The 72,089-nt window shown below is 42.9% G+C and overlaps 2 protein-coding genes across 2 annotated transcripts; both read right to left on the bottom strand.

Moving 5' to 3' along the window:
* Nucleotides 1-29,120: 29,120 nt before the first annotated feature.
* Nucleotides 29,121-29,666, bottom strand: LOC147433284 (uncharacterized). The gene is made up of 2 exons (XM_086492888.1): nucleotides 29,480-29,666; nucleotides 29,121-29,390 (listed from the first exon to the last, which is right to left on the bottom strand). The coding sequence occupies exons 1-2, from the start codon at nucleotides 29,577-29,579 to the stop codon at nucleotides 29,236-29,238; spliced, it is 255 nt and encodes an 84-aa protein (XP_086349014.1). The 5' UTR covers nucleotides 29,580-29,666; the 3' UTR covers nucleotides 29,121-29,235.
* A 366-nt stretch (nucleotides 29,667-30,032) lies between these two features.
* LOC147433283 (zinc finger CCCH domain-containing protein 35-like) lies at nucleotides 30,033-32,259 on the bottom strand. Its single transcript, XM_086492887.1, has one exon. It carries the CDS (start codon nucleotides 31,973-31,975, stop codon nucleotides 30,224-30,226), a length of 1,752 nt encoding a protein of 583 aa, XP_086349013.1. The 5' UTR covers nucleotides 31,976-32,259; the 3' UTR covers nucleotides 30,033-30,223.
* Between the last annotated feature and the right edge of the window lie 39,830 nt (nucleotides 32,260-72,089).

Raw genomic sequence — 72,089 nt, 5'->3', positions numbered from 1 at the left:
TCTATAGTGCTTCTGAAGAAGAACGCTTACAGCATCTAAGGCAGGTGTTCGAATTGTTACGAACAAATAAATTATATGCCAAAGAATCTAAGTGTGATTTTATGAAAGAGGAAATTCACTATCTAGGGCATGTTATTTCAGCTAATGGGCTATATATGGATCAATCCAAAGTGGATACAATCCGGCAATGGCCTTATCCTAAAAATCTGGAAGAGTTACAATTTTTTTTAGGATTTGCAGGTTTTTACCGTAGGTTCGTTAAAAACTATGCTAATATTGTTGTTCCCATGACGGGTCAACTAAAAGGAAAAGGCAAAGCCTTTTAGTGGGGACCCGCTCAACAGCACAATTCCGATACGCTCAAGGATGCATTAGCTACAGCTCCTATACTAGCTATTGTAGATCCTTTGAAACCATTCGTTTTGGAAACGGATGCCAGTGACCGTGCTATTAGAGCAGTCATGTTACAAGACGAAAGGCCAATTGCATTTGAAAGCAAGAAGCTTGATGCAGCTCAGCAGAACTACTCTGCTTATGAGCGCAAACTCTATGCAATAGTGTCTGCCTTAAAAACTGGCGGCATTATTTGTATGGTGCTCAGTTTGAGATTGTGTTTGACCATGAAAGCATCAAATGGTTTACACAACAAACAGATTTGAAGGGTCGGAAAGCCAGGTGGACCGAGATTCTTCAGGAATATGACGCCAAGCTCCGGTATCGTAAGGGTCGATACAATGCGGTGGCTGATGCTCTAAGTCGTATGCCGGAGATCAATTCTCTCTTGTTCACGGAACTTCGTAGTGAATTTTTGGATTCTCTCAAAGGCAAATATGAGCACAATGAAGCATATTCCAAAGTGTGGAGCCATGTATAATGAGGAATCCTCTCACTCCAGTGATGGTAGTGTAACGTTAACCTCCACACCTAGTTCTCCTCTATTGAGTGATGAACTACAACGATGGAAACATTTCACCATCAACAATGGGTACCTACTCCATAAGGGGAGAGTTTGTGTACCGACGGACACAGACATTCGGCAGCAAATTCTTTATGAATGTCACGATAGTCCAAGTGCAGGGCACCCGGGTATTAGAAAGACTTATGCTCTTGGACGGCGATAGTTTTACTGGGCCAAGTATACATGGCTTTGTCCAAGCTTATGTCTTGGATTGACAAAAATGTCAAGTTAACAAAGCAGAGCGCTTGAAAGTAGGAGGACTCTTACATCCTTTGGAGATTCCCAATGGAAAATGGGAAAGTATCTCTATGGACTTTATTGTGGGTTTACCAACCACTGTACGAGGTCATGACTCGGTACGGGTGGTCGTAAACCGGTTGACTAAACTATGTAAGTTTATTCCAACCAAATCAACGGTTAAGACACCAAAACTAACCAAGTTATTCGTGGACAATCTATACAAGTTGTATGGTTTGCCAAGTAACATTGTCAGTGACCGTGATCCCAAGTTTAACAGTCATTTTTGGAGGGATGTGTTCAAATGATTGGGTACACAACTACACCTCAGAACAGCCGATCATCCAGAAACAGATGGTCAGACTGAACGAGTTAACCAAGTGCTAGAGGATATGCTAAGAGCATACGTCAGCAAAAAACAGCCAGACTGGGAATAATACTTACCTATTCTCGAGTTTGCCTACGATAGTGCTAAGCATGTCACAACTGGATTTAGTCCTTTCATGCTCATTTATGGGTTTCAACCTAGGTCACCTATTACGGTGGGGTTGGCAACCAAAAATCTCCAACAGGTTAAGGATTTTCTCCAAGACCACATGGATATGTTGAAACTCGCTCGTCAAAATGTCCGACAAGTGCAGGATCGGTATAAGAAGTATGATGAGAAACGTCGGCAAGTTACCTTCGAGGAAGGGGAGGAAGTATTTTTACGTGTGCCAGAACATTCAGAAAGTCTTAAAACTGGGCCAACACCTAAATTATCTCCTCGATATTGTGGTTCTTTCAAAATACTCAAGCGAGTAGGTGATCGTGCCTACAAATTATTGCTACCTACACATTCTCGTATTCATCAGGTATTTCATGTCAGCCATTTATGTAAGCGGTTACATGGGGACGACAATGTCATTGACCAACATATTTTGGTTGATTTCGTTGAACCTCCTACCTTATCGCATGAACCTGAACATGTTCTCGACTATCATGAGTTATGTACGCATCATCATGTATGTCAACAAGCCTTAATTAAGTGGAAAGATCGACCTAAGGAAGGTGCCACTTGGGAAAACATTAGTGTTCTTAAGAAGAAGTTCCCCACTTTTGTTTTCGAGGACGAAAACTCTTCTTTAAGGGGGGAGTAATGTCAGACAATGGCAAGGCCGGGCTAGGCAATGTGGAAAGGGAGTCCAACTAGGGCAAAGGGCTAGGAGCCATGCTATATAGTGGGTGGTTGGGAGGTGGACTCCTAGGTTCTAGTTCCCCTTGTCTAACACCCTTGGTTTGCGATTTATAAAACTGCCACCTCTTGGGCCATTCCCAAGCTTTCCACTCTAAAGTAGACTCGTAGATCCGGTTTTAGACCTTATGTTAAATGCAAATGCTATTTGAGCAATAGTGATTACAAATCTAGCATTATGTGGTTGAATCATCCCATCTGGTTTATGCTTAATCATCTTAAATGTTTCAACTCTGTCTAGAACCACAACTTTCAATTAATTTGCAATCAAGATTCTCCTCGAATCTTGTAAATTCAAAAGGAAAAGGCTTGTAGCCCTAGTTCACGCACATGAATGCCTCGGTGCCTGTGCAATGTCTTGCATCAAGCTCGTTCAAACATGCCCTTCTGCCACACGACAACTTTCTTTCTCTCTGCCTTCGTGCTCATGACATCTCTTTCTCTCTCCTCTCCCCTCCACGGTGTCATCCGGCCCTGCTGGCCTCATTCCTTGCCATTTGCCCATTTTTATCATATGCTCTACACCGGTCCCCCCACCACGGCTCCATTTGAATGGTCTTCGCCTGTTGAGCAACACGTAACATAAGCCCCCCCCCACACACACACACACACTCACACTCACCATCTGCAGGTCCACGCTCAAAAGTAGAAAGACAAAGGCGCACATGCAACCCCCCTTACACCCCTTGCCATCTCGTTGGCTTGTGCGTCGTGTTGCACATGGTAATCGTTCGTCAACAACCTCTTTCTCTTGACAGCGATGAAGGCCCTGCTACACTTTCAGTTGGAAAATTACACGGTGTTAAAATTCTCTTCTTCTTCTTCTCTCTCTATCATTTTTTGCTCAACATTGTTGCCCACCCTGCATCTCTCTCTCTCTCTCTCTCTCTCTCTCTCTCTCTCTCTCTCTCTCTCTCTCTCTCTCTCTCTCTCTCTCTCCCCCTTCCTCCTCTGACACACATATGCTCTCCCTCTCTTGATTTCCTTCAAGTCCACATGCCATCCTCTCTGTCCTCCACAATAGGTGATGGATGCTGCAATCCTGACACGGGTCGCCAATAGAAAAAAAAACTATCTATATTTCTCTCTCTTTCTTCCTCTCTCTCTATCTCTCTCCTCCACGTGGCTCCCGCACCCTCCCCTTCTCCCTAAAACCAAAGCACAATCTCCTAAGATTCTTGTTAATTTGAAAATTGGGCATGCCTACTAGCTTCTTGCCAGTGTAGCTTGACTTACTTCTCTCCCCCATGAAATGGAAAAGGGCCTTTTGATTCACTTTTACTTCACTCCTTTCTTATTGATTTTGCAATAGCCTATTCTCTCTCTCATTTTAGCTCTTCCTCCTTGGTCCCTCATTCAAAAAACTCTTCTCTTATCTCTAAAATACTTCCCCTAATTCTTCTCTTTAGGATCCTTCTGGGCACTCCAAGTTTGATTGGTTCTTCATCTTCTTCAGCTAGGAAAATGCATGGTTCCAATGTCAAAAAATCAAAAACTACAGATGTTCAACACCTTTTTTTTTTTAAAACTCACAATTGTAAGTAGATTATATTAATAGCAAACAAATTACAAGTTCCTATCATGCCTGTGTCGAGCCATGACAATTTCCCAGGGCCATGATCACAGGGCCATGATCACATCCAGTGTAGGGGGAGCCACCCCGTGGTAAGAGATGAGCTCACAAGATTACCCAAGAGAGTCAGTCATAACGGCATCCAAGGCCTTGTTCCACTAATCTGAGTTTGATTGTCTTTTGATGGCCATGAACGCCTCTCTGCTTTCCTGTATTATCTTTGTGAACTTAGATGTTTCCAATGTGCTCTCAAAAATCCGACCTTTCCTTGCCTTCCAGACTTCACGGAAATAGCAATATGTCACAATTTGCATGATGATGGGAAGTTCTTGATTCTTAAACACCTTCCCTCCCAAAAGAAAGTCATTCTTTAAGAAACCTATTTTCCAGGTTGGTTGGACCCATTTGTAGATTTTCATAGCTATACCACAAATCTCCACACACTCCTTGAATAGGTGAGTGAGGTCTTCACTAGACGATTTTCATTGTGGACATCTATCTGGTCCAGTTTCCCTAGTGCACACCTTCACCCCAGTCAGGATGACTACCCACAGAAGATTCCACACAAACACCTTCATCTTATGTGGCCAAGGTGGGTGCCATAGATTCCTCACAACTATTTCCCACCTTGAGTCAGGCCAGTGCTTGCCCCACTGCATATTAAGCGGAGAGAACCAATCCTTCAAATACATTAGAGTGAAATACACTTCCTTGGTTTGAGGTTTAAGAAAGTGTTTCTCTTAGGCCATTGCCAAGCTTTTCGCTCAAATTTGGATTCACAGATTGAAAGACACACCTTAATAACCGGTTATAGGGCTCTGCTGATCAATAGTCTTTCTATCCCATTCAGGTGATATTGAAGAGCTAGTTGGTCCGTCTCTTTCCAATTACAACTACTATAATTGTACGCTTTTTCATACGTGTCGAAGCTGGGAACTTGCATGTGCACTGTGTGTGAGCCTCAAAAGGCTACAAACACACAACTAGAAGATCCAAGCAAGCTCAAAGGGACATGGGTGTGTCACTCACCACTCAATGCTTCCATCGTGAAGGATCTTGTGCTGCGAAGAAGAAGGATCCATCGTCGATGCCGCGTTGAACCACCTCGTCACCACAACTCTCTCTCTCTCTCTCTCTCTCTCTCTCTCTCTCTCTCTCTCTCTCTCGCACAAACACACACACACACACACACACACACCTGTGAGTACATAAAGGAGAAGAAGGAGATAGAGATGGAACAAGAGAACTTCTTAGCTTACATCTCAGAGAATGAGGATTTTTAGGTCAAATGGACCTTTTATAAGAGTTTGGTCCATTCACACATGGATGCCCACAGCGGTCGATCGTTGCAAAACTACTGTCAAAATAAGATAAGTGGTGCGCCTCTCATTGGCGATCACCTACACACCTATTGGACTGACAAGCCCAGTCCATGACTCAATCAAATAAATAATATGCGTCTGTTGAAGGTGATAGGGTGTCCGTGAGGGTTAACCCCCCTTCCTCATGTAGATTCCGTCCTCGGAAGCTATTGAGATGAAGTCCGTTCGTCGAGGTGAAAGAGCATCTGAGATTGAATGTCCTTGCCTTCTTCATTCACTACAAAATCAACCAAAATTAACACAGTAACTGCATTCTCATATACAATTAAATAACATATGCAATTGTAGGTAGACAAATTGATTGGTAACAGAATATTAAACAATTTGTCAGCAATAAACATTAAATTGTAATATAATCAACTGCATAAACACTTGTAAAGTCAAAAGCTAAACAAGTTTGGGGTCGCTAATTTAAGGATCAAAAGGCACTAGAGGTCAACTATTAGTACCATGGGCAAGCTTCTCAAGTTTCTCTGGTTAATTAAGCTGTTTAATCGCGAGAGCCAAGTATTTCATGTCCGAGAGCTGACTAGAGGCTATACCTAGAAGACCTTGTAGTTAAGCTACAATAAAAGGAATTGCTTATGAAATCATCACCTGTCTTTTCTTTGATCCCCCAAAGTCTTTTCACATTGATTCAATTTTAATGTGTGTGCTTATTTTGTATGCCTTGGGTTTTTTGCTTTTCAAGGAAAAGCGCCCACACTGGGAACCTCTAGGGCTCTAGTACCATAGGCAATACATGTGAGTGAAGTACCAAGTCAAGCTGGGATTTCTCTTTCAGTTTAAGATTTTACATTGTGGCACTTTTGATTTTTTTGTTTGTTTGTTTTTAACATTTTAATTTTGTAACTTTGGGGGGTCATACAACATTGTTACCCTCCTAGGCTCATCACACTAGTAAACTCTCTTTATAATACTTAAGCTAAAGGTCAATAGGGACTAAGCCCACTAGAAAGCCCTAGTACATTGCATTCAATGCTGCCTAAATCGGATTAAGAACTTAAAATAACTATTGATTATTAGGAACACATTCCCCATGGTATTAAGAGAAGATCTCTAACTCCTAACTTGGTCAAACTAGCTTAGTCATACTGCTTGATTCTGAAACCTAGACAAGGTATTATGATAAAAAAATTATATAGAATCTAATGTTTAATCTAAGCAAATGTGCGGAATATTGTGCTACCAATCATATTTACAGCAGAAAAACATGGATGCAAAAATGAAGACAAGGGGCAATGCTAATGGTCAAGAAACACCTGTTTGTGTTGATGATCGCGCTTGATTTGAAGAGTGAATGAGAGAAAGATTCCATGAAGTTCCAAATCTTAACAACAACACATACACACTAGGAAACACAAAGAAAACCTCTAGGAGGCACATCAGTGGAAAGAGGTACCAACTCTTATTGAACACAATTAAACAACATAAGGAACCCTAACCTAATTATTTACACTCTCCGTAGAGAGTCAAGGGAACAGGATATTGTAGAGGTTGGGAGATAACCCTAAGGCTAAACCCCTATCCTCGTCATCTTCAAGAAAAACGAAGTCATCATCCGTGAGACCATATGTGCCATTTAAATCGTCTTCATCATTAGAGGCACAAATGTTCACTAAGAACATCACTAGACATCTATAGTCATCTTGGTCAAGAGGGTAAGTTTGTGCAATTGGGGAGACGTCCTCTACTAAGTATGCATCAATCGTGGTCAAGAGCCGTATCAACCATTCTAACTCCTTGAAATTCATCTCACATGCTAGTATACCTACCAAATCCCATTCACATGCAAGCACTTGTAGGTCTCCAGATTTTTGTTGGGTGGCTCTTGCTCTTTTACTTTTTTCTTTTGGTTTTTGTGAGTATAAAGCTTTATATATACATTCCCTAAGATTGGAGATTTAGAGGTCAAGGAGGAAGGTTAAGAGAGGAGTGAGTGAATGATGAATGTTAGCAAACACTCCCCCCTTCCTTGGGTAGATCATGCCTTTTGGAATGATGTCGTCATCTTTTGAAACCAATTGTTCCAAGTTGTCTTGGGTGAAGACTTTGACTAGTAGTTTCGGCCGCCCTAGGTATTTTATCTAGTTGCAAGGGTGGTAAGGTACTCTCCCATGATTTTATTTACAACATTGTTGTAGGTGGTGAACTTACAACGGGAGGTAAAAACTCTTTTTTGTTTGTATGAATATGTACAATGGTAGGTGGAGGCTATGTCAAAGCTTCTATTTCCATATATGAACTACATGAAGAGCAAGAAGCTTCATTTGATTTTTCTATGGTTGAGCTGAGTGAAACAAGCGTTTCTCGCTTGGGAACCCATACTAGCGCCGGGTCCGGTGTATAGTGTTCTGTAATTTTTCCTTTCCCACGATCTTTCATCGAATTTGCCGTCACAGGATTCGACTCACATGGGTCTGGTGGCAGGTAAGAACACAATTTACGTTTTGGCACCCAGATTTGATCATTTCCTTGATAGTAGCCTTGGGCTTCCAATAGTCGTTCGGAATCCACGCAATGTTTTCTTACATTTCTAGGAGCGAGTGGGTCGTTTAGGAATCCAACGCAATGTTTTCTTAAATTTCCAATGCATCCTTGGAAAAGGTAGGCCACCAATAACCTGATTGCAACACCTTTCTAGTAGTTAGTTTGCCTGAGAAATGTCCTCCAAATATACCCATGTGGGCTTCTTGCAATATGTATAAATACTCATCCTCACGGGCACAACGTCTAAGAATATCGTCCTTCCCTAGCTTGTAGAGAGTTCTTGCAATGAGAGAATAAGGTTCACGTTCTTTAACAGTTTTCGAGCTATATCCTTATGAAGCTCTTTGGGTGGAAAACCATTAACTAGAAAGTTCACAATCTTCTCACTCCATTCAGGCATGGTCTCGATTAGAAATAAGGAAGTATCGGGCAATTCATCATCGACTCCAGTAGGGGCTTCACCATTGGGTATGCAAGACAAATGATCTGCCATGACATGTCTTTTACCACGTCTCACCACAACAATAAAATCAAACTCAAGAATAATTAACAACCATCGTGTAATTCTTTCCGTGGAACAAGGTTTATTTACTGGATACAACAATGCTTGACGATCAACATAGAAAACTAACCTGTTGGCAAGAAGGTAGTAGCAAAATTTCTTCACTGCATAAATCATAGCTAAACCTTCCCTCTCTGTAGTGGTGTATTTTCTCTCAGCATCATTTAATTGGCAACTTGCAAAGCTAATGTGGTAGTCTAGTTTATGTTCTCCTGGTTGAGATAGAACACACCCAATAGCAAAGTTCGATGCATCAATATGCACATGGAAAATTACATTCCAATCGGACACTCATAGAATGGGAGCGCTTGTCAAGGTCTTTTTCACTGACTCATAAGCATGGTCACACTCCCTGGTCCAGTGGAACTCAATAAGAAGCTTGTACAAAGGAAAAGCTATCTCGATAAAGTTTAAAATAAACCGTCGATAATAACCAACAGGGCCCATAAACCTTTGAACTCCTTTATAGTTTGTAGGTGGTGGCAATTCAGCAATGGATTTAATTTTTCCTTCATCTGTGGAAATCCCATTTTTAGACACTATATGCCCTAAAACGACTCCATGTTTAACCCAAAATTGGCATTTGAAAGGGTTTAAGGAGATGCGATACAATCTGCACTTCTCTTTTCGTATACATGATAGATGTTCTTACCAAGAAGAATAAACACAAAGGTCATCTAAGAAAGCTTTGCAAAACTCCCTCAAATATTCTCTAAAAGCGGTGTTTATTAATCTTTGGAAGGTAGCAGGAGCATTGGTTAAGCCACAAGCCATAACACGAAATGTGAACACTCCAAATTCGGTTATAAAAGCCGTTTTAGCTTAGTCCTCTAGTGCATTTGTGATTTGATTGTATCCAGAGTACCCATCTAAAAAGCTATAAGCTTCCTTTCCTCCAACTCTTTCAAGCACATGTTCTAAATATGGCAAGGGGTAATGGTCCGTCCTAGTGGCAGCATTGACCTTCTTGAGATCCACGCATACTATAAGTTTCCCATTCTTTTTCGGCACAATCACTATTAGAGACACTCATTCTGAGTGCTCAATAGGGTATATGAATCCACATTTGACAAGCTTTTCAATCTCTTCTTGAACAATCTTTGCATACTTAGGATTGATTGGGTAGAGTCGTTCCTAGAGTGGTTTTGCCATGCTATTCATGGGAATCGTGTGTTGCACCACAGAAGGTGGAACACCTTTCATATCATGATATGTCCAGGGAAATATATCCTTGAATTCCTTGAGAAGTTCTTTAAGTACATACTCCTCAGTCTCTGTCAAATCTTCGGCAATGAAAACAGGTTTGGACTCTTCTCCTGGGTCTACTAACTCTATCTCCTTAACTATTGTTGGACCGTCATAGACTCCATTGCTTCCATTGATAGGTTTTCTTTGAGCCTTTGTATACACAACCTTATGCTCATCTGTGGTGTAGGATTTGAAAAGATCACGTGCAGGGTGTAAGCATGTGGGGCCTTGTTGTTCTATGGATTGTGATTTCACTTCCGCTTCCTTTTGTTGTTGAGCTAACTCTCGATTTCAAGTCGTCTCCTTACGGTACGGCTCAACTTTGGCTTCTCTGTAGCCTCTAGATGTGCGATGTCAATGGGTTGTGGACTATGTTAGGAATTGGATCATGCTAGCTAGGGTGGATGAAAGGGAAACATAGTGCAAGCGTGTGTGTAAGCAAGATTATCACTCAAGTGAATTAGGTTCCAAGATAGAATTGGCTTGGACTCATAAACACAATCTTGAGTATTGACTTAGCTTAGCACATGCTCACCATACACAAGCACGTAGTGAAAAATAGAGTTGTATTTTTATCATTCATGAAATGAGCTTTGAGTAGCTCTACAGCCTTGCTCCACAGCATGTGGGATAATTCCACTCTTCTCTCCTTGACTCACACTCTAGGACAAAGCTCACACTTTACAATCCTACCCTTGAGGTTTGGACTATGACAAAATACTAAAGATGCATGATCCACACAGGATGATAAGCTGGTATCCACACAGGATGGTAAAATCCACACAGGCTGACAAAATCCACACAGGATGATAATATCCACATAGGAAAATAAAAGTCCTCCCCTACAAGTAGAGAGGCTGCATCTTCAAAGTACGTCTTCATAATAGACAAGGTTGGTCTCTCCTTTGTCTTCTTCGTCTTCTACCATGTGAGTTGATCCTTTGTTAGGTCTCTCGCCTTCGTTGCTTCTGCTGTTGCTTCTACTATTGCTGCTTTCTCCACTGCTATTGCCTCCATTTGAGTAGCATCGAAAATGTGGCTATCCCTTCTTACCACATTTGTTGCAAGGATTGTCTGTGTAGCAATATTTCTCTACGTGTCCCATTCTTCCACATTCATAACACTTTCTTCGGTTGATGATGTCGATAGCGAATATCTTCTCCTTGAGGATGTTGTGACAAAGGCCCCTCCTAATGGAGTTAATGAACCTCTTTTCTTTCTTTCTTCTGCTTGGACTGAGTTAATGACATCTTGAAAAGGTGGAGCTGGTTATTTTTCTTCAAGAATTGTGACTAAGTGGTCATAAGAAGGTGGAAGTGCACTTAATAGTATGGCCACTTTGTCGTCTTCTGGTACTTCGACCTGGATGTAAGTGAGCTGCGTGACAATGCTCTTAAGACTATTTACTAGGCTAGCAATGTCCTCCCCTTCAATCATGGTGATCTTGTAAAGTTATCTTTTGAGACTAACTTTACGTCTTTTGGCACTGGCTCCAAAATTACTTTCTAAAACATGCCAGGCATCATGTGCATGAGTACATTCGTCTATGAAATGCACATAATTGTCATGCAAGGAGGTGATGATGATTCCTAACGCTTGTTCGTCTTTGGCCAAATTTTGTGCACTTGCTATGAGTGTAGATGCCCTAGTGTGCACTCCATCGGGTTCGGCTTGTTGCTCTAAGGTAGTGCTAATGACAGACCACAAACATTTTTTCATAAGATATCCTTTTTTTTTTCCAGGTGTGAAATCCTTCCACGTTGAATTTTTCTATTCCCTTGTCCCCCATTTGTGCTAATAGAGGGGTCTTAGCTGAGGAGACTCTCCTAGCCAATGTCTACCTCTTTACACGGTGCATAAGAATTTGAAAATTTATTTAAAGTTGTGTTCGGTTGGGTTCATTTCATTGCAAGTTAAGAGAGAGAGGAAGGGAGAGAAATCCCTTTGTGAAGCCCCTCTTCACCCGAGTGAAGCTCCTCTTCACAAGGAGGCAGCGACCTTTGTTTTGATTGGTGGTGTTTTGAAAAATGCCCTCCTCTTGGAGTTCCTGAGAGTTATTCACAATAAATTACCCTTGAAGCCTTCTGCTTGTAGAAATTTTCTTGTGGGAGAGAGCCCTTGGTGAGATCTTTGAAGTTGCAAATCTTGACATGGTTGGAGGCTCGCGGGATTGTGCCCTTGTGGGAATCCTTGGGGCAAAGAAGGGCCAAAAGTAAAGGCACTTCCTTTGGGAGTTTAAGTGCTTTAGGGGTGTGGGAAAGGGTCTTAAATTGTCTCCGGGCAGCTCGGGCAGGGCGGGTAGGTTTCGGGCATGCACGGGCAAAGAGGGCAGGCGGACAGGCGATCAGGCAGGCGGGAATAGGTCGCCGGGCAGGCGGGCAAAAAAAAAGTGTGGCAAGAACAGACCCTTGCGGACCCGGCTTCCAAAGAAAAAACCTATTGCATTCGCTGCTTCACGTCTGCCCGAGTTGCCAAAGCAGAGATACGATTTGACCCCTCAGCCTCGCATTCCGAATATAGCATATCCAACATTAGCTAGCCAACAAGCCCATGAGCTTTGCTTTGTGAAGGGGCTCCTAAAAATAGAGTCTTAAACTCAAGCTAGCAGGCTCCATACACACACACACACACACACACCTAGTAATAGGTAACATTGAGGATATGTTTAATGGAGCTCTCGGGCTCGGATTGCAGATCTTGAAGGCTCTATGGAAAGCTTGAAATGAGCACTTTGGGATGAGTTGAGCAATGCAAAAAGAAAATGAGTTCAATGAATTTAATCGAAGAGGCAAATGATGCAAAAATTGACACAAAAGGGCAATCTAAAATGCAACACAAAAATATGCTAATCCTCTCCCTAATCAAGTCTACCTAGCCATGGAGGGTAGTGGCCTCTTGGGTGTGCCAAGGACATGCCCACACATAGCTAGATTAGTGCTTAATTAGTGAGAGATGCAACTAGTTATGAAGATGTCAATGGAATGTAGCAATAATTATGAAATGCTAATCAATCTAACGGAGATGCTAATAATTAACACACTAATGCATAATGACAAATCTAGCTAGCATAACCTAAAGCTCTGATACCAATTGTTAGGAATTGGATCATGCTAGCTAGGGTGGATGAAAGGGAAACAGTGCGAGTGTGTGTGTGTAAGCAAGATTGTCACTCAAGTGAATTAGGTTCCAAGATAGAATTAACTTGGACTCATAAACACAATCTTGAGTATTGACTTAGCTTAGCACAGGCTCACCATAGACAAGCATGTAGTGCAAAATAGAGTTGTATTTAGTCATTCATGAAATGAGTTTTAAGTAGCTCTACAGCCTTGCTCCACAGCATGTGGGATAATTCCACTCTTCTCTCCTTGACTCAGACTTTAGGACAAAGCTCACACTTTACAGACTACACCACATAACGCTTTGAAGGTATTCACCCCAGTTATCTACGAACGTCCGATGATCATCACATGTCCCTATATAATTAAGCCATTCTACGGTAGAATTCATTTCATTTATTCTAGCACGCACATTTGCTTGATATTTTTGCCTCTTACATCTCTTACTCTTTTTGTCTATTTTTTTATTACGGCCGATCTCTAGTGAAGAGTCACTAGATGAATCGCTACTTGTGTCTTCTGCTATCCTGGATAGATTGTCATTTAGGGTACCATTGGGCCTTGAATGGTTTGTCCCCACATTTGCACTAAGATTTAACTTAGATTCTTCATCCTTAGAATCAATTTCAATTAATGATTCTGACTTTGAATCGTGTGGACTATAGTCTTGTGAGACGCTACCGGTTCCAATGTAAGTCAAACCTTCATCCGGTTGGTCATTAGAAGCTATATGCATTGCTTCTATCATACTTAAGGGTGGTTGCTGCTAGGTGGACCCAATCCACATTTTCAGACTCAGTCATCCCAGGCAGAACATCCATATAAAGAGAATCTTCCCCAACATCAGTGTCCATTTTACATGTGTAACAATAGTGCAATGGGGCTAAGTAAACTGTGGTGTCAGATCTATGATCAATTATAAATTTGGTTCCTAGAGGATGTGCTCGACCAGTTACAAGATCTACTCGAATAACAGAGTCCTGGAACAGCAAGCAGACATGGTTTTTAGACCAGTCATGCACCATTTTTGCTAAGGATGTCCTAAGATCATCTCAGATGCCATAGTTGCTTGGAGAAATCCATAACAATGAAGGTATTTCTTATTTTATGTCCAGAGACCTTAATCTTGAGATTTTCTAGCATCCCGATAGACCCATTGGTCATCTTTACTACTATGGTTGTGGTCCCAAGGTGAGGTCTTCCCATAGTTTCCCAGCAATTTTTAGTCACAATGCTAACCTCAATGCCACAATCAAGGATTCCCTTCACAATTAATCCCTTGGTAGTGATTGGTATAGTCCCATTGGATTCATCACCCTCAAAGTATTATCCCAACTTGTTAACAGGTATTTCTACAGTAGAGTTCTCATCTAGGTTGGGTTGTGGATCTAAGTGTTCCTCCTCTATTGGCATCTCCCTAGCTCCATCCATCTATGCAAATTGTGGTAGCCCGACTTTCAGTTCTCCATTGTAGAAAGCTCAAAGAGCTAAGAATAGCTCGGGGTCTCCATATAGTTTGGACATGATGGTGGTTCTAACTTCTGAAGCCATGAAATCCATCAATTTGGCAATATTTAGCGGCATCTTTTGGGCTTCAGTACCTTGACCCGAGGAAGATGGGATCTCCATTTCTTCGATAGGGTCAGGTAGTCCCTCTGTAAACATTCTCTTCAACAAAAGCAAGTACGCCCACTTTCCCATCACTTCAAGTCACTTTCTTCTTGGATGACACTAGGTATGGCTAGGGGTCTATGGACTTTGTGAGGTTGTTGTTGTGTAGGAAACATTGTGTTTGTAATCTAGATCTGTCTAGGGGCTGGCTCTAGATCCCTTTGGGTCTCTTCTACCAAACTCCTTAATTGCTTGACTCTGTTGATCTCTTTTGTAGGGTTTGGGTAAGTTCCTATCTTCTTTTTGGGTCCTGGCCATTGTGGCTCATGATGATCTTCCTTGTTGGTTTCTTTCCTAGTGGTCGTTTTGGTCTCCACGGTTTCACCTGAATCAGAATCTTCTTCAGCGTCGTTCATATATACGGGGTCGTCACCAGTCCCTATGTTGGTCTTTGAAATGGGGTCTGACTTCACTAATTTTTGCGATCTCTTCCTTCGTGTTTTCTTCTTCTTCAGAGATTGGGCAATTGATGCCATGTGTCTTTCCTCAAGAACATAATTTTGTTTTTGTAGCATTGATCATGTGAGTATATTTACTAGTACCACATGTGTACTTTGTGATGGCTCCTTGACAACCTCAATCGAGTTTAATGGTGTGATCTTTGACGCATTTAGATTATTCAAACATTGGGAAATCAAATGATCTATGCCACATCGATTAGACATGAGTATCGGCATTGTAGACATGCTTGCTTGATTGGTTTACATTAGTGTAGGATTCTTTTGTAGCCTAATAGGACACTCGGCTACACGATGTGGACCCCCACACTCATAGCATTGCAGAGGTGATCTCTTGGTAGTGTAATTGATATTTTGGCCTCTTACAGTAAGAGAAGCTACTTGGTAGACAAGTTTGACTTGTCCCCAATAGTCCGCCATGTAGTATTGTGGACTTTCTTCAAGTGCATCAATCCCATAGGCAATATGTAAGGTCTCTGACCCGACCAAAAAGAGCACCATTGTACCATGGAATGAACATAATGGAAAAAGTTACTATTTTTAGCAATTTTTCAAATTCAGTGAGTGCCCTGATGTTTAGAATGTTATAAAGCTTCAAAATGTGAATTAAAATAATTTTTGTGAAAATTTTCCAAAAATAGTAAGTTTTTGGTCACGCGACCCGTCTAGTTTTGACCATCTCGAAAAACTGCACCCGTACCCCGAATTTGAAAAAATGCATTTTCGAACCCCGGGGGCTGCTAAATATGGCAGGTACTCGGGCAGATACACCTTATTTAGAGCTTAGTATAGCAATTTACAGCATTAAATTCCGACTTGTATAGCCCGTTTTAGCCTAAAACCAATTTTTCCTAAAGTTGTGCAGGGAGGCACCGGGGCTCGAGGCTGTGTGGGAGCAGGTTCCAGGCCACTCTGAGCCAGCTTTAGCAGCTAGGGGGGCGCCCTCTTGTCTTGTGGGAGTTGTGGGAGAGTTTCCAAGCTTGAGAGTGAGTGTGAGAGCTAGTTAGACTAGCTAACTGGACACTTGGTATGCAGGAAACTAAACTTGCCATGCATGATGTGAGAGCTCACTCAGATGCTTATAGCAGCTAGGTTCGATTTTCAGCTTGGAGGAGCCTACTTAAAGGTGTACTCACACACACACACACACACACACACACACACACACACACACACACACACACATGCTCACACACACACCCAGTACATACACACACACACCTACACACACCTTGGGGAGGTGCTGCCGACACACACAGTTTTTGAAGGAGAAGCAAGGAGGGAAGTGCTGCCGAATTCTCGTCTTGAGAACTCATTTGGATCAGAAAATTGAGAGGATTTCAGCCCCTAATCACGATAATCATGATTTAATTTATGCTCTTCTGTAATTCTCTTCATCATTCTCTTAATTCCTCATCTGCTATGCTTAATCCTAGCTATAATTTCCAATAGCTGCTCTCTAAATCTCCATAGCTATACTCCATTACATAATCATCATCCAATAGCTAATTATGCAGCCATTCATCACTCTTAATCAATTATTTATACATGATTAGAAGAGATTTCTCTCTCTAGGCAGCATAGTAATTAATTGTCAAGCCGGTAATGATGTAGATTTGATGAAATTCTTTCTTTTACCACTCAATATTGTTATAATTAAGTTAGATTGAATTTTCTCACACATTAAGATGTGATTAAGGTAAAATTAATCCATCATTAAGCCACTAAGAAGAGAATTTTCTCTCACCTATGCATGCGGTAATTTTGCATCTTTCTAATTGCACTAGGAAAGTGAGCTTGCTTAATTCATCTCTCTTGTAATTTAATTAGTAAAATTCTGAAATTCATAATCATCTAAGCCAATTGATTAACTTTAGAGCCGGTTTACATAGGACAAGTAAAGTATTATCCATAAAATTACTATGTCTTGAAGGAAGAATCTAACCCTCTCGTATAAGGGGGATTGTTCAATGATTCTAATCTATCATTTGGATTTTGATGATGCTCTCGGACTTTAGCTCTTTTCTTCAAGTTTATCATTTAAAGTAGTGAGTATAAAATGGCCCCGGTTAAGAGAACTCACTTCGGTGGTGCCCACGACTACGAGGTGGGAAAGAGCAATGTGAATAGAAAAGGAAAATCTCCCATGGACGAACAAGTACCGGTCATCTCACGGGCCATTGATGAAGAAATGGAAGAGGTAGATCACAATTTATTCAAGTTGTTTAATTTAACATTGCACACGTTTAGCTAGGAAAGAACATATTCCCAAACATGTTGGAGAAATCCGACGGAAACCTCGGCATTTGAATTCATTTGTACATTAGAGTCTAAAGTAGGAAAGAAATGATTGGATATACTGTTTGCAATAGGAAAGAATGTCTGCTAGGGAAAATTTAGCTCTACATATTCATTCTATTTCCAATGTTGAATTAGTCCTGATCCCCCTCCTGATCACAGGGGGCAGAGTTCCTGGTTAAGGGCTCTTGAATCCACGTCTGCTGGTTAAGCGGTGGATACCCACGCAGTGGGGACCCACGTCTGCTAGTTAAGCGGTGGGAATGTCCATGTCGTGCTTTCTATGCGGTGGACATACCTAGTTGTATGGGTAGCTAGGCGACAACGGGAGGAGTAAACTCTCGCTGGAAGGGGGATGTTGTACCTCCAGAACATTGGAATTTTAATGAATAAGTTTGAGTAGAATTTTTACTAGAACTCTGTCTTGGTGCCACTTTGCAATACTGATTGAAGGGCTGTCTTAACGAACATTGTGATTCGGATCTAATCAAGGAATATTTATGTTGAACAATCATTGTGGTAGTAATTAGGACACACAAGGAAGTGTGAGTGTGGGGGTGGAAAGTGGGGGCTTGGCTCAAGTTGCCAATGACTATGAGAAGGGTGGTCCTGATTAGTCGGGAACTCTCTGTCCCCATAGTGTTTAAATCGATACTAGTAATACTCATTGCCCCTAGAGCGGCGAAGTCTCAAGTGTACATGCCTCTGAAACATGGGGAAAAAGGCACTCGGGATTTCTCTCCTCTTGGAAGGTGGGTCTTAGGATCGCTAGATAGTTAAAGTACGCTTCCCCTGCGAGGTGGAGCTAGATCTCATTGTTAGTAGGCTCGAACTCGACTCACTTTGTGATGAGAGATCGTCCGCTAGTTGAACCCTGAACCACTTTGTTTGCTACCGTTATAGATCTAGTGGCCACCAGGTTCACCATCAGATCCGCCGTTTGATACGGCGGGGTGGGGACCTCACACAATATTAGAGTCTATATCTTTCTCACAGCCCTCTAAACAAGCAATAGATGACTCACAACCCACTTGATTCACAGAAGTGATTCTCGGATGTGGTGGTTGAGATTCTAGCACTGGAGGTGGTAAGGGTGTTGTTTGAACAACATTTTGGGCCCTAGGGACCATGTGTTGTGACGTTTGTTCAAGAGGTGGGGCCGGCATCAATGCAGGCACTTGAGGTGTGCCCGTCCATGCTAAGGTTGGTCTATTAGCCATTCCGCGCTTAAATACTATGCAATCCTTGGCTTGATGACCATACCTGCCACAGGCATTGCAATTTCCATTGAAGTTTACTATTAAAGTAGGGCATTCACTGGTACTATGTGGACCATAGCATAATGAGTACCGTGTTGTTCCCTTCTTGGATACATATGATTGTTTTGTGGAGCACAATTGTCTCTAAGAATATCTTGAATGGCCTTGGTGAGATCTGCTAAAGTCATCTCAAATATCTTTGGCTCCTTAGCAATAGGCTTTAGGGTCAGTGGCTGATGCCCCAATGCTTGCGAGCTAGTAGATTTAGGCTCAATAGACATTCTTTCTCCTTGAATCATTAGATTATTCTCCAATTGGATCACATTGGTTGTGAGTGCTTCCCAAGTGGTGATACCTCTAATGACTAGTCCGTTGTAGATATCCTCATGTTGTAATCCCCTAATGAATCTATCGAGAAATTGGTTATTATTGAAGAGCTTATTTGGATTACAACAAGAATTTAAATACTTCGAGCGACTAATAAAGGCGACACAGTGCAGTGAAAGGAATAGCAAGAAAAATACCTGATGTACCACAACTGGTAAATATCGATAAATAATCCCGTTGATACCGGTGATTAGCCTAGCTAATTTCGTTCGTGCTCCAATTGTCGCTGAGGATATAATCTTGCTCCGACTTTCAAGGAAACAATGCAATAGTGTAGGTGTGTTTGCCTTGAGCACCCGTACTGCACTTGGTTGGTGTATGTTGGATACCTTGCCAATGACTTGAAGGAAGGTATGAAACAAGAATATGCAGGGTACGCAGCACAAAATAGCAGCTTGCCTTTATTTTTCCCGGCCTTGCCCTTGCTTGGCTCTGGCGGATTTTCCTAGCTTCGCCCGAAGCTTCACAAGAGGGAGGGGGGGGTACCCCACTGTGGGTACCGTCCCTTAGTTGTTGAAAAAAATGGTGGCCACTAACCCAATTGGGTTGGGCGCCCGTCGGGTGTGAAACATAACCTGCTCACCGGCTATGGCAGCCAGCAGACAGCGCGAGGGGGGAGCGTTTGCTCACCCCGCCTCATATGGTGGTCAAGGGCGCGTGCTACAGGCACGGGAGTTGCTCCTCGCACCCGCGTGATGCCGTCAAGCCCGAGAGGGCGCAATTCCGTGCAGGTCGCCTGTCGGCCGCTTCCCCTTGCTAGAGATGTTTCCCACGCCGTCGGCCTTGTCGTCCTCCTCATAGGGGGTGAGTTCCACGCCTCCTTGACCCCACCATGCAAAAAAAACATGCAAGAATTGTGTGGCTCCCCTCCTTCACGGCTGTGCCTTCCCAAAAATAGTAACCTTGCTCTTGATACCAATGTTAGACAAGGGGAACTAGAACCTAGGAGTCCACCTCCCAACCACCCACTATATAGCATGGCTCCTAGCCCTTTACCCTAATTGGACTCCCTTTTCACACTGCCTAGCCCGGCCTTGCCCTTGTCTAGTCTGGCCTTGCCGTTGTCCTGACAAAGGGTATGTACCACACTTTAATGTCCAAACTAATTGGTTCCCCCCCCCCCCCCCCCCCCCCCCCCCCCCCCCCCCCCCAAACAAGCTATGGGGCAAGCAATGGCTAGAATCAAGATGGGTAGCGGTAGCTAATAACATCTAGAATCCATAGTGGCCATTGTTGATAAAGATATTTTTGTGGAAGATGCTATGGGGTGCTTTGCCAACAGGCATCAAGATTATTTCCTTAAACATTGGCTCAGATAGGTGCTTGGGTGTGAAATATCAAGTGAGGACCTCTCTCACCTATTCAAGAGTGCCCAACGATTAGCAGGCAAGATATGCAAATGGGTTCAAAGGACTTGGAAGATAGGGTTTTACAAGAACAATCTGTTCTTAGGAGGGAAGGTGATGAAAATCTAGGCATTGCTCCTTTGTACTCAAATTGTTAGATTTTGCTAAATTTAGCAAGTTTGGAAGGCCAAGAACCGTCAAGTTATTGGAAATGACTTGTCAATAGCTAGCTTCATGGAGATCGTTCAAGAAAGCAAAGAAGAAATTACGACCATTGGAAAAAGAAAGAACTCGGACGTGCGCAATCATGCAATCCTCACCATCATAACTGCTAATAGTGTGTAAGGGAACATGGGTTATGGCCCGCCTCTATCATGTGCTTTGTAACTTCTTGATATATCGATTGATCCTGAAGGTTCGAATCAGAGCTTGAGCATTACAACTTGGATGTCCTCTCCTCGAGGCTATCAAGAACACGGTAGGTGTACTATAATGACAAGCTTTTACTTATCGCATTTTGCCAAAATGGCATGGGTAGCCATAGACCAATTGTCCGAGTCTTGTTTGCTTTCGAGCAGACAGATCATCACTCTGCTTTCTTGGATGATCTATGCGAAGCTCACCACATCAAGGTCTCTTTCAAACACCCAATGGTTCCTCCCTGCCATATATGGAAGAAAAATAAGTATCTAATAGTTTGAGTGCACATAAGAAGAACAAGATTTCTCATCCTTTTGCCTCCAAGGAACAGATCAGTCTTGAAGAACCTGATCTGCCATGTCTTTTGGACCCACTTACAAATCTTCCCTGTCAGGCCCCTAATTGCCTGGCATTCCATGAAAAGGTGGGCCAAGTCCTCTCTACCTATCATGCAACCTGAGAAACAATCGGATCCAATTCCTCTTTCCTGGATCTTTACGCTTGTCGATAGAGCACCCCATAGCACCTTCCACAAGAATACCTTCATATTCTAAGGCCACTTTGGCTTCGAGATGTTGTCCATGACCTCTTTCCACCGTTCTCTAGGCCATTGTCTCTTCTATATTTTGTTGAGGGGGCTAAACCAATTATCCTTGTGCATTAATCCAAAAAAGCCTTTTAAATTAGGTTTCCAAAATAGGTTACTTATGGGCCATCTCTAGGCATTCCACTCAAAACTGGATTCATAGATTGGCATTACAACATTGTCAAGCTCTTTAAGCACTCTATTGGATAGCAAAATCTCATAGCCATTTAGTTGATATTGGGTTGTCAGCACGTCATTGGATTTCCAACTCTTACTGTTACCATCCCAAAAGTGACCAAGCCGTTTTAGACCCTTATTATTCACTTTCTTGGCAATTTTCTTTCCATAAGGGACTTTGAAGTGGCCTTAATTCCTTGGAGAGCTAGGGGGACCAGTGCAAGATGGAGTTCTTGAAGTACTTGGAGAAAGAGAGAGAGAGGAGAGAAGCGACCTCATCACTAAAGCCCACAGGGTCTTTAATAAAGACCCCATCATGGGATTGACGATCGAAAGCAATGCGCTCGAGGAGATTGAATAGCGCCCCAAAAATTGATGTGGCATGTCCCCCCTAGACCAAATGTAGCTAGAAAGAGTTCTTGAAACCAGTACAAAGATTCTTATGGAAAGACAACACCAAAGACTTGATGTTCTGGCAGTGGGCTAGATGGGAGTCCGTTGTGAGACCAATGGAGCAAGGTGGCATTGGGATCCTTAACCCTGCCATTCACGCGAAGGCCCAATGTGCTAAATTTATTGTAGAAATCACAAAGGAAGACCTGCAGCGTGGACATGAGAGCTCATGAGTTGTACACGAGCATCAAGGAAGATGGAATAGCAAAAATCACTACATTGGATGATAACAAGGGACAAGTGTTAATCACAGCAGAGATGATCGTTGAGGCTTTGCATCTCTCAAACGAAGGAGCTCCAATGAAGGTCAAGGAGGACTTGGAAGCCAAAGTATTTTTCAAGAAAGGAGCCTCGGCCACATTCGCCAACATGATATGTCACAAGGTTGAGTTGCCCACATGAATGTTTATGCAATTTGTTTTGCTAGAGGACAAGAGGCTAACAATCTTCGCAATGTCAAACCATACAATGGCTACAACATATACATGGGCTTACCAAGAGACTCAGCCAAGTGATGATTAATGATGCCTAATAAATCTCAAAACTCGTGACAAAAAAGAAGAAGCATGTAACGGTAACATATCTTGGAGCTGAAGAAATAGGCCTACTTACAAGAATTGCATACCAAACTATTGGCGTGGCATAAAGACTGCCAAAAGCCTCTACTCAAAACACTGGATCAATTATCAGGAAGAGGGAAGTGATGAAGAGACCATAAGATCAGTATCTACTCATACTACAACCCAAACAAGGTGAAAAAGAAAATTGCAAGTGTCCAAGTCGACTAATGAAGAGCCTGAACAGAAGAAGAGCAAGAAGCTGATGGCAGCGGCAAAGTTATCTTGAGAAGGAAAAGCTCAAAAGCAAGCGATAGCTGAAAGTCTGGCCAAAGAATTCAAGAAGCAGCAGGTTGATGATGGAGATTTTGTGGAAGAGTGGGTTCCCAAAAAGTTGCAAACAAAGAATCCTATGGATGGCCCCACCAATAACTGTAAAGACTTGAGGAATTATGCGCTCAACTGGAGAAGGAGAAGGAGGAGAATGAAGCTAAAAAGGCAAAAACTGCCAAGCCCACAGAGAAAAGACCTGAAGTGGAGAGAAACTCAATGATTTCTTACTCCAAGGTGAGTGAACATTCTTTTGGCAGGAGAGCAAGTAGCTCAGGAAGCTACATCCCATCCAAAGCTCTCACAAGCACAAATAGACCCTAAAGATTAGAACAAATTCCTTTGCCCCAAGATAATGCAAGAAGAAATCTGAAGGCCTGTAGTGATACCAAGTACGTAATTGGGAAATGGAGTATGACAGACTCATATTATCACGCATTACAAAGGATAGCTACAGTCATGTACAATGTTGCCATGCAAGAGCACACAAAGGATAAGGCTACTATCATAACTCTTCAAAGTGAATTAATGTTGAGTAACACACATTGAGAAATGAGCATGAAGATGCCATGATAGAGGCTCAAATAGCCAGGCAAGAGGTGTGGCCAGATAATCCCTCAACAACATGATTTGACAAAGGCCCAACGCGGTCTAAAAGAAGCACAAATTTCCATCAGCTTACATAAAGATATCAGTGAAGATCTGGAAGCGGTCATAAACGAAATTGGAGAACATTTGGACGCACTGAAAGGCAAACTAGAAATTGTAGAAAAACAATTAGAGAGCTTGGAAGAGGAGTTGGGCAGCTCAAAAGTGCATAGTTCAAAGAATCAAGACCCAACTACAGACTTGCAAGGTTCTCTGATATAGGCACTACGTCCTCAATTGTTGAAGAGTAAATCAGAGCACTGGAAAGAGCACTCAGAATATAAGAGCGCATGAGGCAAGATACCACAACGACAACCATGGCTTGTGCAATAAAGAACTCCAAAAAGAGCATGACACGTTAAAGAAGAAGAATGTGGAGCTACGGGCAGCATTACAGGCAAAGCTTGATTATAAGCGTCCAAAATTCATTTAAATCGACGATCTAAGGGCAACAAGAAAATCAACGAAGGGAAACAACACAATCATCATCAACCACAAAAAATGACCGGAAAGAGCACAAGATGAGGACATGACTTAAGATGAGCAAAGAGAGACTGAGATGACTCAAGATGCACCAGAGTCAAGTGATGCTCCATAGAAAGCAAACAAAGTGGCAAAGGAATCTACAGTGCTTGAAAAGACACTTCTGTCCAAGACACAAAGGTCGACAAAAATCAGGCCATCAATGAGCTGCAGTAAAGAATTACCACGACGGAAGAGATGCATCGCAAAAAGCCATGGAATGGGAGGTAGTAATTCTCCATTTTGTCAATAAGCAAAAATGATAAAGACCTACAAAGACCAATGAAGAATGGTACACAAGAGCCCTCCCATTGCCATTAATTAGATAGAATACCTTCATTGCCACAAATCAGCCATAAAACAAGAGATGGTTGAAGCCCAGCCCAGTAATCGACAACCCAGATGGAGGAAGGTGTGGCTCAATAAGCATATGGAATGGTCAATTCATTAGATTTGAGCATCCTCTTCACTTGAGCAAGATGTCACTTTTTGTCTAGTGCCTAGAGTCAGAACCTGGAGCCAATATGAAATAGTGCAAAGAAGGCACCACGTCCACACGCCAATTGGCAATGAGAGATTAGATGAGAAATGTATGTTATCCACTCTCACTGCGGCCATAAAGCAATATGAAGACTTATCAATCTATCTTGTCAAATGCTACAAAAGATATGCCAAATGTTAGAAGCTTGTATCAATATGTACCATAACTTTCATGTTAGAAATACCCCGTGGATGTATTTTTTGGAGGGGAATAAAGTTGTGGTATATGATCTTAGAAAGCAGCCAAACGAACAAGTTTTGGATGGATTCTTTGCATGCCTAATGTTTACGCCATCCTACTATATGAGTACTTTTGAAGAGGCTTTCTATATAAGCTTTTTTACACTAGATACCACCAAGAATTCAATGAGGGGGCATGTTTTGTCAACTACCATGCCATGGAGCTTCATCATCAAGCCACCTTCAAGCCATACTTCCAAGAATATATACAGGAGAAGGTCTCAGGTGGACTATCCATCGCCATTTGGCTACAACTCTACAATTGCCCCGGCATTTACTCATGTGAAGGACAACATGAAATAGGAGGGGGGGAGTGTTGGAAGATTCCAACAAGAAGATATCCAACTCGCAAGGGAGTATAGGGAAGGTCTCGGGTGGATAGTCCATTGCCATCTGCAATGTCGCCCCGCGACTCTACAACCGCCCCGGTATTGACTCATGTCGAGGACAACATGAAATAGGAGGGGGACAGTTTTGGAAGATTCCAACAAGGAGATGCTTGAGAGGTTTTTCAAGTCCTTGTAACAGAAAGTGATTGTAATTATCCCGCCAGAAAACCATTAGATCTTTGTTCACTTTTTATTTATACAAAATTATGGGCTATGTGTTTCAAGTCACTTATTTTTGAAGCAGTTTCAATCCTTGTACATATGAGACCCTTAGCTAGGGTATAAAAGGCAATTTTTGTAAGGTTTTGAGTAGACTCATAATAAGTAAAAGTAAGCAGATAAGGTTTCTCTATACGTCATATGTTGTCTCTGGCTACTGTGTCTTAATCTCTTTGCACCGCACCGCACAATCATCGTATCGGAATTCACAAAGCACCATCGTGTTAGCCTCAAGAATCTCTACGCGTGGATATCACTATTGCAAGGGAATTGCAAAATCCGAGCATCAAATCCAATGACCTTCCAAGTGATATATCTTTCAATTTGAGTGTCGTTTAGTATATCCGATTGTTGAGTCACGATTGATGCTTACGAGCACCTGTTCAACGCGACAAACTTCAGATTTAGCACCTCATCTTACATTAATGTTGAGCTAAATACGAATAAAAAGGGAATATACATTTTGGCATGCAATTGGAGCAGAATGTTTAGTGGGCTAGTAGCTTTCAATCTCTTGTATGATACTCATGAGTCACTAAGGCGGTATTTCAATCACAATCCCATCATTGATGTTGTTAGGAAACAACATAAAGATCAAAGATCACAAGCCTTAGGTATGGGGAGCTTTGAGGTTGAATGGCACTTGGTAGGATACTCTTAAGAGTCTTGAGTGCATGTTGGGGTGCAACCAAGGTGCTCTCCATTTTCTCCATGCATTTGTTACTATAATAGTAAGGTGTCAAAGAGCACTGACGACGAGGGTAGGAGGGAAAATAAAAGAGGGTGGAAAAGTTAACAGTTGGAAGGCCACTATAGGCAAAAGGCTCCCTCAATGATAAGGCACTAATATAACAATTTTAAGGCAACCTCAATTGCAAAAGATGTTGAAGACCCAATCCATTGCCCAATGACCATGTATGCACCTTGCATGCACATCTCAAGATCCTTAAAAAGCTGATAATGGTGCACATTAACTACGCTTGGAATATAGAGCATGCAAAAATAAGGCAAGAGAACACCTTAGAACTGGGAGACACTCTATCAAGTACTGGTCTCTAGGGCGGTGTAATAGAGCTAACAAAGGATGAGAGGGCATCAAGAAGCACATAGGATAGATCCAACAAAAAATTTATGGGTGGCAATAAAGTGCAACATCTACTTCCAAAACATTCCACCTTCAAAGGCCCCAATGAGCTTCATTCGTGGAAAAATGTATGTAACATAATCACTTGCAGGGGAAAAATGTATGTAACATAATCACTTGCATACTTCCTCAAACACATTTTTCTCATTAGGCATTAAGATTAGTCAAAAACGGTTACTAATATAATATACACGCGTTCATGAGTTTTTGCCCAAAAACAAAAAAGATCAATCGAAAATGGAAACTGAAAGTAGTCTACTTCAAAAACATGTCACAAAGGTTGGGGGAAAAAGAGCAGAGTTTAGCAAGAAGAAGAGAGGAATAAGAAGAAAGAGAAATTTGCTAAAGACAATACCAAAATTGCATTTCCTTTCAATATAATGCCTTTTTTTTTAGAAGAGGGACAGGATGCCTACGCATATAAAACAGCCTCCCAATCAACCAAAATAGATATAGTGGTGTCAGACGAGAGAATCCTCTATAAGAATTGCACCCAATGCTTTGAACTGGATAAGCTCGACATGGCCATCTTTTGAGTCCTTGGCATGGATACCCAAGAGGACAGACGGACCAAGGTGGCTTAGGTAGTGCCAAAAAGAGCTATCCAAGCAAATGGACCCATCGGCCGTTCCAATTTGCCAACATGAAATGTGCTCTACAAGATAGTTTTTGGAGCATGAAGAAGTTGTATTCTCATAGAAAGGGCAAATACAAGGTTAGGTCAAGGCCGAGTTTATCTTGAATGCGTCTTTGGCTTGCGCGTCAGAGTTCAGTTTTGAGGGTCTATGTTGGAACATCAACGAGTCCCTGCATGGTGATAGATTGTTGCTGTCAACAAGCATTTTTTGACATACTATTTTTTTAAATCTCACATGCCTTGATTTCCAAAAGGATGTTAAACCACTATTTCCATTAAGGTTTGCTTTATTCCCTAGGGTCAGTAGGCTAGTCTATGAAAGAGGGTTCAAAATTAGGCTAAAGATGAGACAAACCCATCCTCTCTGAGGACAAGTATCTATGATATGTCTTCAAAAAAATGCAGGCTTGGAACTACTGTTAAGTGCAAGGGTAAAATTATTACAGCTACATCCCACAGAGGACCTGCAACACATAGGGAGAATTGAGGCGCTGCAACATGGTCTCACAACAAACATAGAGGGTTGGGAGTGCATGTTCCTCCTTACCTTGCGCCTCCCGCTGGAGGCGCGGGAGGCGCTATAAGGTCTTTGAAAAATCGAAAGTTCTTATTGGCCCTATACAAGAGCTTCAAGGTACCCATACTGTGTGAAATTCTTCCAAAAACAATGGCAAATTCTGCCACAGATTCATGAGACACAGTTGACTTGACTACTTACATATCAAAAGATAGCTTTAAAACTTCATTAAAAACTCAAAAAAAAAAAAAAAACCAAACTACTGGAAACTTCAAATTTGAAACAAATTGTGCAAATAAAAGGACCAAACAGCATCTTTGTTTATTAGGAATGGCAATCACCTCAATTGGAATCCTTGTGCATTGTGGGGATGCAATGTGTCCTTGCCAAAAGAAAAAAAGGAAACTTTATTTTGACCCTCTAGAACAAACAACAATGTCATTGATGACAAAGAGGTATTGACAATGTCTCTGCATGGGCGCCGCATTGTCTCTCTCTAAACTTCCCTTTAATCTGCGAGGCTGATTTCTCTCTCTCTCTCTCTCTCTCTCTCTCTCTCTCTCTCTCTGAACCTTGCCTTTAGCTTTGAGGTCGATCAAGCCCTTGGGCTTTGTCTATAACTAGTGGCAGAATCAGCTGGAGTAAAGCTTCAATTTATTAACCGAAAGATGGCCAGATACCTGTCCAAGCTCAAATCTACTCAAGAGCAAGGAGACACTGCAACTCAAATACGCTTTTCGTCCGCCCTTCACTTATGCGGATCTGCTCTTGTATGCAGCTATGCAAGGCTTTTGGTGACTATGTAGATTTTGGCAGATAGTCGCATCAATAGATTTCACATCCCTAGGAGTCTGAGAGCTTGCGTTGATCATGGGAGTGGGTGGGATGGAATGGTTTAATGCTACCCCATGGAATCATCACGTTCTACAATTACCACAATCACCCACCCACTGGTCATGCTTGCATTTCCAAGGTCACCATTGCCACATTTACTGCCCCCCCAGATATAATGTTCTTACACTTGACTTCAACAACCACACCCCCCTCCATCGAAGGACTCCCTGGCAAGAAAATAAAAATGCGCACAAACTTCAAAGGGATACACCGTCATTTTCGAAGGCAGCACAAAAAACGTATGCAGGCATACACCGTCATTTTCCAAGGCAACACTCACGTCAATTTCTAATTTAGTTATAAGGCCTTCACATGACCATTCACCACTATTCTCTGCAAAAACCATATGCTCTTTTCTCCACCAAAACCCATGCTCTTTCCTCATGCTTACATGCACAACGCTCACATGATCCTGATCCATAGACAATTCCTGCATTTATCGTAGGCTCGCATCAAAAACACTGTTATTTCATTAAAATGCAAAATATTGATTGTAACGTTACCTACATTTTCAAGATACAAGATTGCAGTATTTATAATTTCCATAAATCCCAGTCAGCACATGGTTCTTACCCACTAGCATATCCTAAGCATACTGTTGAGGATAATACGAGGACACATTACATTTAGAAAAACATATGATTGATTGATTAAATAGAAGAATTTACATTCAATTTAGCAATTGAAGCAAGAAATAACTATCAACAGCATCAGCATCAAAAGGCCCCCATCCATCCGTCTCATTGCACCTTCCAATCTCCTCCTTGCATGTTGGAAGCGCAACCAAAAGGAGCATGGGAACACCACTTGAAGCTCGATAAGAGGCTAAAATTTGGATTTATGTATATGTGTAGAAGAAAAAAGAACCACTGCGTCACCTTCACCTTTGCTGGGACTGTGGAATAATGTAACAAGGGCATAATGTAATGTATGAAAGAGATAAGATGCAGAAAGTCTCAAGTTGCTGCTATATTCCAAGCCTACCAAGATTTGCATGTCGCATTGCGCAAGTCTCAAGTTGCTGCAATATTCCAAGCCTACCAAGATTTGCATGTTGCATTGCGCACACGAACCATGCAGACATCGCTGATTAGTGCTAAGCTTCCATCCTCCATAGCCTATGAGCTCTGTTCAAAGATAAAAGCTTCACCCATATCAACATGGAGGTGCACACTAAAACTCCTGCCTTCCTTCTGATGGAAGGATGTACAAACCATACTCAACTATTGATTCACTTCAGCAGTTGGAACCCATCTCACAGATGCTTCAGATAGTCCCGACAAGCTTGGCTGCAACAGATGCCCCAAAAACTCAACCATTGCAATTAGCAATCGCCCCCACAACAGACCAGATCATTCATGTTAGTGCCTTCGACCACATAATAACCATCTCCAACCAATGCAATTAGAAATCCACAACAGACCAAACCATACTCACGTTAGTGCCTCACTGAAATTACACACATTCTAGCTCAACATGCTCAACTCTGTTAGTATTAGCAAGGAAAAAACCTTCCAACCCACCATCCACTTCGTCAAACAAACAAAAAAAAAAAGTAAACCCTCCCAACCTAACCCAAAGAAAGCAATTATAAAGATGCCAAAAAAATTAAAACAAAATCCCCAAAACAATACCCAATATGTACAATACATATGGACAAACAAGAAGAGCTCGAAGGAAGAAGGAAAATAACAGACGGAACAAAAACCCATCACACAAAGGAAAACCTTACATCACAAGCTCATTCACCCAGCCCAAATCAGGATCCTCACCACATTCTACTCCATTCTCCTTGCCAATTTTACCATAGATTTTAGCACGAAGGTCACGGCCAGATTCCACTCGTAGAGGTGGTTCTAGCTCGACCAGATTATCCAATGACAAATCCCACATGGAATCAGACGGTGTCCCAGGAATGCTGCGGTAAAGACACTGTCGAAGGGGACTCTGCTGCACAAGAGAGTACTTCAAACTTTGAGGACTGGAGGGAGTGCTTGCAGACTTCTGGAGCTCTGCAATGCGAGTGCATAGCTGAAGAGTTTGAAGAGAATGAAGAAGCTCACTAACTCCAGTTCCATGAGGAGACTGCATGTGAGCAGAGGCAGGTAATGAGAATGACATGTCGTCAAATTTAGCAGCATCAACAGCAAAATCTGAAGCATCCGATGGTATTGAAATAGTTGGCATTGTCTGGAGACGGTTCAGATGACGACGGTGCCCTGGGATTGTTGACACATTTGAGAGAGGCGACTGCACATGAGTCTGAGGAGAGGTCAAATTTCGTGGCCAGCAAAGATCAGGAGACATTGGGGGAGAAGATGATGGTGAAAGTGGTGGAGATAGCGGGGGAGGAGAGCCAGAGTGATATGAAGGTACTGTTGATGTTGGAGAAGACACACTATAACCCCCGCCCCCAAACCCCTTGCTTTCCATAGCCTTCTGAAGTATGCGAGGAGCAAACAGCCCTCTATCTTCCTTGGGTGTCATGCTGTCACTGGCATTGTCAATATATAGGGACCCTGCTAAAGCTTGCCTGAAAGAAGAGCTATCGTAAGAGGATGCCGCCTTGCGCGGACTGCCAGCACCAGAGTTTGTAGTAGTAGAGACAGCAGATGAGGCAGACGGTAGAACTCTGAGCTGCTCAACTGTGTGAGCAAAGAAGCAAACTCGGCGGCGGCATGCACGCCCATCTTTACATGGCTGTGTTCTATACCTTGCTGGGTGTAGCCAGCATTCAAACACTCCATGAGCATACTCGCAAGAATCACCCCTCTTGCAGCTGCCCTTGCGAAAATCCGGACATGCAGTCCCTGAATAATGGATGCGACGAGGATCACGCCGTCGAGCCTTCTCTCCAGGATGCGCAAATGGGCATTCTGTCCAGTCATGGCTCCTTCCTCTCATGCAACGCCTCACCTTGAACTCATACATTCTGAAATCGTCACAGGAATAGGCATCCATGGCCGGAAATGCATCTGCCGGCCACGATTCATCGTCATTTGTATTCGATGGAAGAAACTTGTGAAAAGCCGAAAACGCATCTGAAAAAATTGGAGAGCCCACCCCATTGCCGTCTGAAAAGAGAGGAGATCCCACCATACAATCAGCAGAGCCATTGGTGTACAAGCTCTTTCTGGGTGAAGGAATGGGCATGCCTGTGAGCTCGGAGGCGAATTCGGGGGAGGTCTCGCTCATATTACCATTCAAAGCGAGACCGAGGTTGCTCTTGGGAAGGAATCGCTGAGCGAGCTCTCTGGCTCTGTAAGAGGGAGATGGTGGAGAAGACCCCAATGCATCGAGATGCGGGTAATGGGAAACCGAAAGGGGCGAATGGGGGCTAAGGGGAGCGAGATCCGCATGCGGAGAGCTCACATCAAAGCCGCCATTACTGTCGAAGCAACCATTGGAGAAGGTAGACGACTCGAAAGGGAAGAATGGGTGCGCGGAAGAGGCAGACGATTCAACGAGAACACCAGGCATGGCGATGGCGATTAGAAGGGAACAAAGCAGAGCAGCAGGGAAAGAGTGCAGGGGAGCATTGAAGGCGAAGTGGAGTGCGCACAGAGAGGGACTAGACAGTGAGCAGCAGACTGGAGCAGTAAGCTGGGGGAGTGTGCATGCAGGTGTGGAGAGAGAGAGAGAGAGAGAGAGAGAGATTTTGCGTGCTGTCGGACGACAACCGAGCTACAAGACACAGAAGACTGGAAGTGGATATTAAAAGGGGGAGGGAGAGGGGGCGACGGCTTCAAGAAGATCAAGAAGATGCTGGTGTGAAGAAGCCCTTGCGCCGCCCGCAATATGTAAAGGGGGAAGGGGGGGCCCTTAGGGGAAGGGGCGAAGGGTACATTTGCACCAGGGCAGCCTTACGTGGCAACGATCTTGGGGCCGCGTGGTGGCAGGGGCTTGGCTAAAGGGAGAAGCGCCCCATGCTGGCCCCCCGCGTGGCTAGCCCCTTAGTGCGCGCCGGGCCCCGCCACCACTCCCCATCACGTCCTCGGGCCCCCCTCTCTCTTCCTTCGGATCTACGAATTCACCCCTTTCCGGCTTTCCCTGTTTCACCACCTTCTTCTTCCTAGTTCCTCCCACATCATCTACACTTTCTTCCTTTTCATGCAACTTGCAAACTTGCAAGCATGGGCTTTGGCCCATGAGGCCTGTTTCCAGACCTGTCCACACCCTTGGATCCTTAGGCCCAATTCAGATTGCGCGGCAGAAGAAAGGGAGCTTTTCAGCAGCTTCCAGGCGGAACTTGTACATAGCCATGGATTCCACTCTGCAGCCGTTCACACAGAGCGGTGGTAGAGAGAGGGAAAAAATCCTACGTGGAGACTTAAGATTGGTTGCACGCTACCGTGTCAGAGCGAAAGAGAAGTTCGGCGGGGGGGGGGGGGTCGGCACAAAAATTTGGGGGGGTGGAAGAGAAGCACCCCTTTTCTGCCGTGACGTGGAAGAAATTTTTCAGAGTTCCACCGCCCTTTGTGAACAGACGTTGCCAAATGGAAACCTTTGATTGGCCCATGCTCATAGCTTTAGGCTCCTAGCCTCTAGTAATCACTCTAGGCCACTTGTTAGGAGTCTTGTTTTGACATTACTCCCCTTGAGAGAAGGGAAGTAATGTCGTGTGCTAGTCTCCATCCAACCATGCTATCTTACAGCCTCCCCGTAGTATACACGATGTCCGGCCGTGTCGGTGGATTTGCTCGTAGGACCCATGTCCTTACATTATAACCCCCCCCCCTCCCTTGGAGAATCGTTTTCGTCCTCGAAAACAAACGTAGGAAAACGTTTTCTAAGTGCAGATATATTCTCCCATGTAGAACTTTCTTCAGGCCTATCTGGCCATTTTACCATCTTTCGTCTGACATGATGTCTAGTGCGAGGCTCATGATAATCCAAAATCTTTCCGGGTTCATGAGGGATGCTTGGCGGTTCTATAATGTCAACTAACACACCTGTGTCAATGACATTATCGTTCTATCCTAGTTGTTTTCGCAAACGGCTAACATGAAAAACAGGATGAACTCGTGAGTGCTCGAAAAGAGCTAACTTATATGCCACTTGACCTATACGTTTGAGAACGGTAAACCAGCCACAATATCGTGGTGAAAGTTTAGCGACTTTTCATGTCTTCAGACTTTCTGAATGCTCCGGAAGCTTGAGGAAAACCTTGTCTTCTTCTTGGAAAGTAGCAAGATGGCGATGCTCATCTGCGTACTTTTTATATCAATCTTGAGCTTGCTTAACATTCTCTCAAGCAACTCGAAGCATATCAAAATGGTCTTTGAGAAAATCCTTCACTTTCTGTATCTTCTCCGTAGCCAACCCCACTGTAACGGGTGATCTAGGTTGAAAACCATATAAAAGCGTAAATAGACTAAACCATGTAGTCACATGCTTTGAACTATTTTAAGCAAATTCCAATATAGGCAAGTAGTCTTCACAATTGGTTTGCTTCTTGCTAACATACGCTCGTAGCATATCCTCTAGCACTTGATTAACCCTTTTGGTTTGACCATCTATTTGTGGATGATCAGTCGTACTAAGATTAAGTGTAGTTTCTAAATTTTGGACCACAACTCTCCAGAAGTGATTATCAAAATTTCGATATCTATCACTATTGATACTAGCTGGAAGAGCATAGAGTCTATATATATGCTCTATAAATAGTCGTACTGTAGTCTTAGTGGGAATGAATTGACACGTCTTTTTTAGACGGTCCACAATTACCCATATGACATCATGGCCATGATTTGTATTAGGTAGTCCTATTACAAAATCCATAGAGATACTCTCCCCACTTACCTTGTGGAATCTCTAAAGGATGTAAAAGGCCACCTACCTTGAGGCGCTCTGCCTTATTAACTTGGCACTGTTGGCGGTTTAGTATGTACTCTTGAACATCATGATGTAAGCCTGGCCAATAAAATTATCGTCGAACTAAGACATACGTCTTACGAATACCAGGATGATCAACACTTGGACTATCGTGACACTCAAATAATATTTGGCGCCTAGTGTCTGAGTCCTTTAGCACGCATACTTTAACCCTTGTGGAGTAAGTATCCATCGTCAATGGAAAAATTCTTCCATCGCTTAAGATTGTCCTAAGTAGGGGTGGAGCTTTGTGTGTTGGAGTTTTTATCTGCACGTGCAGAAACATGTTGATTTGGCTGTGCAGAGACATGTGAGTGTGAGGGATCCCTTCTTAAAATTGCACTCCACACTTTAGCATATGATGGATCTTGTGCACACTTGCCACGTAATGACTCCAAAAATTCACTCTTTATTTTTGTGAAAGCAAGTGAATGAATCTGAGGCATCCGGATGGCTTAGTGCATCTGCTACTACATTATATCCACCCTTGCGATATCGTAGCTTACAATCATAATTGTGAAGGATCTCCACCCATCTAGCTTTACGACCCTTCAAGTCCATTTGAGTAATAAACATTTTATACTCGAAAACCACTTCAAACTCGATACCATATAAATAGTGTTGCCACTTTCGTAAAGCGTGAATGATGACATACAGCTCCCTCTCATAGTCAGAATAATTATGTTGAGCTCTATCCAACTTTTTTCTTTCAAAGGCTATAGGTCTTTCCTACTGGAGAAGTACCGCACAAATTGCTTTATCACTAGCATCAGTCTCTACCACAAACGGCTTAAGTGGGTCAATGATAGCTAGGATGGGAGCAATGGCTACATCTATCTTGAGTTGTTCAAAACTGCGTTGTTGGGCTTCTTCCCAAGAAAAGGTCTTACCTTTTGCTTTAATTTGATCCATCATAGGAACATCGATTTTGTCATAATCACGGATATATTTTCGATAAAATCCAGCCATGCCTAAGAAGATTTGAAGCTCCTCAACCGTGTTGGGATGTGGCCATCGAAGAATGGAAGCAACCTTGTTGGTGTCTATCTTGATTCCATAATAAGAGATCACATGACAGAGGTAATGTATCTCTCTTTTAAAGAAATCGCACTTGCTTGGCTTAGCATACAGGGTGTGAGTTCATAGTTGTTTGAACACTAATCGTAAGTATTCTATGTGTTCATCTTCAGTCTTACTATAAATGAGAATGTCATCAAGGAAAACCACAATAAATTTTCCAAGGTAGGCACGTAAGACACTATCCATGAGTGTCATAAATGTAGCTGGAGTATTGGTTAAACCAAATGACATAACCAAAAATTCATAATGCCTGAACCAGGTTCTAAAGGCAGTCTTAGAGATATCTTTCAAAGGATACGCACCTGGTGGTATCTTGAACCAAGATCTATCTTTGTATAGTACCTTGCCCCATGGAGTTGATCAAACAACTCATCCACTCAAGGCAGAGGATACTTGTTCTTGATGGTTATGGCGTTTAATCTGCGATAATCTACGCACATGTGCATAGAACCATCTTTCTTTTTTACCAATAGAATTGGTGATGTCCAAGGCGAAGCGCTAGGTCTAATGAAACCACGGCAGAGGTAGTCAGTCAACTGACGCAAGGACTTGGGTAATACCATACCCACTGTACATACGCAAGCTTTCAATAAGTCAATAAAGAGCTCTATTTCCGTGTACATGATTTTTGTTAAAGACTCTCAAATGAATCTAATGCTTTAGCAAAAGAAAATATAAGCAATCACAAGGAATTAGAGTTATCCAATTTTCTCAAGGGATTTCAAGATGTTTTTATTGACGACATCCCTTTTGAACTACCTCCTAAACGAGGCAATGATGACCATGCAATTGAACTTCTTCCAGGAAGTTCACCGTCTAATAAGCCTCCTTATAGAGTTTCCCAAGCTCAACAAGAGGAGATTATGCGGCAAGTGCATGATTTAGTTGAGAAGGGCATGGTTAGGCCTAGCTCATCTCCATTTTGTTCACCCGTGTTATTAGTACAAAAGAAAGACGGCACATATCGTATGTGTGTCAACTATAGAGCACTAAATAGGATCACTATCAAGAATAGGTTTCCCGTTCCACGGGTAGAAGACCTATTTGATAAGCTACAAGGGTCGACCTACTTTAGTAGGATTGACCTAAAAAGTGGCTACCATCAAATAAGAATAGTTGATCAAGACATTGTAAAGACCGCATTTTGCACTACGTTTGGTCTTTACGAATACATTGTCATGCCTTTTGGCTTGACCAATGTACCAGCCACATTTGACCGCTTGATGGAGAAGCTATTCAGGCCTCACCGAATCTTTACTGGAGTGTTCTTCGATGACATCGTCATCTACTCTAATTCATTAGACGAACACAAGCAACACCTCTAGGTAATATTTCAAGTCTTACGAGAGAATAAACTTTATATTAATCGAAAGAAAAGTGATTTTTTCTTACATTATCTCTCAAGATGGCATCCAAATGGATCCATCAAAGCTAGAGGTAATAAAAGGATGGCCTAATCCAAGGAATCTACATTAACTAAGAGCTTTATAGGTATGTGTGCATACTATAGATGCTTCATAGAAAAGTTCTCACAAATTGCGGGATCGTTACATGACCTAACAAAGAAAAACATCAGGTATACATGGTCTGCCAAGGAGAACAATGCTTTCGAAAAGCTTATCTCTCAACCTGTGCTTACACTGCCGGATCTCTCAAAACCATTTGAGGTCCAATGCGATGCTTGTGGTGACTTCCTTGGAGTTGTTTTACTCCAAGAAGAGCATGCCACAACCTAAGAAAGTCAAAGACTCGACCCTGTTGAGCAAGCTCTAGGCATATATGAAAACGAACTCCTCACAATTCTACATGCCTTAGACTCATGGAAGCACTAATTATTGGGGACTCCTTTCGTTCTGCGGACGGATCACCAAAGCCTTAAGTACTTCATGACGCAGACCAAGCTCTCCGACAAACAAATGAGGTGGCAGGCCTTAAATTTGGAGGCCATTTTGGGCGTCATTGGCATTTTGGGCATCAAATGAAGGCTAGAATGGTCCACAAAGGCTTCACCGTGAAACTTTCTTACTAGGGGCAAGGTGTCATTAGACTCCCAAGTATAAGGAGTAGGGTGTCACATATATATATATACATATATATATATATATATATATATATATATATATATATATATATATATATATATATAATCTGTTGTAACTTGTGTATTCTTATTATCTCAAGGTTAGATACTTCAAAATACTATGCAATTTTGAATATGAGCTCTCTCATGTTTCAAATGTTTATTATGAATGCATGCATGTGTAGAGGTGTCACTTGTTCTATTGTAGTGACATAGTATCGTACAATGTTAAGCGTCATTTGAACTGCACAACTCAAAAATCGATTGATGCCCAACTTTTATAGGCTGAGTGTAATTTGAAGCTCGATAAATATAGACTAGGAGTCGTATATATTTAACCAAAATCTAAGGGAGGGAGTCAACTTTAAGGCCTGTGAGGTGGGCAAATTTCCTTTCGCAATATCATTTTCGTATTGCTCGCATTGCTGGCAAGCATAATTAAGTAGCACTCTCGAGACGGCCGAGAGTGAATGCAGTTTCCATAGCAACTCACAATGATCTATCTTCTATGATAGATGAGTACGCTATTGATCCCAATTTTAGAGATGTGATTTCACCCTTTGCACTAGGGAAGAAAGAGGAACCATTTACTTTACAAGATGGTTATCTTCTTTATGGCAATAGACTATGCATTACTAACTCACTACTTGAGAAAGTAATGTATGAATCTCATGCTCCTCCTTATGCGGGGCATAGAGGGATTCAATCTACCTTGAAAGGGATAAAAAGATATTTCTATTGGCCTGCCATGAAAACAACATACAAGAGTATGTTTCTAAATGTGTGGTATGCCAAAAGACGAAGTTTGATAGAGGGAAGCGACCTGGATTGCTTCAACCTTTGCCAATCCCTAATTCACCATGGGAGAGCATATCCATGGATTTTATCTTTGGATTGTCTAAGTCTATCCATGGGAATACGGGAATATGGACGATAGTAGATGGGTTCAGTAAACAAGCTCATTTTATACCTATCAAAGAGACTATCAAAGCCCATCAAATGGCAACCCTCTTCATAGCACAAATCTTCAAGTACCATGGCTTGCCAATGTCCATAGTGTCAGATAGAGATCCTAGAATGACTAGTAATTTCTGAAATGGTCTCTTTCAGAATTTAGGGACAAGGCTAAATTTTTCTTTGGGGCAAATATGAGGCTTGGGGACTTCCCAAATCTCCTTATCGCTTGGTGTTGACCTTGGGGTTAAAGTCATTACAAGAGGCAGTTGAGTCAATACTAGGTGAATAGGAGGCTTGGGGATTGCCCAAAGCTCCCTATCGCTTGGTGTTGACCTTCGTGTCGAAGACATGACATGCAATAGTAAAGTCAACACCGGGCGAATATGATTCTTGGGGACTTCCCAACGGCACCTATCACTTGGTACTGACCTTGGTAAATAGTCGTCGGCCCAGTAAACATCCATGGATATTACATTGTTTTGAGTCAGGGACCGGGCTTGTCGGTCCAATAGGAAAAGGATAAGAGTGATCTTCGATGAGAGATGCACTCTAACTGGAACATTCAAGGGTTAGTTGGCTAAAGCATGGGCACCCAAGTGTGAATGGACGAGCTCGTATAAAAGTCACCTAAACCTAAAAATCACTTATTCTCTCATTTTTGCAATTGAAGAGTGCTCTTACTCCATCTCCATCTTCTTCTTCATCTCCTTGTTTGTGTGTGTATGCATGAGAGAGAGAGAGAGAGAGCATTGTGACGATGACACGGCGGCGGCAGCGAGGCGGTTGAGCGCGGCATGGCGGTAGCTCCTTCTTCTTCGTGGCGAGGAATCCTCCACGAAGGTGAGTGTAGGGCGGTGAGTGACACACCCTTGCTCTCTTGAGCTTACTATATTAGTTTGGTTGTGTGCTTGCAGCCATTTGTGGCTCACACACACTGTACAACAAGTCCCTTGCTTTGACACGTGCGACGGACGTGCACATTTTTGGTGCCGCTATTGGAGAAATGCCTTGCACTAAGCTCGAATAGCACTCTATGTTGCTTTGTGGTGCATTATGAAATGTAGGAAAGGTAGAGAAAGAAGGTGTGTGGCTTGTTGAGAAGGATTTGTGAAGTTTGTTTTTGTTACAGTATATTGTTTTAGTTAATAAGGTGTTGCAATATACTGTTTTCTTTGTTGATAAGGTGTTAGAATTAAGGTAGTAGATCTATAACGTTAGCTCTATAAGGTACAATAAGTAGATCTGTTAGTTAATTAGTTGTTGTAGTACTGTTTTAGTGTGTAACAGTAGCTCTGTTAGTTGCAAGTAGGTAGATTAGGTGTGTGTGTGCTCGCGTGCGCAGCATGGCCACAACGACCTTATCCCAAAAAAAAAAACTTTTAATTTTTTTTAAAAGGTAGGACCGGGATCGAGAAGATTCCCCAGGACCATGCTTAGGCTCACGCCTCAGTCACCCTTTAGGATTACTTATTTTAGCCTCACGCCTAAATAAAAATCGACCCTTTTGAGGACCAACGGAGCTTTAGGTAACCGAACGCTGTGCTGTAAAGCACAGCACGACCCCCTAAGCGATACGCTCGTTTTGAACTATCGCACGCTCTAATCCAAAAACGGATTGTAAATTTTAAAAAAAAACATCAAAAAATGAGTGAAAACGGGGTGCAAAACGTCCAAAAAATCAAGTGGCTAACCTTTGAGGGTATTCACCGACGCTTGTAGGGTACCAAAGGCACATGCATCTACGCTCTAGTCGTGTGCTAGAGGCCAAGCAACTAGTGAGCATTTTGACTTACTCGAGTTCTCAATATCCACCTACCTTAGGTTCCGAGCCTTCAGCGGGAACTTAAGGTAGTACCACTCAAGACCCAAACATACCGGATAGTGACTCTTCCTCTGGCTACGACGTCATGGAGGGTTACCCAATGCCTAATCCAAATAGCTCAAGCCAAGACATGCATGCCATGGGTCCACGGTCCGGGCCGAGCGTGCTTAGCCGCTTGAAGGAAACCTTTGGTAGAGCCACTCGCTCCGAACATGGAGCTAACGATGTAAATGATGAGGGTGGGGAAGTAAATTCACCATTCATGACCAACGTAGACCCCATGCTCTTGGAGAATGTGCACGTGAATACTCCATTCACTGCACCCTTGACTCTTCCGAGCTATTCCTCTCCGAGGTTATATTACCTGATGGTAGAAGCCTTGCAGAAGTGCAAGAGGTTGAGCGACTAGGGAAAAGGAAATCAAGAGCTTACGCAAGGCGGACCAAAGAAGACAATTAAAAGCAAAAGCCCCTATGTCAATATCCTTGCTAGGAGAGCAATCGAGTGCTCCTGAATTAGCGACCACTAAGGTTCAACCCATAGAGAGCCACATTGCATCTAGTTCAAAGGACACCTAGCACTTCAATCCTAGATGGAGCGTTCCTAAATGAGAATTGGGATTACGAACTACAAACGAAAACTCTAACCGACCTATACACATGTCACACTTATCACGTGGGTTGGTTAGACGTCCTACAATCCACAACGGGTGCTACTAGTGTAGAGGATCAACAACAAAGAGTTTGTGAGTGTTAACCCTCACGGCTCACGGACACCCTATTACCTACGACGGACGTTGTAACCTACGACGGACATTGTATTATTTATTTGGTAGAGTCAGGTACCGGGCTTGTCGGTCCAATAGGAAAAGGGTAAGAGTGATCGCCGATGAGAGGCGCACTCTAACTGGAACATTCAAGGCATTAGTTGGCTAAGCATGGGCGCCCAAGTGTGAATGGGGCGAGCTCATATAAAAGTCAACTAAACCTAAAATTCACTGATTCTCTCATTTGTGCAATTGAAGAGTGCTCTTGCTCCATCTCCTTCTTCTTCTTCTTCATCTCTTTGTGTGTGTGTGAGAGAGAGAGAGAGAGAGTGAGAGAGGGAGAGAGAGGAAGTGTGTGGGCGATCGAGCATTACGAAGGCAGGACGGCGGTGAAGCGATTGAGCGCGGCGTAGCGGCGTCTCCTTCTTATTCGCGGCGAGGAATCCTCCACGAAGCAAGCGTAGAGCGGTGAGTGACACACCATTGCCTTCTTTGAGCTTCCTAGTTTAGGTTTGTTGTGTGCTTGGAGCCATTTGTGGCTCACACATGGTGTATCGGCAAGTTCCTTGCATTGACACGTGCGACATACGCGCACATTTTTGGCGCCGCTACCGGGGAATGCCATACATGAAGCTCGAGTAGCACTCTGTGCTTCTCTGTGGTGCAATTTCTATTGTAAGAAAGGTAAGGAAGGAGTGTGTGTGTGTTGAGAAGAGGGATTTGGTGTTATACTGTGTGTTTTTTTTTGTTAATGGAGTTTTCAAAGGTTCTGTGTTTATTCTCTGTGTATTAAGGTAGTTAGTTTTCTTTGTTAATAGAGATTTCAAAGGTTCTGTGTTTATTCTCTGTGTATTAAGGTAGTTAGTTTTCTGTGTACAGTAAGTAGGAAGTAGATTAGTGAGAGTTAATAGAGTGTGTTAGTGTGTAAGAGTAGGTATATTAGTTAGAAGTAGGTAGATAGAGTGTGTGTGTGCTCTCGCGCAGGCCGCGACGACCTTATCCTTTAAAAAAATAAAAAAATAAAAAAATTTAAAGGTAGAACCGGGATCGGGAATATCTCCCAAACCCAAGCCCAGACCCAAGCCCAAGCTCACGCTCAGGCCTAGGCCCCAGTCGCCTAAAAAAAACAAATTTTAGCTTCACACGTAGCTAAAAATTGATTTTTTGAGGACCAACGGAACGTCAGATGCCCGAAAATTGTGTTGTAAAGCACACAGCGACCCTTTAAGTGATACGCTCGTTTCGAGCTATCACACACTTCAATCAAAAAAATCAAACATTAAAAAAACATCAAAAACAAGAAAAAATCAAGTAGAAAAAGGGGTGCAAAACACCCACAAAACAAAGCAAGTAACCTTTAAGGGTACTTGCCGACACTTGTAGGGCACCCAAAGCACATGTATCTACGCTCTGGTCATGTGCTAGAGGCCGAAAAACTAGCTAGTGCTTCGATTTACGAGGGTACTCACTATCCTTCCACGGTAGGGTCTATGCCCTCGGCGGGGACCCAAGGTAGTGCAACCCAAGACCCAAATATAGCGACTAGCGACTCTTCCTCTGACTACGATATTATGGAAGAGAATCTTACACAAAGCCCCAGGGGAACAAATGAAACCGTACCTAGCTGGGCCCAACAACCTGGAACTAGTGTTTTTAGCCGTTTGATGGAAACTTTTAGTAGAGCTACGCGCTCTAAACCTACGGCTAGTGAAGTAAACGAAGGGGGTGGGGAAGTAGAATCGCCATTCACATCTCCTGTAGACCCCACACTCCCTTAGAGTGTCCACGTGGACATTCTACCTACCTCATTTAAAGAGGGCCTTACCGAGCTACCACCTTCCAAAGTCGCCTCTAAGGTAGCAGTGACTAAAAGTCAAAACACGGGAAGCAACATTGCATCCACCTCATGGCAACCCTCTAGTACACCAAGTTTGGACGGGGTATTTCTCAATGAAATTTGGGAATATGACCTACACACGGAGACTTTGACCGACCTATACATGGGCTACACATACCATGTGGGTTGGTTAGAAGTTGTACAATCCACATCTAGTGCCACTAGTCTAGAGGAACAACAACACATGATCTGCAATGTCATCCATAGGATTATCCAGTCCGAGAGGCAAAATCGAGGACTAAACATACCTTCGACGGGTCCTATGCGACACGGGCAAAGCGAAACAACCCACTCTATCACAAATGGAGACCCCCCTAGTGAGTCCCATTGATCCCCCATATGTTGTTTCGCCAGGGGTCTCAATGCAATCTGAGCCCACAAGTGATAGCTTTACTTTTCCAAGTCTAGCTCATCTTTCCCTTAATGACACCATGGCTACCATGCCTACCCCAATGATGGGCATGCCAAGAAACACACCATGGACCTCGTTTGTTAGTAAAGCACCGCTACATGGTAGCTCAATGCCTGCAATAGTACCTACAAGTTCTTATTTCCATGGGACTATACCGGCTAGCATTAGCATGTCACATCGAACATCTGCTATGCCTAGGGCCACCCGTATGAACTATGGACCACCACATGGCACAACATCGTACCCAATGTGTAACCCAAGGGCTTCATATGCGCCAAGCCCAATGCCAATACCTACTCCACATGTAGTCTCTGGAGCACCTTCACCCACGGTGCCTGCTCACTTAGGTTACTTGGCAACATTTGCTCAAGCTATTGGTCGATCTATTGCTGAGAATATGCGTAACACGCCTGATAGAGAGCCTAGAAGTAAGGCAGTACAAATAGCCAAACTCACACAAAAATTTAGTGGAGACGGGGATGTGAGGAAGCATATCGAAGTGTTTGAACAAATATGCGATTCTCTAGGAGAACACAACGACCTACATAAGAGCAATGCTTTGAGCCTAACCTTAAGTGGAAAGGCTGGGGATTGGTATAGAACCCTAAGGGTGGAAGAAAAAACAATTTACCCTACTCTTAGGATACTGTTCTTAAAGGAATACATATGAGAGGAAGTGCTTTGGGGTGTAGACCAGAAAGCCCAATGAGAGGAAGGAGAGTCGGTGAGAGACTTTATAAGTCGATTGAAGCATTTGAATTCTCGTTGTAATCCAAATGAGCGCTTCAACAATAACCAATTGCTTGATAGATTCATTAGGGGGTTACGACATGAGGATATCTACAATGGCCTAGTCATTAGAGGTATCACCACTTGGGAAGCAGTCACCACCAATGCGATCCAATTGGAGGATAATTTAATGATTCAAGGAGAAAGAGTGTCTATTGAGCCTAAATCTATTAGCTCGAGCATCAGGGCATCAGCCAATGACCCTAAGGCCTATTGCTAAGGAGCCAAAGATACCTGAGATGACTTTAGTAGATCTCACCAAGGCTATTCAAGAGAGTATTAGAGACAATCGTGCTCCGCAAAACAATCATATGTATCCAAGAAGGGAGCAGCAATGGTGCTCAGTATACTATGGACCGCATAGTACCAGTGAATGCCCTACTTTTAGAGTAAAATTCAATGGGGACTGCAATGCATGTGGAAGGTATGCTCATCAAGCTAAGGATTGCATAGTATTTAAGCGTGCGATGGCCAATAGACCAACCTTAGCATGGACAGACACACCTCGAGTGCCTGCATTGATGCCGGCCCCACCTCTTGAACAAACAGCACAACACATGGTCCCTAGCGTCCAAAATATTGTTCAAACAACACCGTTACCACCTCCAGTGCTAGGACCACAACCACCACATCCGAGAATCACTTCTGTGGATCAAGTGGGTTGTGAGTCATCTATTTCTTGTTTGGAAGGCTATGAGGAAGATATAGATCCTAATATCGCCTATGGGATGGATGCGCTTGAAGAAAGTCCACAATACTACATGGAGGACTATTGGGGACAAGTCAAACCTGTATATCAAGTAGCTGCTCTTGCGGCAAGAGGCCAAAATATCAATTACACTGCCAAGAGATCACCTCTTCAATGCTATGAGTGTGGAGGTCCACATCGTGTAGCCGAGTGTCCTATTAGGCTACAAAAGAACGTCACACTAATGCAAACCAATCAAGCGAGCACGTCTACAATGCCAATACTCATGTGTAATCAATGTGGCATAGATCATTTGATTGCCCAATGTCCAAATAATCCAAATGCACCAAAGATCATGCCATTAAACTTGATTGAAGTTACCGAGGAGCCATCACCAAGTACACCCGTGGTACCAGTAAACGTACTCACACGATCGATGCTCCAAAAACAAAATTATATTCTTGAGGAAAGAGACACAATATCAATTGCCCAATCTCAGAAAAAGAAGAAAACACGAAGAAAGAGATCGCACAAAGCAGCGAAGTCAGACCCCACTTCAAAGACCAACATAGGGACTGGTGACGACCCTATATATATGAACGATGTTGAAGAAGATTTTGATTCAGGTGAAACCATGGAGACCAAAACGACCACTAACATAGAAACCAACAAGGAAGATCTTCATGAGCCACAATGGCCAGGATCCAAAAAGAAAAAAGGAACTTACCCAAACCCTACAGAGGAGATTGAGCGAGTCAAGCAATTAAGGAGTTTGGTAGAAGATACCCAAAGGGATCTAGAACCAGCACCTAGGAAGATCCAGATTACAGACACCGTGTTTCCTACGCAACAATAACCTCACCAAGTCCATAGACCCTTGGACATACCTAGTGTCATCCAAGAAGAAAGTGACTTAAAGTCATGGGAAAGTGGACGTACTCACTTCTCGATGGAAAGAATGTTTACAGAGGGACTATTTGATCCTATCGAAGAAATGGAGATCCCATCTTTCCCACGTCAAGGGACTCAAGGCCAAAAGGTGCCGTTAAACATTGCCAAATTGATGGATTTCATGTCTTCAGAAGTTAGAACCACCATCATGTCCAAACTATATAAAGACCCTGATCTAGTCTCAGCCCTTCGAGCCTTCCTCAATGGAGAACTGAAGTTTGGGCTACCACAATTTGCACAGATGGATGGAGCTGGGGAGATGCCAATAGAGGAGGAATACATAAATCCACAACCGAACCTAGATGAGAACCTTGTTATAGAAATACCTATTAACAAGTTGGGACAATACTTTGAGGGTGATGAATCTAATGCGACTATACCAATCACTACTAAGGGATTAACTGTGATGGGAATCCTTGATGGTGGCGCTGGGTTTAGCATGGTGACTAAAAATTGCTGGGAAACTATGGAAAGACCTCACCTTGCGACCACAACCATAGTAGTGAAGATGGCCAATGGGTCTATTGTTAAACCTATTGGGATGCTAGAAGATCTCAAGATCAAGGTCTTTGGACATAAAATAAGGATTACCTTTATTGTTATGGATTTCTCCAAACACACTATGGCATCGGAGATGATCTTAGGACGTCCTTTCATGAGGGAAGCAAAAATGGTGCATGACTGGTCTAAAAACCATGTCTACTTGCAGTTCCAAGATTCTGTTATTCAAGTGGATCTTGTGACGGGTCGAGCACATCCTCTAGGAAACAGGTTTATAATCGATCATAGATCTGACACCACAGTTCACTCAACCCCATTGCAGTATTGTTACACGTTGTGAGCGGGATGAAAACACACACAACGCCTCTATAACGACCCGACACACACTCTTGGGAAGATACACACACACACTAGGGGGCACCACTCGGCTTACACAACACACCTGGCCGAGACTGGAAACACACCTATGGAGTGAGAGGAGAGAGACTATCCACTTGCCCACTCCACACAGAGACACACACACACACACACACACCCAAAAAACTCAGCTCAAAAGAGGAGAATTTCTGATGTTTAGATACAATTGAGCTTGGGCCAACACCAATGGGGCAAATAGCTCACACAATATGGGTAAAATAAGCCAGATACAATCACAAACTAGAGCAGAAACGTCCCTCATAGGAGAAACTTACACAGCAAAAACAGCAGAAAAAGAGTGAGGAATTTGGCAAAATGGACAGCGCCATCGCGTCCGGAACGGCCCAAAACCCCAGTCTGCAATGTCAAAGTACTCAAATCCGACATCGGATGAGCAGTTTACGGCCAAAACAGGCTCCAAAAACCCCAAAAACACACCTGCGACTGTTCCTCCTCTCTTCTCCATGTTTTTTCTGGTCTTTTCTCTGTTTTTTCAATTCCCACACTTAGCTTTATTAGTTGGGCACCATTGGCCTTTTAGATGACCTCAAACGGACCTCGAACAGGCCAAAAACTGACCTCGCAGTGCATAGTTGTCACCTTTTTTCATCATTCGCACACCTGGCACTCAGCTTTTTTCCAATAATGCATCTCGCCACCATGTGAAGTGGCCCCAAAATATGGTCCTCATGATGACCTTTCTACATAATTATCAGAAGAAAACACCCACGTTGTGTCCGTCATCATCCGCATGCAAATATTGACCTCGTTCGCCCTCCTGACGCCACTAGATGCCATCCGACGCACCTGCTGACCTCATGTCGTCGGCCCGCAGATAGCTTCCTCGAGAAGTTTTACGCGCTACCAACTCCTCCTTATTGTAGAAAAAACACACTAGTACTGATAATAGTGAAAATCGCTGTACTATGTACACTCTGTCCTACTTGTACACACGTGGGCCCCACGTAACCACCTGGCTCTGGAAAATGGGCAATTCTTTATTTAATGCACCATGCATGTGTATGTACATATGCACAATCCCTTGCTCCAAAAAACTCCTGACATAATTTGCCCCTCCCCTAGCCTGCTAGATCATTCATGATCAGCAGCAGCAAAGAGAGATATGAGACTCGCTGCATCACAGGTCTCCTCATCCCTAACCAACACTGCTTTATCCACAGACAGCTCATCTTGCTCCACCATCATCAATCTAGCATGATACAATTTAAGACGCAATCCATTTACCCTTGACTTATGTAGAACACCATCCAGGTTAGCCAGCTGATATGTGCCATTTGGAAAACACTCCACTACCTTGAAAGGGCCTTCCCACTTAATTTGAAACTTCTTTTGGAAGGTGTTGTCCAGCTTACTGTTGTAGCGCAAAACCAAGTCATGTTTCTTGATACCCTTACTTTTGAACTTTTCATTTATCTTTGCCAAAGCCTTATCCTGCATCTGCCCATAATGCTCCAATGCGCTCATCCTATCCAACTGGACCTCTTGTAACTGCAAGAGCCTCTCTTTGAATGCATCACTAGGCGGCCCAAGCAACTTCTCTAACATCTTGACCGCAGGCAACTCTACCTCCACAGGCAATAGTGCTACCTTTCCATACACCAAATGAAATGGAGTAAACCCTGTACCTGTCTTCACCGAAGTACGGTAAGCCCATAATGCACTAGGCAATTCCAAATCCCAATTCTTTCCTTGGTGCTCTGTCACTTTAGAAAGAATTTGTACCAACTCACCATTGAATCTTTCATTTAAGCCATTACACTGCGGGTAATAAGTAGTGGTATACTGGTGCCTAATCTTCATCTTTGTGCATAAGAAGTCTAGCAATTTAGCTCTAAATCTTGGCCCCTTATCTGAAAGTAGCTCTAATGGCACCCCAAACTTGCAACATATTTCATCATACACAAATTTTGCCACATCCTTTGCAGTGATCTGTTTTACTGCTATAGCCTCTGCCCATCTAGAGAGATAGTCCACTGCCGACAAGATATAGCTTTTGCCCCTGCTTGTGATAGGTAACGGGCCTATTGCATCAATCCCCCACTTTTCAAACACATCAAACACCATAATGGTTTTTCGTAGCTCTGGCTTCAACACTCTCTTCCCAAATGCTTGACACCTATTGCAAGACCTACACCAATGGTGAACATCCTTGTGCAAACTAGGCCATACATACCCCTCTTGCAAAATCTTATGCAAGGTGATCTTTAGAGCAAAATGGCCACTACATGCGCCTTCATGATTCTCTTCCAACACTCTGTAAAGCTCCTCCCGCCAAGGTACACGTCTCAACACGAGATCAGCCCCTTTCATGTATAAGACATCACCAATCAATTTGTACCTGTATGCTCTACGCACAAAGCCATACTTCTTAGACTCCTGAATCTCCTTTGGAATGATTCCTGTTAGCAAAAACTCCTCTTCTTGACCCATACTTTCCCGGCCATGATAAAGAGGTAAAGTGGTCCTCAACACAAATAGCTCCCCAATCATGCCTTGAGCTGCTTCATGTGCCTCTCCATTTAGAGCACGTTCAATGTGTCTGATGCTCCATGCTTCAAACTTTTTTAACAGACCTTTAATTCTGAAGCACATTTCCTTCAATGAGGTGTTCTTGCTCTTCCACACACCCAACACTTGCTTCACCACTAACAAGGCATCACCTTTTATGCTCAACCTTCGAACCCCATGCTTCAAACAAATGTGTAGTCCGGCTTCCAGAGTAGCATATTCAGCCTCATTGTTACTATGAGCATCCAATTTGAACCCTCTCTTGCATACTAGCTTCCCCTCTGGATCATAAAGTGCTATACCCCCTGAAGCTGCATCATGGCTCTTTCTGTATGAACCATCAAAGAACAACACATGTGCATTGCTGATCTGTGGCACTTCTTCAACTACCTTTCTCACCACCTCTTCCTTAACAATAAGGGGATTCTCCTTGTAGGTCAACAAATCAGCTAGGGTAGCCCTTGTACTATCTTCCACTAGAAAAGAGAACTCAAACTCTTGCAGCTCAATTACCCATTTCTTCACCACATTTGACATGTTAGTACCATTAATTAACTGTGGCAAAAAGGCATAACTCGTCAAGAAAACAAAAGGCCGTGGTATCAAGTAATGACGAAATCGTCAACAAGCAAATATTACACTGGCCATCACTAGCTCTACTTCCAAGAACTTTCTCTCCGCTACCAACTTCACTCGGCTTGCACAATACACTGGCCTCATATAATGGCTACCCTTCCCCTTTTGCAATAGCATGGCTCCAATGGCATCATCCCCTACTGAGGGATTTACATAAAAAACTTTCTCCCAATCAGGAGCTTGCATGGCTGACAAACCCCCTAACACCTCTTTCACCTCTTGAAACACTTCTTCACACTTGTCATCCCATTGCAATGGATCATGCTTTGCCACTTGTTGTAATGGATAAAGAAGCTGAGAAGACAATGAAATAAACCTTGCCATGTACTTCACTTTGTGTATAAAAGTTGCCAATTGCTTCGTACTCGTAGGTGATGGAAGAAGAATAATAGACTTAACCTTATCTGGATCAGCCTCAATGCCATTTTCTGACACCATATGGCCCAATAACTTCACCCTTGGCTGTGCTAGATGACATTTCTTTGGATTTAGTTGTCCTCTACATTCATCATATCGAGCCAATACCATCTGCAGCTTCTCATGGCGTTCAGCCCTACTGCTATAGACACAGAAGTTATCCATAAAAGCTTCTCATGGCATTCAGCCCTACTGCTATAGACACAGAAGTTATCCATAAAAGCTTTAACACAACTACCAATGAATGGTTCCAACACCCAATTTGCTCTCTCTTGATAGAAGGAAGGTCCATTTGACAACCCAAATGGCAATACTGTGTAGCAATAGCAGCCCCATGGTGTAATAAAAGTTGTCTTTGTGCGGTCTTTAAGAGCAATCTTCAATTGAAAATAGCCTGAAAAACCATCACACACACTGCACCTCTCATAACCTGCCACTGAATCCAAGATCTGATCGATGAATGGAAGAGGATATGGGTTCTTCTTAGTGGCTGCATTTAAGGGCTTAAAATCTACACAAATCCTCCACTTCCCATCCTTCTTTGGACTGACTACTACTGGACTCACCCATTCTGTGGTCTCCACAGGGACTATGAACCCTGCCTTCAACAACTTGTCCACCTCTTCTCGCAAGGCTTCCATTTGCTCTTGACCCATCCTTCTTAGCCTTTGCCGCACTGGCTTAGCACCTTCTTTCAGCTCTATATGCATCTCTTTGCCCTTGAACCCTTTGATCTCTTCATATGAAGTAATGAACAAATCAGGAAAACTAGCCAGCATGTGCAAATATATATCCTTCTCCATAGCTGAGAGGTCTCCACTGATCATTTGTGTCATCAATTCCTGCTTCTTTGACAACTCAACCTTGGTTTGCATCAGCCCTTCAATCACTTCATAAGGCCCTTCACTTTCATCTTCAACCTCATTCGCAAATGCACCTAAACCAAACTCCTGTATTTCTTTGTCCATCAAAAGAAATGCAACATCAACATCCTCATCACTACTGGTAGTGCTATCACTGTCCTCATCTGTCACCGTGGAAGAGTCTTCATCACTAGACTCATCCTCATCTTCATAAAGCTCCTCTAATCGTTTCCTTGTGTCCATATTATAAAGCTTCTTGGTACCTGTCTTTCCATAGAGGCTAATCGTACCATGTCGCCAATCTTGAACAGCTCCCACTGCACGTAACCATGGTCTGCCCAGTATAATAGGATATGCTCCCAACCCTGCTGGCATCACATGAAAATCAACCACTGCCTTTGCATCATATGCCTCCACTTCTAAGCTCTTTACAACACCCAAGCATTTTACTTTTTGATGGTTTGCCAATGTGATCCGAAACCCTGACACCCTAGCCACTGTGAGACCCATCTTCTCAACGCATGAGTGTGTTATGACGCATATTTGGGCTCCGCCATCCACATAACCTTGTCCCAAATTTTTCCTTTCATGCCACACATCTACTATTGGACAAATGTCTGGTAGCTCATCCATTGCCAACACCTTTACTGAACCTCTCTCTGGCTCTTTTTCCATTGGGTTAACCATCCTCTTCCACTGTCGCTTTAGCTTAGTCACCATCTCTATAAGCTGCCCAAAAGTAACATCTGCCTTCCTGCTCGTCAGATCCTCCTTCAAGTCATAGCTTAATTGCCCATCCCCTAATGGAAAATCTGAAACATGAAACTTTCGACGAGCTCTCCTTTTCCTCTTGGCCTTGACATCCTCGCCTTCATGGCTCTTTCCTTTCTTCTTACTAGGACCTGAGGCACTTCTTCCTTCCTTATCCTCTGTGGTCCTCTTCCCAATAGGCATCACTCATGTATCCTCTAGCTTTGATGCCTTCTCCAAGGTAACTACACTTAGCACTTTTGTCTTTCCCTTTTCCTCCTGGGTCAGTCCACTGGTTCCTTCGTCTCCCTTAATTTCGATGCCATAATCATTTGACCTAGTTAGCACCTGTCTTGGCAATGGATACATGTCTCCCCCCATCCTTGGTGGCTTATCACATTGCGGGCTGATGTGACCTAACTCTCCACAATTATAACATGTGGGCGTCTGCCTCCAAAACCTACCATTGCTTTGTCCAACACCATTCCTAGGCCTTTCTTCACCTCCTGGCTGATTTGCAAACCTCCCTCGACCTCGATTATTTCCCACTTGACCTAGCATGTTTAGGCTGAGATTCTTCATCAAATCTACCACTTGCCTCATGTCTTGCCTTAGCCCATCATCTTGCACCGATGTAGTGACCACTGCTGGCATAACCTGAGTATTAAGAGGAACCACTGGTTCATGATGAACCCCTGACATGCGCCCTTGTAAAGACTCTCTAGGCTGAAATTCAGACCTCATTGGCAAAGACTCCACCCCTAACTGGCTCATTTTCCTCAGCTTCCACTCTTTGTTCCTTGCTACCTCTAGTGCATCTTCATATGTCCTAGGCTTCTTTAGCTCCACTCTCCAACGTATATTCTCCCAAAGACCAGCTAAGAACCTGTCCTTCTTCATCATGTCAGGCGGGGGTACCTGTGGTGCTAAGGCCTTGCACATTCGCTCCCATGCCAATGAAAACTTACGTATGTACGCATCTACTGGCTCACCTTCCTTTTGCACCAAAGCCTGTACTTCTTGCCACACTTTGTCAGGATCTTCTATCTTCACAAACTCCACTTCCAACCCATGTCGTAGATTGTCCCAACTCAACCTTATAGGTGGATCAGCCACACGCAAATCCTCTTCAAATGCTTTAGACCAAACTCGTGCATCACTCTTCAAACAAATTTGGAGAAGGCGTAACATCTGCGCAGGGTCATGAATCTGGTTTCTAATGCAAGCAACCTCCATCTTTTCCAAAAATTCTTCCACATCTTCATCACTTCTTCCATGAAACTTCGGATAAGAGAAAGCCATGGCTACCCAAGTTTCAATGCTTTGAGAACCCCTTTGAACACACGTGCAAGAACCCAAAACTTTTGACTACCCAATCCCCAGAAACTTCAATGGAGCTCAACTTTAGATAAGGACAAACACATGCACATCAAATGAGTTTTCATAGTTGATCATCACAATTACAACAGGCAAAGGACATTCCAAGATCTCTCGTAATCTTCGTGGCCCGAACATAAAGACTATGCGCTGCTGGAAAAAAATCTTCCTGGACACATGAACATTTATCTGAATTCTTTGAGTTAAATGAAATGGAGTGAATTGAGGGCCATTTTGATCATCCATTAAATCCAACCATGAACCTCCCAAGAAGGCACACCTGATTTATCCTCTGATTTTGCCAAAATTTCAGCAGCATAACATCATAAATGGCTCAAAAGACCAAAAAACCAGCCATCACAACTAGGAAAATTTTTGACAGAGTTTTCCCAGAAGTAGAGCAGTAAGAACCCAAAATATAGACTGTAAATGTATGCATAAACTGCCAACAATAGAACTCGAGCATCAAATAGGACTCACTAGTACATAGCCTATGGGGAGGTCACAAAAAGGGTGCTCCAACTACCTGTATCACCGAAAGGATCTCTACATTTGAGAATCCCCCAGATCAATAAAAACCTCACGCTATCGACCCTCATACGAAGGCTAATGCAAATCGCGTATAGTCAAGTCTCAGAAATGACTATCTTCCAGACCAAGTCTCAGAAATGGCTGGGACTGCCAAATACAACCAAGTATGGCTCCACAAATGCGTACAATGGCAGTTTCCACAAGTAACGTACAATCCAGCAGACAATGCGCTCAAATAGGCGCCAAGTGATGCATACCCACAACAACTGCAAGTGACATCATTGCTACTATATCACTGTACTCCAGCTACCTGTACCTGTGTGAATCACCGTACCTATACCTGTCCCTGTAACCTGTAACCTATAATCTGTAACCTGTAATCTGCAACCTGTAATCCCGAATCTCGAAGCTTGAAGCTCGAAGCAGAAGGTACTCGAAGAAGATCCTCCGTGGGGGCGCCAAAAGAATGTGAGCGGGATGAAAACACACACAGCGCCTCTATAACGACCCGACACACACTCTTGGGAAGATACACACACACACATAAACACACACTAGGGGGCACCACTCGGCTTACACAACACACCTAGCCGAGACAGGAAACACACCTATGGAGTGAGAGGAGAGAGACTATCCACTTGCCCACTCCACACAGAGACACACACACACACACACACACCCAAAAAACTCAGCTCAAAAGAGGAGAATTTCTGATGTTTAGATACAATTGAGCTTGGGCCAACACCAATGGGGCAAATAGCTCACACAATATGGATAAAATAAGCCAGATACAATCACAAACTAGAGTAGAAACTTCGCTCATAGGAGAAACTTACACAGCAAAAATAGCAGAAAAAGTGTGAGGGATTTGGCAAAATGGACAGCGCCATCGCGTCCGGAACGGCCCAAAACCCCAGTCTGCAATGTCAAAGTACTCAAATCCGACATCGGATGAGCAGTTTACGGCCAAAACAGGCTCCAAAAACCCCAAAAACACACCTGCGGCTGTTCCTCCTCTCTTCTCCACGTTTTTTCTGATCTTTTCTCTGTTTTTTCAGTTCCCACACTTAGCTTTATTAGTTGGGCACCATTGGCCTTTTAGATGACCTCAAACGGACCCCAAACAGGCCAAAAACTGACCTCGCAATGCATAGTTGTCACCTTTTTTCATCATTCGCACACCTGGCACTCAGCTTTTTTCCAATAATGCATCTCGCCACCATGTGAAGTGGCCCCAAAATATGGTCCTCATGATGACCTTTCTACATAATTATCACAAGAAAACACCCACGTTGTGTCCGTCCTCATCCGCGTGCAAATATTGACCTCGTTCGCCCTCCTGACGCCACTAGATGCCATCCGATGCACCTGCTGACCTCATGTCATCGGCCCACGGATAGCTTCCTTGAGAAGTTTTACGAGCTACCAACTCCTCCTTATTATAGAAAAAACACACTAGTACTGATAATAGTGAAAATCGCTGCACTATGTACACCCTGTCCTACCTGTACACACGTGGGCCCCACGTAACCACCTGGCTCTGGAAAATGGGCAATTCTTTATTTGATGCAGCATGCATGTGTATGTACATATGCACAATCCCTTGCTCCAAAAAACTCCTGACAACGTGTAAAGCGGACACTGATGTTGGGGAAGATTCTCCTTATATGGATGTACTACCTGGGATGACTGAGTCGGACAATGTGGATTGGGTCCACCTAGCAGCAACCATAGATACTTGGGGAAATAGGGGGACGACCTGGGTAACACCTGAGGGGGATGAAATACCACCACTTGTACCCTTAAACATGCTAGAAGCAATGCATATAGCTTCTGATGATCTACAAGATGAAAGTTTGACTGGCATTGAAACCAATAGCGCCTCACAAGACTATAGCCCACACGAGTTGAGGTCAGAATCATCAGTTGAAATTGACTCTGAGGACAAAGAATCTGAGTTAAATCTTAGTGCAAATGTGGGGACAAACCATTCAGGGCCCAGTGATAACCTAGATGATAATCTATCCAAGGGAGCAGAAGACACAAGTAGTGATTCATCTAGTGAGTCTTCACTAGAAATCGATTGTAATCGAGAATTAAACAAGAAGAGTAAGAGATATAAGAGGCGACGATATCAAGCAAATGTGCGTGCTAGAATAAATGAAAAGAAATCTACCGCAGAATGGCTTAATTATATAGGGGCATGTGATGCTCATCGAAAGTTGGTAGATAACTAGGGTGAATACCTTCAAAGCGTTATGTGGTGTAGTCCACAACCCATTGACATCGCACAACTAGAGGCTACAGAGAAGCCAAAGTTGAGCCGTACCGTAAGGAGACGACAAAATCGAGAGTTAGCTCAACAACAAAAGGAATCAGAAGTTAAATCACAGTCCACAGAACAACAGGACCCCACAGACTTACACCCTGCACCTGAACATTTCAAATCCTATACCACAGAGGAACGTAAGGTTGTGTATACAAAGGCTCAAAGAAAACCTATCGATGGGAGCAATGGAGTCTATGATGGTCCAACGATAGTTAAGGAAATAGAGTTAGCAAACCCAGGAGAAGAGTCTAAACCTGTTTTCATTGCCCAAGATCTGACCGAGACTGAGGAGTGTGTACTTAAAGAACTTCTCAAGGAATTCAGGGATATATTTGCCTGGACTTATCATGATATGAAAGGTGTTCCACCTTCCGTGGTGCATCACACAATCCCCATGAATAGCATGGCTAAACCAGTTCAGCAACGACCCTACCCAATGAATCCTAAATGTGCAAAGATCGTTCAAGAAGAGATTGAAAAGCTTGTGGAATGCGGATTCATATACCCTATTGAGCACTCAGAATGGGTGTCTCCAATAGTGATTGTGCCAAAAAAGAATGGGAAACTCAGAGTGTGCGTGGATCTCAAGAAGGTCAATGCCGCCACTAGGAGGGACCATTACCCCTTGCCATATTCAGAACATGTGCTTGAACGAGTTGCAGGGAAGGAAGCTTATAGATTTTTGGATGGGTACTCTCGCTACAATCAAATCACAATTGCGTTGGAGGACCAAGCTAAAACAGCCTTTATAACCGAATTTGGAGTGTTCGCATTTCGTGTTATGGCTTTTGGCTTAACCAATGTCCCGGCTACCTTTCAAAAATTAATAAACACTGCTTTTAGAGAATATTTGAGGGAGTTTTGTGAAGCTTTCTTAGATGACCTTTGTGTTTATTCCTCTCGGAAAGAACATTAATCATGCTTACGAAAAGTGTTTGAGAAGTGTAGATTGTATCGCATCTCCTTAAACCCTTTCAAATGCCAATTCTGGGTTAAACATGGAGTCATTTTAGGGCATATAGTGTCCAAAAATGGGATTTCCACAGATGAGAGCAAAATTAAAGCCATTGCAGAATTGCCACCACCTACAAACTATAAATGAGTTCAAAGGTTCATGGGCCATGTTGGTTATTACCGACGGTTTATTTTAAACTTTGCCGAGATAGCTCGTCCTTTGTACAAGCTTCTTATTGAGTTCCAATGGACTACGGAGTGTGACCATGCTTATGAGTCATTGAAAAAGACCTTGACTAGCGCTCCTATTCTACGAGTGCCCGATTGGAATGTAATTTTTCATGTGCATATTGATGCATCGAACTTTGCTATTGGGTGTGTTCTAGCTCAACAGGGAGAACATAAACTGGACTACCCCATTAGCTTTGCAAGTCGTCAGTTGAATGATGCCGAAAGAAACTACACCACTATAGAGCGAGAAGGTTTAGGTATGATTTATGCAGTGAAGAAATTTCGCTACTACCTTCTGGCCAACAAGTTTGTGTTCTATGTTGATCATCAAGCCTTGTTGTATCTAGTAAATAAACCTTGTTGTATCTAGTAAATAAACCTTGTTCCACGGGAAGAATTACAAGATGGTTGTTAATTCTCCTTGAGTTTGATTTTACCATTGTGGTGAGACCTGCTAAAAGACATGTCATGGCTGATCATTTGTCTCGCATACCCAATGGGGAAGCCCCTGCTGGAGTCAATGATGAATTGCCTGATACTTCTGTATTCCTAGTCGAAACCATACCTGAATGGAGTGAGAAGATTGTGAACTTTCTAGTTAATGGTTTTCCACCCAAAGAGCTTCGTAAGGACATAGCTCGAAAACTGTTAAAATAATGTGAACCTTACTCTCTCATTGCAGGAACTCTCTACAGGCTAGGGAAGGATAATATTCTTAGACGTTGTGCCCGTGAGGATGAGTATTTATACATACTGCAAGAAGCCCACATGGGTATAGCCGGAGGACATTTCTCAGGGGAACTAACAGCTAGAAAGGTGTTGCAATCAGGCTATTGGTGGCCAACCTTATTTAAGGATGCATCACTTTTTGCAAAAGGATGTGATGAATGCCAACATTACAAGATCACACAACAAAAGGATAGGATGCCCTTACATCCTGTTAAAGTGACTCAACCATTTGAAAAATGGGGTTTAGACTTTGTAGGCCCAATTAGTCCGGCAGCTCGTAGCACTCAATCTCGATATATTATCGTTGCCACTGACTATGTGACAAAGTGGGCAGAAGCCAGGGCGACACGTAAGGCCGATGCAAGGTCAACTGCCAAGTTTCTCTTTGAGAACATTGTTACAAGATTTGGTTGTCCCTTTGAGATTGTGAGTGACAATGGTACTCATTTTATAAATGGAGTAATAAAAGAACTCACTACCAACTTTATGATAGCTCACCATAAATCCACACCTTATTATCCACAAGCAAATGGCCAAGCTGAGAGCACCAATAAGACCTTAATCTATATCTTAACCAAAACGGTGGAAGCTCATCGCACATATTGGGATTTAAAGCTTACATCAACTCTATGGGCTTATCGTACTGTGTATAAAGTTGCCATTAACTGCACACCATTCAAGATGGTGTATGGCCAAGAAGCGGTTATGCCATGGGAGTTTGTTGTTCCTAGTCTTCGAGTAGCTTCTCAAGAAGGTTGGGATGGTAACCCCTTAGTTGAGCGATTATGTATCCTTGAAAGGCTAGATGAAGAGAGGCAATTAGCTGTGCAAAATGCACTTGTGGAGGAAGATAGGAGGAAGAAATGGTTTGACCGTCATCTAAAGAACAAAGATATCAATGTTGGTGATAAAGTCCTTATGTATGGAGTGCGTAACGAAAAGAAAAAGTTGAAATATGCGGGAAAAGGACCATATAGAGTATGTGAGATCACCCCACAAGGAACCATTCAGACTCTTGATGGAGTTGAAACCATTGGATTCCTCAATAGGAGCAAATTTAAAAGATACTATGATCCTTTAAGCCAAGAGGAGTTGCGTGCCATCCATACAAAAAAGGCAGCCAAGGCACAAATAGAATTGAAGAAGATACAAGCTCAAGCTGAGGCTAAGGAGCGACAACAACGTATAAGACGAAAACGAGAGGCTAACCTTGGAGTCACACATGCATTCCACGTTGAAATCGACGAGGATTGGTTGGACTCTGACACACCTCTACGATACCCTATTGAGCTAAATAGCACCTATGGAAAAGTGCTATATAACGCCTTATTGGACACGGGTGATAAATATAATCTGCTATCATATGGGGTGTGGTGTCAGTTAGGGAAGCCACCTCTATCGGAGAGTATTATCCAAGTCAAGGGTGTCAACAAGAAAAAAACTATGGTTTTTGGAATCTGGCACACTTCTTTCAGTTATGACAATGGGGTTGTATCTCAAGATTTTTTGGTCATGCCTGTTGGAACTATGGAGGGTAATATAAACCTAGGACGCACGTGGATGATAGCCACCAAATGCACTATTGATTGGGGGACTGGGGGTGTCACAACGCAAAAACCAACTCTTATCCCTACCACTCAAGCCATAGTCCCTGAGATATTGCCTAAGGAAATAAAACCCAAGACATTGCATGTCCAAGAGGTTGAACCATACGTCCCCATAGCCAAACCCTCTAGAGCTTCAAATGATGTAGTTGAAAGAAAGCTTGAGACACACAAGAACCATCCTAATATAGCAAAGAAAACATACAAGTGGGTCCCTAAAGCCTCTTTAGTAACCATGGATGATGCTAAAAAACTGAAGCCTCGTAAGAAACGTCCCCCTCACTCCAAGAAATGTAAAGAAACATTGCGTTGGATTCCTAAACGACTATTGGAAGCCCAAGGATACTATGAAGGAAATGATCAAATCTGGGTGCCCAAACGTAAATTGTACTCTTACCTGTCACCGGGCCCATGTGAGCTCAATCCTGTGGCTCCAAAACAAATTGAAGATCGTGGAAAGGAAAAAATCACAGAATGCGACACACCTACTCCAGAGCTAGTTTGGGTACCAAAGAAAGAACGATTTGTTCCACATAGCTCAGGAACAAGGAAAGCAAATGAAGCTTCTTGCTCTTCATGTAGTTCCTATACGGAAATAGAAGCTTCGATACAACCTCCACCTACCATTGTACATATCCATACAAGCAAGAAAGAGTTTACACCTCCCGTTGTAAGTTCACCACCTACAATGATGTTGCAAATAAAATCATGGGAGAGTACCTTACCACCCTTGCAACTAGATGAAACGCATAGAGCGGTCGAAAACTATTGGTTAAAGCCTTCACCTATAACAACTTGGAACAACTGGTTTCAAAGGGTGACGACATCATTTCAAACGGTATGATCTACCCAAGGAAGGGGGGAGTGTTTGTTGACATCCATCATTCACTTGCTTCCCTCTCAACCTTTCTCCCTGATCTCTTAATCTCCAATCTTAGGGAATGTATATATAAAGCCTTATACTCACAAAAACAAGATAAAAAAGTAAAAGAGCAAGAGCGACTAGCAACGAGAGAGCACCCTATCAGATCCTTCACATAAGTCTAAATTCACCATGTCACATCAAGAAACACACAAAAACAACTCATGTTTTAAAGACCTAACCAAATCTATTTGTATTCTCAGAGATGGCTAGTTCACTAGAGGTATGCACTTCTATTCTTGATGAAAGATACCCTTTTTCTTTTTCTCAAGTGTTTCACATCTGCTACCCTGTACTTTCTTGCGAATGGGATTTGGTAGAGAGACTTGCACGTGAGCGAAATTTTGAGGAGTTAGAATGGCTGATACGTCTATGGATAACTAGTGATCCCTACCTAGTAGCGAATGTTTCTCCGGTGGCACATGCTTATTCTTTTGCACAGGATGAGTATCCACGCATCGCGAGGTTCTTGATTAACACGCTTGCGCAAGAGGACGATGAAGAAGAAATAATAGAGACCGAGGAAGACTATGGCCTCACGGAAAACGATTTCGTTTATCTAGATGATGAGGATAGAGGCCTAGCCTTAGGGTGGCCACCCGGTTTATATAATATCCTCTTTTCTTTATTCTAAAAGGGATGACAGATAGGTAGGTTAGGGGTCTGGATTGTGTTTTGAGTTTATTTTCTAGGAGTTTTAATTTTTTCACACTCACATGCCTCCTAGAGGTATAGTGCTTGTTTTTTGGATGTGTTAGGTAGGGCTTATATGGATCTCCATCCACATGGCTGAGGACATCTACTTCGACGAAATGAGCAACTCCATACCTCCAGGTGTACTACTTTCCATGATTCATGTTGGTGGATATGTATAATTGCTAATAATGATTTTTCATGGTTTGTTTGAGTGCAATAGTTATGTTTGTTATCTGCCATTATAGATGTATAAATTTGTCTTTGCTTAAGTTGATGGAACTAGAGTTTAATCTTATGGATGAGCCTTGAGATTAGGAGACCGTGACTTTAGGTTAACTCATTTACTTGACCACTAGGCCTAGCTGATAAAATTATCTGAGTATTTGAGACCTTAGGAATGTTTAAGGCATAGAGAAGCTTGCTCACTTAAACAACAAAAACACTAGTGAGAATACAAAGGAAATGGAAGCAAAAAACATAAGTGCCACAAATGAAAAATCTAATGCTGGAAGAGAAATCCTGGTTTGATTTGGTACTTCACTCACATGTATTGTCTATGGTACTAGAGCCCTAGAGGTTCCCAGTGTGGGCGCTTTTCCTTGAGAAGCAAAAAGCCCCGGCATACAAAATAAGCGCACACGTCAAATGATTGTGAACCAAAGTAAAAAAGAGAAAAAGAAAAAAATGAATGACATTTAAAAGACTTCCATCGAGCTTACAGTTAACATTTCAAGCTTTTGTTTGCAGTTGTGAGAGCTAGTTGGCTAATCAAAGCTGAAAAGCACAATTAGGGAATCTTGCATTTATATAATCTTCTTAGCTTAGCTAGTACTAGAGTAGTTGTTTTAACCTTAGTCATAGCTAACTAATTGATAGACTCACCCATAAGCCCAAAACTCTTGATTAATTAATTTACTCAAAGTGCGATTTATTTGTCCTTAATGGCAGTCTAACATTTCATAAATCTTGCATTTACTCATTTCCACATGTACTTTACATTCCCCTCATGATTTATGGAAATATAATTCCGCTTGCTGAAACAGTGATTTTGCCTTGCAGATTCAAATCCAGATGCTCTACAACATGGACATAACAAGCTTCAACTCAATAGCTTCCGAGGATGGAATCTACATCAGGAAGGGGGGCATGTTAACCCTCACGGCTCACGGACACCCTATTACCTACGACGGACGTTGTAACCTACGGCGGACATTGTATTATTTATTTGGTAGAGTCAGGTACCGGGCTTGTCGGTCCAATAGGAAAAGGGTAAGAGTGATCGCCGATGAGAGGCGCACTCTAATTGGAACAATAAAGGGATTAGTTGGCTAAGCATGGATGCCCAAGTGTGAATGGGGCGAGCTCATATAAAAGTCAACTAAACCTAAAATTCATTGATTCTCTCATTTGTGCAATCGAAGAGTGCTCTTGCTCCATCTCCTTCTTCTTCTTCTTCATCTCTTTGTGTATGTGAGAGAGAGAGAGAGTGAGAGAGAGGGAGTGTGTGGGCGATCAAGCATTACGAAGGTACGACGGCGGTGAAGCGGTTGAGCGCGGCGTAGCGGCGTCTCCTTCTTCTTCGCGGCGAGGAATCCTCCACGAAGCAAGCGTAGAGTGGTGAGTGACACACCATCGCTTTCTTTGAGCTTACTAGTTTAGGCTTGTTGTGTGCTTGGAGCCATTTGTGGCTCGCACACGGTGTATCAGCAAGTTCCTTGCATTGACACGTGCGACATACGCTCACAGTGAGGTCATCCATAGGGTTATTGAGCTAGAGAGATAGAACAAGGGGATCCACATGCCTTCAACGGGTCTCATGAGATTCTTGGATACAGGGAAGGCTAAACAACCAACCTTATCGCAAATGGAGACTCTCTGGGTAAGTCCGATGGATCCTCCATATGTTGTTTCGCTAGGGGTCTCAGTGCAATCTGGGCCCACAAGAGATAGATTTATCTTTCCAAGTCTAGCTCATCTTTCCCTTGATGACACCACGGATACCATGCCTACCCCAATGATGGGCATGCCGAGAAACGCGCCATGGATCTCATTTGTTAGTAAAGCACTATTACATGCTAGCTCCATGCCTGCAGCAGCAGTACCTACAAATGTGTACCAATTGTATGCACCTATGGGCCCTCGTACTCATGTAGCCCCTACCCCTCCCATTCTTTCAACAACCTATGCTCTGCAACCACAACACCCAAGCTCTTATTTCCATGGGACCATACCAGCTAGCATTAGCATGTCACATCCGACGTATGCTATGCCTAGGGCCACACATATGAACTTTGGGCCGCCACATGGCACAACGCCGTACCAAACGTGGAACCCAAGGGCTTCCTATGCGCCAAGCCCAATGCCAATACCTACTCCACATGTAGTCTGTGGAGCACCTTCACCCACGATGCCTGCTCACTTAGGTGACTTGGCAACATTTGCTCAAGCTATCGGCCAATCTATTGGTGAGAATATGCGTAACACGCCTGATAGAGAAGTAAGGCAGTACAAATAGCCAAGCTCACACAAAAATTTAGTGGAGACGGGGATGTGAGAAAGCATATCGAAGTGTTTGAACAAATATGTGATTCTCTAGGAGAACACAATGACTTGTATAAGAGTAATGCTTTAAGCTTAACGTTAAGTGGGAAGGCTGGGGATTGGTATAGAACCCTAAGGGTGGAAGAAAAAACGATTTACCCTACTCTCAAGAGACTGTTCTTGAAAGAATACATACGATAGGGAGTGATTTGGGGTTTGGGATGTAGCCTCTCAGCTCCAGAAAGCCCAACGAGAGGAAGGAGAGTCGGTGAGAGACTTTATTAGTCATTTGAAGCATTTGAATTCTCGTTGTAATCCGAATGAGTGCTTCAATAATAAACAATTGCTTGATAGATTCATTAGGGGATTACGACATGAAGATATCTACAATGCCCTAGTCCTTAGAGGTATCACCACTTGGGAAGCAGTCACCACCAATGCGATCCTACTGGAGATAATTTAATGATTCAAGGAGAAAGAGTGTCTGTTGAGCCTAAATCTACTAGCTCGCAAGCATCGGGGCATCAGCCAATGACCCTAAAGCCTATTGCTAAGGAGCCAAAGATATCTGAGATGACTTTAGCAGATCTCACCAAGGCCATTCAAGAGAGTCTTAGAGACAATCGTGCTCCGCAAAACAATCATATGTATCCAAGAAGGGAGCAACAATGGTGCTCATTATGCTATGGTCCCCGTAGTACCAGTGAATGTAGTTCGCGTGTAGCGCGTTTACGGGGTGTGTGCAAGAGAGGGAAGGAGAAGGGGAAGGGGATGAAGCACAGTACACAGCAGGGAGTTTGGGTTAGTGGAGAGGAAAGTGAGAGAGTGGTCAACTCTCTCCCTTTCTCTCCCTATATTCATTTAGGTGAAAGTATAAATAGGGGCGGTTTCCCACGGCCACCTGGCCTACACCCCAACAACCTCCCACTTGAAGGTCATGGTGGAAAATAGTGGCATTAGTATAGTTAGTCTATACAAAATTGATGAAGCATTGCCGAGGCTTCATCCTACACCCATAAGTTCTATACAATGTGTAAATCGCTTCGAGGCTAGGCTCTTTGTGAGAGCATCTGCGGGGTTGTCTTCAGTGTGAACCTTGACAAGCTCGATACGCTTGCCAACGAATGCATCTCGTATGGTATCTGACCTCTATGTGTTTCGACTTTGAGTGAAACACTGGATTCTTTGCCAAAGCAATGGCACTCTGACTATCACAATGTAGTACTGGAACCTCGTGAATGCCCAAATCTCCCACTAGATGAGCCAACCATATGGCTTCCTTGCTGGCGTCAGACACAGCAACATATTCTGCCTCAGTGGTAGATGAAGATGTGCAATCTTGGAGACACGATCTCCAAGAGATAGCTGCTCCAGCAAACATGAACACATAGCCAGATGTGGATCTTCTACAATCCACGCAACCCGCATAATCCGCATCCGTGTAACCTACAATAGATGCATCACTGTTTTCGAAGCGTAAACACTTGCTAGTTGTACCTTTCAAATATCTGAGGATTTTCTTCACTGCTTCCCAATGCTTCTTGCCAGGGTTTGCCATGTACCTACTAACCACTCCCACTGCATGTGCAATGTCTGGTCTTGTGGCTACCATAGCGTACATCAAACTGCCAACTGCTGAAGAATATGGTACTTTCGCCATTTCCTCTTTCTCAGCCACTGTCTTGGGAGAGTCTTCCTTGCTAATTTTGGAGTATGCTTGCATTGGGGTACTCAATTGCTTCCCCCCCTGCATACTGAAACGTTGCAGGACTTTGTGAATGTACTTTTCTTCAGATAATTCAAGAATTCCACGTTGCCTGTCTCTCTTGATGTGCATGCCAAGAAAGTGATTGGCATCTCCCAAATCTTTCATGGAAAACTGAGTGCTTAGCATCTTTTTCAACTGATTGATCTCATCAATTGATTTGCCTGCGATAAGCATATCATCTACATACAAGATCAAGATGATTAAAGAACCATCGTTCAATATTTTTGTGTATAAGCAATGGTCCTCTTGACTTCTTATGTAACCCTGAGACTGCATGAATTTGTCAAATTTTTGATACTGTTGCCTTGAACCTTGCTTGAGGCCATAGAGTCCCTTTTTAAGTCTACAAACCAATTCTGTCCTCGTTGGTTTTTGGGTTTCACATACGAAGCCCTCTGGTTGTTTCATGTAGACATCTTCATCTAGATCCCCGTGAAGAAATGCTGTGTTCACATCCATTTGGACAAGTTCCATGTCCTGGATAGCAACCAAGCAAAGCACAATGCGAAGTGTAGTCATCTTGACTACTGGAGAAAAAATCTCATCGAAATCCACACCTTTTTGTTGCTTGAAACCCTTGGCAACTAGACGAGCCTTGTATTTAGGCTCGGGATCTTCTGTTGTATACTTCTTCTTGTATACCCACTTGCAAGGTAAAGGATTTTTTCCTTTCGGTAATTAAACCAAATCCCATGTCTCATTTGCCACAATCGAATTGTATTCTGATTGCATAGCCTGCTCCCACTTAACGCTATCATCCATTTGTATAGCTTCTTTGTAGCAGGTTGGCTCTCCACTGTCAGTGACCAAAATGTGGTGTATACCCGGCTCAAACCGCTCGGGCGCACGTGATACTCTCTTAGAGCGTCTCAGTGCCTAACTGTTGGACTCTGCTCTCTCCGGGTAACAAGAAGAGCAACCTCTAGACACCCTTCAAGGCTCCCGTGCTGCTCAATGGGGCTGGGGCACAACACAACACAAACCAAAACAACAAACCCAAAGCCAAATCCCAACTACACAAGGGGCACCACCTAGTTTAAGAGCGAACTAGGACGCAAAAGAGGAGAATCGTTAGAGCAACCCACAAACAAGCAAGGAATTTACACTAACCCTAACACCAATGGAACACTCTCACACACTAAAACACGAGAGAGAGAGAGAGAGAGAGAGAGAGAGAGAGAGAGAGAGAGAGAGAGAGAGAGAGAGATGGTGTACAACTTAGCTTCAACTTTATATTTTTAAGAAAAAAGGAACTTAGAGCTTGCGGAATCAAGTGACAAGATTTGGTTATAGCATCACTAGCACATTGTCTTAGGGTTATGGGAGCCTTCTCACCATCCACCCTCTTACAATGGTAGCCAAACAATAGCCAATGAATCACAAGCAACAAAACAACAACCTTCAATGAAACAAGTCACCTTATGAAGCTGAATGAGTTTGCCAAGCCAAATTGGAGGAGAAGCGTGAGCCTTTGGACATGAATTGCACCCAAAACTACCAATTCATTGATGTTGGGGTAGATACAACAATGGTAGGAAGAATATCTTCTACTCGCACTCACTCAAACTAGCTCAAGCTTTTCTATGCACCAAGGTGATGGTGTATAGAAAGCTTACTCTCTCTTTACAACCAAGATAGAACTGGCGTGTGGTACGCTCAATCTAGTGTGCAATGGTATAGTGATGTCTTTTACAAGGAGGAATGGGTTCTATTTATAGGTTTTAGAAGCCTTGATTAGGATTAAGCCTAATCAATTTTATTAGGAAAGATCAAGGATTATGAATTTTTATGAATTTCAAATGAGAATGGGGTCTCTCTTTTCTCTTGAGTCACATGGATGTGGGCTCAAGTAAGAGAATTATTGATGTGGTGAAAGGAGAGAAACTTCCATGGGAGTGAGTGAATTTGGTTTACTTGTGCCGTTGCCTACTCCATATGTTGATAGTGTGGGTGCATTTTTACAAGAGAAGTTAGTTGTTAGTGGTAATAATCACTAGAATTGTTAGTGATACATTTACAATGGGTAGGATGAGTTGATTTGATGAAGGAAGAGGGGTGAATTAAAAGAGAATCAGTGAGATGGTGAAGCTTTTAAGAAGCTTGAACTCACCCTTGTGTAGATTGTGGAAAAAATGACCGCTGGTCTTCTTCTTCTTCTTCGCTTCTTTACGCCGCCGCCACGGTTGACCACCACGTTGAAAAGAGGATTTATTGATGAAAAATCCTCAATTTGCAGAAGTTATCATGGTTAAGATGCTGAATTTTAGATATTTTTAGGAGAGGTAAATGAAATTGTAACATAGAAGCAATAGAGAGAGACATGGAGAGGGTGTCTGTATGTAGAGGTTCATAAAAGAACTATAGGGATGAGAGAGAAGGGTAATGGTGAAGAGGGTGGGAGAAGCCATGAAAATTGCAGGTTTGAGTGAGGGAAGGAGAGGGAGGGATGTGTAAGAGTGAGTAGGTGTGTAGAAGGGTGAGAGAAGACTAAGGGCTACTTGTGAGAAAAGTGGGCAGACTGGGGTCCACTCAAAAAATCATAGCTCACCGCTGGTAGCTCCAAAAATCATGAAAAAATTTGAGGTGATTATTCAGAGTGTGGGCTACATTTTCTCTTTTGAGTACCGCTCCAAATTCGGAGTGGAGATAGGTGCCAAAATTCTCACCAAAAAGCCTGTTTTTATGCCTGCAAAAGTCTTTTAGTGGCCCCCTCCTTTGTTGAATTTGTACAATGCATCCAAGAGTGAGCCCCTCCTTTGTCATATTATAATACAAAGCATCCAAGTTGCCCTTGACCCATGCATGGAGGAGGATTATTGGTGAATAAAGAAATATATACATGGTGGGACTAATGTATGGACTATTCATGGACTTTAGCTCAATGAGCACATGGTGTTAGAATAATGAGTAAAAATAATAATAAAAATATGGAGGAGTTATGGATATGGAAAGATATTGGAATCATATGATATGGTCCCTCCTTGAATTATTTTGGGTGAAAGAGGAAAAGGTATGCAAGTAAATAATATAATAAACGTAACCAATGAGTAGAAATCAATTTTTTGTTTTCATGAGGGTGAGGGTGAAAATGTGGGAGTGATTTGTATAAAGGAAAAATATGAGGTTAGAGTATGTACATATTGGCAAAAAATATAATTATGGTGTAAGAGGATGAAAGAAGGTGTACATAGGTTTAATAAAACACACACCTAAGTAGAAATATTTAAATAAAATACCAAAATAATTATAAAAAATTCCTATATCTAGGCCATATATACAATGAAATATTTACACACAAAGAGGCCATAATATACTTTTATTTTTTTATTTTTTTATTTTTTTGGCTCAACTAGCCCAGTGACTAGCTAGCTGAGGGTTTTTAAGAAGATATGGGAAAAGCCCCTTAACTCACACACGCCTATGTACAGTGAAATGGTAGGGATAGCCATAGCGTTTGGGTGAATTTGGTAGGATGGAGTAACTTACTATGGCAATTATGGAGAGCCGAAAAACGGCTATCAGTAGTATCTTGCACTTGAGAAGTAGGTGCAACACTACTGAACTGAGTTGGTTTGGAGGCTACATCCTCAAAACGAACACGTCTGTACTCAACATCTTTGATGGGCTTCTTGTGCATTTTTGATTCATTGAAAATCACATGTGAGCTACGAATGACTTTGTTTGATTCTGGGTGCCAGAGACGATATCCCATCTCTCCGTTTGCACCATAGCCAATAAAGATGCATTTGTGTGATCTGGGATCTAGCTTCTGACGAAGTTCTTTGGGCACATGTGCATATGCCTCACATCCAAATACACGTAAATGCTCATAGCTTGGCCTTTTGCCAGTCCATAATTCCTCTGGAATTTTGAAATTCAAAGGAGAACTAGGTGACCTGTTGATGATGTGCACTGCTGTCAGAACAGCTTTCCCCCAAAACTCTGGAGTAAGCTTCGCCATAGACATCATAGAGACAACTTGCTCTTGAATCGTACGATTCATTCTTTCAGCTATCCCATTTTGGGCAGGTGTGTATGGAGCAGTAAACTGCCGCCGAATGCCTCTTCTATTGCAAAAATCCTTGAACTCTATGGAGACGTATTCTCCACCATTGTCCGTGCAAAAAGCTTTGAGCTTTGTTCCTGATTGGTTCTCAACCATGGCGAGGAATTTTTGGAATGTCGAAAAAACTTCTTCTTTACGCTTAAGGAGATACACCCACACCTTTCTAGTAGAATCATCTATGAACGTGAGAAAGTAGTTCGCCCCCCCTAGAGTTTTATGTGGCATTGGACCACACAAATCACTGTGCACCAAGTCTAGAGGTTCGCCTAGTTTCTTATTCAATGGCGAAGATGTCAATCTAGTCTGTTTGCCATATAGACAATGCTCATACATTGGAAAGTCCGTGTAATTTAAGACAAGTAAGTAGCCAAAATGCTAAAGTGTTTTCATTCCCTTTTGGCTAATGTGCCCTAGCCGGCTATGCCACAACTCAGGAGATGGCAGCTCGGCAACATAGATAGAGTGTTCGTCAACACTCGAAACAAACAAAGAGTACAGGGATCCATTTTTATTACCTTTCATCATGATAAGGTTGTTCTTGCGGATCATCCAAGAACGATTACCAAAAACTGTAGTGTAGCCAAGATCATCCAATTGCCCTATAGAAAGAAAGCTTTTCGTAAGCTTGGGCACAAGTCTGACATTCTGCAGCACAAAAGTAGTGCCATTATGCATCTGAAGTTTTACATCACCAATGCCAATAATGTCAAGCTCATAGGAATCACCAAGCTTGACTATTCCATGCATGGATGCATAAGAGGAAAACCACTCTCTATGCGGTGTGACATGAAAACTTGCACCAGAATCAAGGATCCAATTCTGTGTATAACCCTCATCCTGTGCAACCAAAGCATCTAGAGTGAGATCTGAAGTGAAAATGAGAACATCTGAGGCATCTCCTGTCACCTCGGGATGAATCTCTGTGGGCATAATGAGCATCACTGGAGGAGGAGCATCCTCTACTGCAGTGGTGGGTATGGGAGACTCAACAATATTGAGCTCCTCAATCTTTACTGTACTTTTGCCTTTGCCAGAATTATCCTTTTGCATGTTTTTCTAATCTCTTAGGAAACTGTGACAATCCTTTTTGTAATGACCCTTCTTGTGGCAATAGTAACACTCGACATTTGTGGCATTGCCGTCTCTACTTTGGTTCCTGTGTCTGCTAGGACTACGAGGATTTCGCTCTCTACTTTTGCTTTTGTATTTGTTCCTATCATGGCCTCTTGGCTTTGTTGAACTGCCAGCCATATATGCATCTCCATGACTAGCGTTATCGAGAGATTTACGACGAATCTCTTCAGTGAGCAACGCATCTGTGACAACATTGAACTCTAACTTGCCATTCGGAGCTGAATTGCTAATGGCTGTGCAAAAGATATCCCATGAACTGGGTAGAGAGCATAACAAGAAGATAGACTTGAGTTCATCGTCAAACTCCTTAAAGCCTTGAGATGTCAGCTGACTGAACAAGGAGTTGAACTCATTTAAGTGACCGGAAACTGTGCTACCTTCTTTCAAGTTAAGCTTCATAAGCTTTTTCATGAGAAAAACTTTGTTGGATGCACTTTTGCTCTCCCATGCTGAACATAAGCTATCCCTTAGTTCCTTGGCTGTTTTCTTCCCTATGATAGTGAATAAGACTGACTCGGCTAGATGTAGACGTATCGTAGCCATGGCTTTTGCATCCAAAAGCTCCCATTGAGCTTGTGTATAATCGTCATCCTCTGCGCGCTCTTTCAACGGTTCTGAGAGGCCTTTGTTTATCAAAACATGTTTCATGCGCTCTTTCCACATGGTGAAGTTGCTTCCATCGAACTTCCGAATGACATACTCCTCCTTTTTTGAAGAAGAAGCCATCGCTGATAAGAGGGTTTGAGAGGTGCCAAACTATGGCGAGAAGCTGTAGAAATTTGGGCAGAGTAACCTTTGTATCGGGAGTAAAATCTCAACCGAGATAGACTCAAAAGTGCCAACAATGGAAGTCATGACTCGCGGGAAGTAAATCCGGCAGAGTCTCCTTTGTATGAGGAGTCAAAACTCAACTCAAAATGCATATAAATGTGCCAACTGCACTAACTGGGTATCTGTTGTACAAAACCACTGCTATGTGAGTGTCAACTCGGCGTCAAAAGCATAAATAACCGTCCAGATACATATCCTATGGCGAGGGTATCGTAAAGGGGAACTCCAGCTACCTGTATCACCAAAGGTGTTTCAACATTCGAGCACACCCTAGCTCAAAGAAAACCTCACGCTATCCACCCTCCAAAGGCTAATGCAGACACAAATGGACTAGCCACAGTCTCAGAAAGGGCTCTTCCAGTCCGAGTCTCAGAAATGGCCGGGAAAAACTGCCAAAATAGCCAAAGATGGCTCCACACGTAGTACAGTGGGCAGTGTCCGCAACTCAACGT

Source organism: Adiantum capillus-veneris, chromosome 20, assembly GCF_014529385.1.
Source record: "Adiantum capillus-veneris isolate H3 chromosome 20, ASM1452938v2, whole genome shotgun sequence".
Classification (NCBI taxonomy): domain Eukaryota; kingdom Viridiplantae; phylum Streptophyta; class Polypodiopsida; order Polypodiales; family Pteridaceae; genus Adiantum; species Adiantum capillus-veneris.
Note: the sequence above shows the minus strand (reverse complement) of the source record. Positions and strands in the feature narration are given on the sequence as shown.

Bases quoted from the DNA above. Each gene is read 5' to 3' on its own strand.
- LOC147433284 (XM_086492888.1), bottom strand. From the start codon at position 29,579: ATGTCTGCATGGTTCGTGTGCGCAATGCAACATGCAAATCTTGGTAGG. The intron at 29,391-29,479 runs GTAGGCTTGGAA...ATTATTCCACAG, and splicing joins AATGCGACATGCAAATCTTG to TCCCAGCAAAGGTGAAGGTG.
- LOC147433283 (XM_086492887.1), bottom strand. From the start codon at position 31,975: ATGCCTGGTGTTCTCGTTGAATCGTCTGCCTCTTCCGCGCACCCATTC.